Source organism: Arachis ipaensis, chromosome B10 (assembly GCF_059453495.1).
Source record: "Arachis ipaensis isolate K30076 ecotype BB chromosome B10, ASM5945349v1, whole genome shotgun sequence".
Classification (NCBI taxonomy): domain Eukaryota; kingdom Viridiplantae; phylum Streptophyta; class Magnoliopsida; order Fabales; family Fabaceae; genus Arachis; species Arachis ipaensis.
In genome coordinates this window covers 15,859,702-15,920,649 of record NC_142435.1, presented here as the reverse complement: position 1 = coordinate 15,920,649, position 60,948 = coordinate 15,859,702, and the positions used below count along the sequence as shown (strand labels likewise).

At 38.6% G+C, this 60,948-nt stretch overlaps 1 protein-coding gene across 1 annotated transcript; it reads right to left on the bottom strand.

Annotated features, from left to right (window-relative positions):
• Positions 1-18,667: 18,667 nt before the first annotated feature.
• LOC107624110 (E3 ubiquitin-protein ligase AIRP2) lies at positions 18,668-20,976 on the bottom strand. Its single transcript, XM_016326570.3, has 5 exons — positions 20,576-20,976; positions 20,149-20,311; positions 19,924-19,987; positions 19,531-19,777; positions 18,668-19,116 (listed from the first exon to the last, which is right to left on the bottom strand). The coding sequence occupies exons 1-5, from the start codon at positions 20,662-20,664 to the stop codon at positions 18,906-18,908; spliced, it is 774 nt and encodes a 257-aa protein (XP_016182056.1). The 5' UTR covers positions 20,665-20,976; the 3' UTR covers positions 18,668-18,905.
• Positions 20,977-60,948: the final 39,972 nt, after the last annotated feature.

Here is a 60,948-nt window from a genome sequence, read left to right as displayed (position 1 = left end):
TGCAAGTTAAGGTCAAATGGTAAACTTAGTATGAGTCAAAAGGCATTTGATTTAACTTGAAAAGTGAAAGCACATGAAGGTTCACATAAATGAGTTAGGCAAGGGATTGTTTGACATAGAAATCCGACAAATAACTCCTTGAACTAACATATTCAGTGCATATCATGGGAATCAAAATAAGCACGAAAATGCCAACCAAAGTAATCTGAGAATTCAACTTGATGTAAGTCAAGTAAATGCCAAATCCCAGAGTGTCAGGTTCAATTCTTAAGTTGCGAGTTGAAGAACAAAACAATTTTCAGAAATTTGGGCAGCATTCCGGTAGTAAATTGGACGTTCCCGGATAGCAAATAGCAGCAAAATGCATGCATATGAATCCAAAAATTGCAACAACATAATCAGAGCAAGGATTGCATATGTTTAGGCAGTATTAAACACAATTACACAATGAAAGTTCAGCACGGCAGCAATTAGGATTGGCATGATAGCAACATGATCACACAAAACACTACACCAACATCATTCAACAAACAAGCATCATTCAGATAGTAAACAAGAACGGAGCATTTATCAGGCCTAGGATCCTCTAACCACAACCTAGCTACCTAACAACATGCATTTCTATCTATCTTAACAAATAAAAATTCAACAACTAAATCTGATCATGGAAACCAACTAATTACAGAGCAGTAAGCAGTAAACAGGGGATGCTGGGAACCTGGAATGGTAGCAGAAACAGAATTGGAAATGAAAAGGGGAAGAAGGTAGCAGTGCCGCCCAGCAGTGGTGGCGGCTTGGTGGTGCAGAGAGGTGGCACAAGGCAGGAGCGCCAAGAAGGGCTCCGAGCAGAGGGTGGCGTAGGGTATAGGGCGCAGAAGCAGCAAGGGGAAAAGGGGTGGAATGGGAGAAGGGGAGAGCAAGAGTTGTGGTGATAGTGGTATGGGTTCGCCGGTGGCTGTGGCGGTTGGTCGGAGGTAGAGGGAAGTGCGAAGAGGGGTGGTGAGAGAGAGAAGTGAGAGGCAGAGGCGAGAAAGGAAGAGGGAAGAGAAGAGAGAAGGGGGAAGGAGTGGTTGCGGTGGAAGGAGGTCGCCGGACGGTGATGGTTCAGCTATGGTGGTTAGGGGGGAAACGAAGAGGGAACGTTAGAGAGAGAGGGGATGAAGCACACGAGTGTTAGGTTTATTGCGTGGATGGGGTTAAGGAGTTTTGAATCCACGAGTATGCGTGCGCGTGGGTGGACGGAAGGGGGAGGGGCGCGGGAGCGTCATGTACGCTCAAGCGTGGATGAGGGAAGTGCACACCGACGCGTACACGTGATGTACGTGTCCGCGTGGGATGAAGTTTGCGCAAAAAGCGCAGTGTACGCGTGGTGTTCGCGCGTTTCATGTATGAGAGCTGCGCTCACTCATCGACGCGTGCGCGTACAGCGTGCGCACGTGTCCCTGCTCTCTTTTTTTAAAACAGTAAAAACAGCTCAAAATTCTCCTAACCTTCCCTATGACTCAAAAACCATCCAAAATGCAAAATTACCCATATTTTTAAATTTTTGAGGATTTTTCAAACAATTTGAGGAAACTTGCAATCCAAGTAAAAACCCAAATTTAGAGAATCATCCTTATTCAAGGCATAAAATGTGTAGACACCCTAACAAGCAAAACAAAATATGCAAAGTAGTAAAGAAGCTACCTACAATGGAACTCAATTCATTCATTCGTTATATCTACAAGAGAATGGAAAGAGTTTACCATGGTGGGGTGTCTCCCACCAAGCACTTTTAGTTTGAGTCCTTAAGTTGGACATTTGGAAAGCTCCTTGTCATGGTGGCTTATGCTTGTATTCATCCTTAAACCTCCAAGAACGCTTGCTTCTCAAGTGGTTGTCAGAATTTCCAACCATTTTCACCAAGCTTGGGGGTAATTCTTCCCAAGATATAAGCTCCCATAATTGGTCTTCATGTGGTGATTCGGGATTCCATATCTTATTTTCACACCCATCTTCGATTTGATCATAGTAATCTTCTCCGGGTGGTAGAGAAGCTGAATTCCCATGAAGGCACCAAACGATCTTCCTAGACCCATTCAATTGAGTACTACACCAATACATGCTCTTCAATTTTGAGCTTCCAACCATAATGAGCCTAGACTTACAACGCCAACCACTAACATCCTCCTCTTACACTTAATTCCACAAAGCGCCCTAAGTTGGCCATCCGTTTCAAGCAAACCAAATTCAAGTGGGATAATAAAGCCAAAAGTTATAAGTTGTACCCACTCAAATGAAGGATTATATGACAACCTAGGTGGGAGAGTTCCCAACGGTCTTGATAAAGTGCATTCCACTCCCGTCCATCCTCTTCTAGAGGCGTCCACCACTTGGCAAGGGTCTTCAAGTTTTACCGCTTGCCAAGCTTCCTCAAGTTCACATTCTTCTCCACCAAATTCTTCTATCTCTTCCTCATCACTCAAATCATAAATAGGAGTTTAGTGAAGTCCACCTCATTGTCAATTTCAAGCATAGTAGGGAAGGACTCATCTTGCTCAAAAGATCATATGTTGATGCGGAATCATCATAGATAGGAGGCTTGTTGCTTGGAACACTTCCACCAATTCTTCACTTTCAATATGCCTTGGAGGTTGCACATCCTCCTCAACGTCGCTTTCTAATCCAAGGGAAGAAGGCTCAACAAGATTATTAAGGGGATTGGTCAATGTGGACAAAAAATCACTAATGATGGAATCCACTTCTTGATCAATTTCCCTCAACTCTCTATCCACTTCCTTAACATCATTCTCCTCTTTAACATCCCTTCCAAACTCCGTGGAAGGAGGTTCTTCAACTTGATATTCCTCTATGTACTCAACATATCCCAAATACCCAACCACTACTTCCTTTTGTTCAATAGTCTCTACCTCCTCCTCTTGTTGTACTTCTTGCTTTAACTCCCCTTCCTCACCGCGGAGCTTCAAGTCCATTCCCTCACTAAGCTCCTTGGTTGGTTCTCCACATTCAACAATGGGAGTTCTTTGGGCATATAGGCTTAGGTGGGATGAGACCATATTGCTAACGGTTTCTACCATGATAGCCATCTTGGCTTCTAGCTCCTTAAACTCCTTTTTCATCCCCTCTTGTTGCCTTTGGATATGAGAGTCAAGATCTCTTAGTTCTAGCATGGGGGCTTCATCGGGGGTGATGGTGGAAGAGAGGGTTCATTGTTTGAGGGAAAGGTATTATAGTTGGAAGGTGATTCATATTGGTGAAAGTCTTGAGGTGGTGTATACAGAATTTGTGGTTCATGGGAGTATTGGTGTTGGAATGGTGGTAGCTCTAGATATGGTTCATATGGTGGTTAGTATGGTGTGTATGAGTTAGGATCATGTGGAGGTGAATGGTGGTATGAGGCTTGTGAGTATGGTGGAGGGCTATATCAAGGAGGGGGTTCATATGTATGTGGTGGCTGTGGTTGACAATCACAATAAGGGTCATCACATACATTAGATTGGTATGCATTAGGATTTGGATTATACCCATAAGAATCAGAAGAGTAGTCATGTTGGGGTGGCGCTTGAACGGCTCGGATGGAGTAAAATGCCTTCTGGTCCTTGCGCATCTCCGTGAGGAGAGTAGTCATATCCCCAAGCACTCTTGTCAAACTCGATTCGGAAGGAGGTTGTCCATAAGCTTGGGGCTCCTCCCTTCTTTGATCTCCAAATCCTTGATGCATGTTATCATTAAAGCTTCCATTTTCTACAACATAGTTTGAACCACACTCATAGCCAAAGTGATGAGAATTCATGGTGATAAGAGAAAACAAAAGACAAAAAAAACAAATTCTAACAAGAAACAAAGAAACCAAATCCTAAAACTAGCAAAAACTAACAAAGAAGAAAAAGGCAAACATATTCACAATATTTACAATAGCCAATAACATAGCACCATTGCAATTCCCTGGCAATGGCGCCATTTTGATAATGAAGTTTTGTTGTGTCGGTTTAGAATTTCTATTATAGAAATAAGAACTTCGTTGTAAGCATAGCTCCAAACTAACAAACAATTCTCACATAAAAAATATTGGTTGTCACAAGTACAAACCCCAACAAAAATTAACCGAAGTATTTAAACCTCGGGTCGTCTCACAAGAAATTGCAATAAAGTGGTCAATTATTGGCTATGAAGGAACAAGGGGTTTAATTTATAAAAGGAGCAATAAAATAAATGACAAGAAAAGTAAATCAAGCAAGCATTTAAAGATGACAAGTAATAAAGAGAAGCAATTAGTAAAGAGAGACATTCATGGGAAGGATTGAGATCATAGGCTTTCCATCCTAGTCACTAATAACAATAATTAATAAGAATTTATCTTATTTCGTCATCTCCAATGTTGGAAGAGGGTGTAAGTTATCTTCCATGAGAGAAAGTCAAACAAGACTAGTTAATCTCAATCCAAAAATTCCAATGAACTTACCAATGGAATTAGTAAGAGATTAGAGTCAATAGAAATAATATTAACTAACAACTCTAGATCACCAACATGAGTTGGGTTTTCATGACTCAAGATTGCCTAATTACTCTTTCCAAGCCAAGAATGCTCAAAGTCTACTCTAAAGCCCAACCAAGCATTTTGCCAAATACTTGGAAGGCATAAAAGGAAAGCATAGTAAAAGTGCAAGAATAATAAATCTACCAACTACCAATTGGAAGAAAAGTAAGATCACAACTCCAATCAACAATAAAAGAACATCAATCATCAAATTTCATTAAAAGAGATCCAAATCCAACATGAGCATTCATGAACATAAAAGAAGCATAAAAGTAAAATTAACAAAAGAACTAAGAAGAATGAAGTAGAAGAAACAAGAAATTGTAGAGTAAACAAGATGAAATCATGTAATCAAATCTAGATTTAAGAGAAATTAATCTAATCCTAACCTAATTCTAGAGAGAAGAGGGAGCTTCTCTCTCTAGAAAACTAACTAAAGGCTCATCATTACTAACTAAGTGCTCCCCCCTTGCTCAAGCTTGAATTCTGTATGAAATACCCTCAGAAACGAGTTGGAATTGGGCCTGGGTTGCTCAAAAATCACCCCCAGAAATTTTACTTTAAGTGGGTCACGTGCGAACATCGATGCGTACGCGTGCTTGACGTGTACGCGTCGCCATGCAACTTCACTTCCACGCGCGCGCGTCTATGGCATGTGCGCGTCCATTGATGTACTCCCAATCCTTGTTTCCTCATGCATTCTCCACTTTGCATGCTTTTCTCTTCACTTCTTCCATCCAATACTTGTCTTATGAACCTGAAATCACTCAACAAACACATCAAGGCATCGAATGGAATTAAAGTGAATTAAAATCACCAATTTAGGGCCTAAAAAGCATGTTTTTACACTTAAGCATAAATTACGGGAGAATTACAAAACCATGCTATTTTATTGAATAAATGTGGGAAAAGGTGATAAAATTCCTCAAAATAAGTACAAGATAAACCACAAAATTGGGGTTTATCATTGACTGATCAGGAATTTAATGAAGGGATGGCTACAATCAAGAGGATTAATACATCTTCCTGGGAATATTTGTCTACATATGAGCAAGAAACTTGGTCAAGGCCAAGATTCTCTACTTGGCCTAAAGTGGATAATATTACGAATAATAATGCGGAATCACTTAATACAACAATGGTGGGGCTAAGAGGCAAGATCATCATTAGTTCATTACCATGCTAGAGGAGATTAGATATTACCTCATGAAGACTATGACAACTCATAAAGGTGAACTAATGGCCTAACAGGCAAATTGGCTCCTATCCAAACAAGCAGATTGGAGAAGGAAAAGAAGGAAGGAAACTATTGGGAAGCTCAATGGGTGGGAGATGATGAACACAATGTATTTGAAGTTAGAAGGCATGGTCGTACATTTCGGGTCAACACTCAAGAAAGGACTTGAACTTGTAGAAAGTGGCAACTGACAGGCCTGTCGTGCTATCATGGAGTTGCTGCAATTCAAAGAAAAAAATCAAAGACTAGAAGATTATGCCCACCATTGGCTGACTATGGAGGCATACAACAGAATGTACCAATTTCACATCAACACTATCCCTAGTCAGGAATATTGGGTTGATGTAGAGGGTCTGCTATGTCTCCCTCCACCTTATAAGAGGCCAATAGGAAGGTCTACAAAAAAGAGAGCTCGACATGAATCAGAGAGACAGAGTGGTAGCCAATACAAAATTAAGAGGAGCTATGGAAAAACAAGTTGTAAATATTGCAAAAAAGTAAGTATAAACTCTAACTTGTTTCGTAACTTTTGCTGTTGAGTATGCTCATCTATTGATGCTCGAAACTATCTTGTCTTCGTGGGTGGGACACAATTTCAGAACCTGTTCTGATAAAAAGAATCATGCTGCAACTGAGCAAGATGCAGATGCACAGCAAGCACCTCAAGCAGGTCAACCAGATGGAGGACAAGTCCAGCCAGCAGCAGGAGCACATGTGCCACCCATGAGTTTAGATGACATGTCAGACTCAGAACAAGAGAGGTTTTGGAAGAAAATCATGGATGCAATAGAAAAGGAGCTCACACAAGGCCACCCACACTTTGAAAATGATAAAAAGGTAGTACATAACTCAATTACTACTGTTTACAATAATGTGACATGTAGTAATTGGATTTAACTTGTTGTAGTAAAATATAAAAATATCCGAAACAACAAGTCATAGTGCTAGAAGGAGAGGAGCTAGAACCAACCTTGCAAAGAAAGCACCTAGATCTACCAGAAGTGCTACATCAACTCCTAAAACTTCCTCCAATACTGCTGCTGCCACTGTTGCATCCACTAGCAGGAAAAGAATCAGGGTAAAGATGCCTATTATGAGGCCCCTATCAGCCCAACTCTATGTGAGGCCCATAGCTCCAAGTTTAGTAGCCCAATCCCATGTGAGGCCCACAGCTCCAACAGCCCCTCTAAGGCCCAACCCACCATTTAGGCCCCCACAAACTAGGCCCATTGTCCCTACTTCAATTGCTACTCCTGGTTCAGGAGTTCTAAACACCACAAGGACTCTAATGGTGTCAAATGAAACCATGAATGGATCAAGTAAAACAACCACTTCTAGGTTCTCTAAGTTCAGGCCAAATCAGTCAACTTGAAGGATGCTTGGCTCTCTAATTTGTTCTTCTTTTGGGTTATAAGTTGATGTTTAGTTTCGATGGTTGTTCTACTTTTGGATTATATATGTTGATGTTTAGTATGGATGGTTATTGGCCTTTGTTGGACAATTTAGTATTTTGATGTCTGGTATTAAGACTAAATAGCAAGTAGACAGTATTTTAGTTGGAACAATTTGTGTTAATCCTTAATGTTATGCACTTCAATTATTTTGGTGTTAGTCTTGTGCTTTTGAAAAATTTGACTTCTTAACTCTATTTCAACTTAGTTTTTTGTTTCTGAGTTGCCCTTTTTAGTTAGTTGCACTTCATTCCATTCATGCTTTTGTTAGTGATGCAATTGAATTTAAGGCACAGATCTACTTCATTAACAAGCAAATAAATAACTACAACAATGTCAACATAACTTTCAGACAACAATAATACATAACACCCATTAAAAAATCCTGTCCTGAAGGCATCCCTTGTCCTATCTCACTAAACAAATCAAACTCATAATCAAACTCAGTACAAGTCCACGCATAATGATGCATAGAAATAATTCAACTCTTTTCATGTGCTCCATCATCATCTTTTGATCTCTATGTATCGTCTCAGTCTCAACACTGGTAAATCTCTCTTTCAAAACTCCACCTGCATTGTATACTAGTGTGCCATTCTTAGAGCATTCTTCCACCCCAACTGATTCCTCATTAGTTTCGTCCATCCACTGAAAATAATGACACCCCGTGTTCTTCGTCTATCAAGTACAAAAGCCATCCATCAACATCAATTCTCAATAGGGGGACAAATGAAGCAGAAAATGCATACATACCTTTCAGAGAGGACACCTGAAAAACCATCTCCCTGGATTTCTCTTCGTCTTCGAATTTAACGCCACTACCTGAAGACGGCAGAAGCATTCCTGTCATAAGGCTTGCTCCCATGTTCTTCGAACCCTTCAGAGCTACCATTTTTCATTGACTGTGTCCTTCGATTATTATTGGACATGCCTCTGCTTCCACCATGCATGACAATGGTTAGGGTTTTACTTTCTGGTGAAATTGGGAAAAACGTTCTCTCTCAATTCCATATAAAGCAGAAACAGGATTGAAACCCTTAAGGGATGCCATGTTGGATTTTTGTCTGCCACATCACCAAGCTCTGTTTAACGGAGAATGTTCTCCTCACGGTTGGGCAAATTTGTACCGTTTTTAAAAATTTTGAGGGTATAATTATCGTTAACAAATATTAGGGTTATTATTGTTAGAGTTTTACAAATTCAGGAACATAATTGGTAATTTATTCTAAAGTTTATTATTACACAATCGTTATTAGTGAGTTAATAGATACTTAAATCCAGATTTGCATCCTCTAAATTTTGAATTTTTACTTTAGAGAATAAAGTGTAATCTCTCACCATTCATTTCATAGGTGGGACCAAGAATAAATATGAGAGAGAAATTATTCAAAGGTGGAAGATCACACTTTACCCTCTAAATTCAAAATTCAAAATTTAGAGGATCCAAATTCCTCAAATCCTACTAATTCACTCTTTTAAAAGTTATGATCAAGATATCACATCGAATAAAAAATTAAAAAATATATTCATAATAATTTTAATAGTTTAATTAATAAATTACTTAAAAATTTAAACAAAGAGGCCTAACAAATACATTAGGATGTAAGTGCCTATTGGGATGTTGGTTTTATTAATATTTCATAAAATTTCAGTGGCATTAAATTGTCTATGTAAAAACTAGAACTAAAATATTATGTTAAAAAAGTAAATCTAAAATATGATGAATATATGATTCAGTCAAATTAGATCATTAATATATAGTTTAATTAAAACTAGTATACAAACATATTTGAATTGAAATACAAATGATCCGTTAACCATCTTATTTTTTAAGTTAAAGTATGATTTTGATTAAAGATATTAGCCCAAAATATTCAGATGGACCTGGTTACATATTTTAGTAGGAGTCTTTTTCAGTCATAAAAAATTTGGCTTGGTAAGAACAAGCTTAGACAATGTATGGATCAATGAATTTTCATTCCTTTTCACATGTAAAATGCTAACAACTCTAAATCTATTAAACAGGACTTTACAATTGGAGATAATAATAATAATAATAATAATAATAATAATAATAATAATAATAATAATAATAATAATACCAAAAGGACCTCCAAAATTGTTAATAGCTTTGAAGGTTTGAACTGCTTTTATATTATTTCCTTCTATCTCAATATCCATAAAGGAGCACTTTACTATACAGATTGAGATTGTATAAAGAGAGAAATAAATTCTTTTTATAGTTATTTTTTATTATTTTATTAATATTCAAAATGTGGATCCGAATATTTTTAATCTCTCTTTCATCACATAAAAGAAAAGATATATAAACTTACATCTTTACCATATCATTCACCGTCCATAAAATATCCTTGGACAACATATTGAAGGCCCCAAAAGAAAGCAAAAGCCTCAGCTTCTCTAACAGACATGGCAGCAGCTGTAACAGGTAAGGAATGGTTCATCAACCGCTACATGAAGTTCTGGGTTCTTGGGAAAATCTTCATCTTCCAAATATGTTTCCATCTCTGTTTTTCCTCTACGATTGTGTGACTGCATGGCTAGCTCCTTGGTTGAGACTTCTAATTCTGTGGATGCTTTTTTCACTTCATACTCTCCTTTGTTATTAAATTTCTAATAGAATCTTTCTTCTTGTCCTTGAATGTCTATTGGTAGTGCTAGGATTTGGTCTGCTTCAAAGTTCCTAGTTCCATGTTTCATCTTCCTGGTTTATAAGGTTATCCACGATAGCTTCCTCATCAAAGCTGGTTTTGCGACTCCAAACCTTAAACTTGTTTTGACTTTTAGCATTCTAGCAGTGAGTGATGTTGGGTTTATGATTTGAAAGAGCCTAGCAGTGAAAACGACACAAATGTCCAACACAAGAACAATATGGAAACACTCACAACACAATATGGCAGCAACTATAACAAGCAAATATAGCAAGTAAAGCAATAATAAGAACACACCGAAATTTTAACGTGGAAAACCCCCTCAATGTGAGAGGTAAAAACCACGAGTCGTCCAGACCAATGAAATAGCCCCACTATAATCAAATGAGGTACAAGAGATTCTCAAACAAAGCACAAAAAAGTGCATATAACCAGCCAAAATATCAAAGCACCAAAGCTTACAAATTAGAAGCAAGAGGATGAAATATACCCAAAAAATAGAGCTGCTATCGAAGCCAATTTCTCCCTCTGTAGACCTCCAATTAAAATCTCCACCGTTCAAAATGAAGAACAAAATATGAATAATCTACAGTCTAAATTTCACGTCGATCCAACGGTGAAAGAATGAGAAACTATCGTTCCAAGATTGCTGCTCTGTGTAAAAATGGGAAACCTAATTTCTCTCTTGCGAAGCCAATTTCTCTCACTGCAAATCTCCAATCAACATCTCCACTGACCCGAATGAAAAAAAAGATGATAGGAATACAAAGTTTAAATTTCAAGCCGATCCAACGGTGAACAAATGAGAAACTGCCATTTGAAATTTACTGCTTTGGGCAAAAATGGGAATTCTATTTTTCCCCTTCTCTTTCTCTCTTTGGTGGCTACTCTCTTTCTCTCAAATGACCTCCAAAATCTGAATTAGGGTTGTGATACTAGGGTGCAAGAATACACCCCCAAAATGTTGGGCTTGGGCCTCACAAAGGAGAGAAAAAAAACCCTAGCAAATCTCCCCCTTCTCGACTAGGTGGAGGCTCTCGCCATTCCGGCGATCAAACAACATGTTTCAAACTTTTCTCTTGACAATGCTTTTGTCATCATATCAGCACCATTGTCATCAGTGTGAACTTTCTCAAGTTCCAACAACTTAGAATCTAACACATCCCGTATCCAGTGATACCTAACATCAATATGTTTAGATCTTGGATGAAAAGTAGAATTTTTGGCAAGATGAATAGTACTTTGGCTATCACACAACAACACATAACGGTCTTGCTTGAAACCAAGTGCTGCAAGAAACTTCTTCATCCACAACAACTCTTTACATGCTTCAGTTGCTGCAATAAACTCTGCCTCTGTGGTAGAAAGTGCAACACACTTTTGTAGCCTTGACTGCCATGAAATAGCTCCCCCTGCAAACTTGACCAAATAACCTGAAGTAGACTTTCGAGAATCAATATCTCCTGCCATGTCTGCATCAGTAAAGCCAACTAGCAAAGGTTTCTCACCACCAAAACTCAAACTCAAGTTAGTTGTACCTTTGAGATATCTCATAATCCATTTAACAGCATTCCAATGTTCTTTACCTGGATTAGAGAGAAAACGACTCACAGTACCAACCGCATGAGCAATGTCTGGTCTAGTACACACCATAGCATACATCAAGCTTCCAACAGCTGAGGCATAAGGAATTTCATCCATTGCTTATTTCTCCTCATCAGTGGTTGGACACTGCTTGGTGCTCAACTTAAAATGAGGAGCAAAAGAACTAGCAACACATTTGGCATCATTCATGCCAAACCTTTGAAGCACCTTCTTTATGTACTTCTCCTGTGACTAATAAAGCTTTTTGGAATCTCTATAACGAGTAATAGTCATGCCCAAAATTTTTTTGGCAGGACCCAAGTCCTTCATAGCAAAGAACTTGCTCAATTGTTTCTTCAACTCATTAATCCTCAAAGCATTCTTGCTCACAATCAAAATATCATCCACATAAAGCAAAAGAATGATAAAATCATCATCAGAAAATTTTTGCACAAATACACAATGATCTGAAGTTGTCTTACGGTAACCATGCTTCCCCATAACAGATTCAAACTTCTTGTACCACTGTCTTGGAGCTTGCTTCAACCCATAAAGACTCTTCTTAAGCTTGCACACAAAATCTTCCTTTCCTTTAACAACAAAGCCCTCCGGTTGCTCCATGTAGATCTCCTTATCTAAATCACCATGAAGAAAAACTGTCTTCACATCCATTTGCTCAATCTCCAAATCAAGAGACGCTGCTAATCCAAGCACAGCACGAATGGATGACATCCTCACAACAGGAGAAAAGATCTCCTCATAATCAACACCTTTTCTCTGGCTAAAGCCTCTAACAACCAATCCAGCCTTATACCGAGGCTTAGAATTGTGTTCTTCATTCTTAATTCTGAATACCCATTTGTTCTTCAAAACTCGCATACCCTTCGGTAGCTTCACCAACTCATAGGTATCATTCTCAAGCAAGGACTTCATTTCTTCTTGCATAGCTTCAAGCCATTGAGCTTTGCTTTCATTTTCAACAGCCTCTCCAAAGCATTCAGGTTCTCCCCCATCAGTCAACAAAACAAACTCATGTGGAGAATACCTTGACGAAGGCTTCCTCTCTCTTGTAGACCTTCTGAGTGCATTTGCAGGAATTTCCAAAGTTGGTTCTTCATCTTGATCATTGTCACCAACTTCATCAAGTATCGGATCAACTGTTCCATCTTCACCTGCACTTGTATCATGCTCATTATTTTGAGCTTCAACTTTACCATCTTCTACCATAGGCATAGAGGGAGTAATATCCAAGTCAGAAAAATCATCACTAGGCTGAACCATTGGCTTCTCCGCATTATCAACATCCTTCAATGTTTGGTCTTCAACAAAGACAACATCTCTACTCCGAATCACCTTCTTGCTAACAGGATCATAAAACCTGTAACCAAACTCATCCATACCATAGTCAATAAAAATACATTGCCTAGTCTTTACATCAAGCTTAGATCTCTCATCTTTAGGAATATGAACAAAAGCTTTACATCCAAAAACTCTTAAATGATCATAAGAAACATCTTTACCTGACATACCTTCTCTGGCACTTCAAATTGCAAGGGAACACATGGTGTCCGATTCAAGACATGAACAACAGTGCTCAAAGCTTCACCCCAAAAGGATTTTGCCAATCCAGACTGTGACAATAAGCACCTAACTCTTTCAACCAATGTTCTGTTCATCCTTTCAGCCAAGCCATTCAACTGAGGAGTCTTTGGAGGAGTCTTCTGATGTCTTATACCATGCTCTTTACAATAAGCATCAAATGGACCTGAGTACTCACCACCATTGTCAGTACGAATGCATTTCAACTTCTTCCCAGTTTCTCTTTCAACAGAAGCTTGAAATTGCTTGAACACATTCAAAACTTGATCTTTGGTCTTCAAAGTGTAAACCCATAATTTCCTAGAATGATCATCAATAAAAGTTACAAAATAGATAGACCCTCCAAGTGTTCTTGTCTTCATCGGCCCACATACATTAGAATGCACCAAGTCAAGTATCTCTGACTTCCTTGAAGGTGGGTGGCTCTTGAAAAAACCCTGTTTTGTTTTCCAGCAAAGCAATGGTTGCACTTTTGCAAAGCAACCTTACAACCAGATAAAAGATTCCTCTTGGATAACATATTCATGCCCTTCTCACTCATATGACATAATCTCTTATGCCATAAATTAGTTTCATCAACAAACTCAGCAGCATTAACAACATCTTTCACAATCTTTGCTTGAGTTAAATAAAGAGTAGAGTGTCGAGTACCTCTAGCAACAACCATGGAACCCTTGGTGAGCTTCCAACTATCACGAGAGAATGAGCTATCAAAGTCTTCATCACACAACTTACCAACAGAAAGTAAGTTCAACGAATATCTGGAACATGCTTCACACGCTTCAAAGTCAACTTGGTACCGTTGGAGGTTTCTAAGCAAATATGTCCAACACCGGCACATTTTGCAACACCTTGATGAGCCATTTTCACATCACCAAAATCACCAGGAGTATAAGACGTAAACAAATCCCTCCTAGATGTAACATGAATAGAAGCACCACTATCAATCACCCAACTAGTGCTATTATCAACAAGGTTAACAGATTCAAACTCTTAAACAACAAGAAAATCATCATGAGTTACATTAACCTTGTCTTCCTTACTACCATCATCTTTATTTATGCTCTTGTCTTTACTTGCCTTGGCTTTCTCCTTCTTTAGCTGCCAACAAAATTTCTTCACATGTCCCTTTTGACCACAATGATGACACTCAATATTCTTATACTTTCCTCGAGACTTGCTTCTGCTTTGATCTCTACCTTTAGGACCTCGACTTTTGCTTCTCCCCCTAGACTCAGAAACAAGAACATCTGAATGTGTAGTCGATGTACCTTGTGACTTTCTTCTCATCTCTTCATTCAAAACACTGCTCTTGGCAAGATCCATAGAGATTACACCATCAGGAGCAGAATTGGACAATGACATTCTGAGAATTTCCCACGAGTCTGGTAAGGAGCCAAGAAGTAATAATCCTTGAACCTCTTCATCAAACTTGATACCCATGGAAGATAACTGATTCATAATTCCTTGAAAATTATTCAAGTGATCTGTCATTGATGTCCCATCTGTATACTTCAAAGCCAACAACTGCTTGATCAAAAACATCTTGTTATTCCCAGTTTTTCGAGCATACAACTGTTCAAAATTAATCCAAAGAGTTCGAGCATGTGTCTCTCCAATAATATGGTTTAACACATTATCGTCAACCCACTGCCTAATATATCCACAGACTTGTCTATGCAACAAAGTCCAATCATCATGAGATTTATCATTAGGCTTCTCTGTACCAAAAACTGGTTGATGAAAATTCTTGACATAAAGTAAATTTTTCATTTTTGACTTCCACAAATCATAATTAGGACCATTAAGAGTGATCATCCTACTAGTATTAGTATTAGCTTCCATTGTTCACAAAATCACAAGCCCAGAAAAATACCAACAAGCTCTGATGCTAGTATGAAAGAGCCTAGCAGCGAAAACAACACAAATGTCCAACACAAGAACAATATGGAAACACTCACAACACAATATGGCAGCAACTATAACAAGAAAATATAGCAAGTAAAGCAATAATAAGAACACACCGAGATTTTAACGTGGAAAACCCCCTCAATGTGAGAGGTAAAAACCACGAGTCGTCCAGACCAATGAAATAGCTCCACTATAATAAAATGAGGTACAAGAGAGTCTCAAACAAAGCACAAAAAATGCATATAACTAGCCAAAACATCAAAGCACCAAAGCTTACAAATTAGAAGCAAGAGGATGAAATATACCCAAAAAATAGAGCTGCTATCGAAGCCAATTTCTCCCTCTTCAGACCTCCAATTAAAATCTCCACCGTTCAGAATGAAGAACAAGATGTGAATAATCTACAGTCCAAATTTCACGTCGATCCAACGTGAAATAATGAGAAACTATCGTTCCAAGATTGCTGCTCTGTGTAAAAATGGAAAACCTAATTTCTCTCTTGTGAAGCCAATTTCTCTCACTGAAAATCTCTAATCAACATCTCCACCGACCAGAATGAAGAACAAGATGATAGGAATACACAGTTTAAATTTCAAGCCGATCCAACGGTGAACAAATTAGAAATTGCCATTTGAAATTTACTGCTTTGGGCAAAAATGGGAATTCTGTTTTTCCCCTTCTTTTTCTCTCTTTGGTGGCTACTCTCTTTCTCTCAAATGACCTCCAAAATCTGAATTAGGGTTGTGACACTAGGGTGCAAGAATACACCCCCAAAATGTTGGGCTTGGGCCTCACAAAGGAGAGAAAAAAAAAAACCCAACATGATTAGCCTCCATCCTCGCTTTGCTAGAAAAGCTTGATTGAAAGCCTCGAAAGTTCTAGAACCAAGACTTTCCTCCTCTTTAGCTTTACATAATTTATTCCAAATCATCCAATAGAAATTACTGAGCATTCTTTCAATGTGACTACAAAGGCTTTTAGGAAGTTCAAAACAACTCATTATGCATGTAAGGATCGATTGCGCCACTGATTTTATCAACACTTCTTTTCCCATTCTCGAAAGAGATTTCTCTTTCTAACCTTTTAACTTCTTTCAGGTTCTCACTTGGACAAACTAAAAAATTTGCTTCTTGAGATGCCTTCAATTGTTGGTAAACCCAAGTATTTTGAGTGATTTTTCACTGTCTTTATGTTTAACCAATCTTGGATAAAAATTTGTCTTGGAAGAGGGACGTTTCGGTTAAAGAAAATCTTTAACTTGTCTAAATTGATCCTCTATCCTAAAGCTAGTTAGTAAGCTTTGAGAATCTCTATCACCTCTTGAATACTCTGATCCGAGGTAAGTAATTTCTGGGGCTAATCTAGCAATCCTGATTCCTTAAATAACTTGTCTTTCTTGTGTTCTCCTAAGATGACCATGCTTATACATCTCGAAATTAGACTTAACCATCTTTGTGAGAATCCAATAGATTTAAGCACCTCAATGAGAAATTTCCATTCTACCTTATTATATGCCTTCTCCATGTCTAATTTGATTCCCATGTAATCCTTGTTACCTTCTTTCTTCTTTTTCATAAAATGAAAGATCTCAAAAGCTGCTAGGACATTATCTGTTATTAGTCTTCCAGGAATGAATATGCGTTGAGCCTATTAGCAATTGTTTTTGTTACTATCTTAAAGATCACATTGCACAATGAAATAGGCATGAACTTTCTTGTATAGGTCGGGTTCTTTGTGCCCAACATATTTCTTTTTGTTTTACGAGTTTATCTAGTTGTTCTTGCATTTTTTTCGCTTTTTTCATGATTGGTTCTATTTGTGGCAGTGCTTGTAGCTCCTCCAATCCCTTTTTTTTCTCTCTTATCATCTTCAGAATTTGGCCAAAATTTTTGTCCTCATTCGTCCAATGATTCACTGCAATTTTCCAGTTTGCCTTTAATTTCTAGCATTCCTGGTGACCATATTTTTTTAAATATTTTCTCACATTCTTCATTTCAAGCCAAACCCATTGAAATATGTAAATATGCATTCTTTTTTACTTTTTTTTTTTAATAGTATCTCCTATCATATCAACTAAAATGGGACAGTGGTCAAATCTGTACCTCTGTAGGTGTTGGACTACTTCTCTTGAAAATACATCTTTCCAATTTATATTTGCAATTTTTAAAATGGTGCCTTCTCTTCTTCCATCTCCATGGGTGTGATCTCATTGAATTTTCTCTTCCCCTCATTTTTCTTATTTGTCTTGCTTCTAAGTTTTTTTATTTTTTCAGCATCCCTAGCCCTTCTTCTTCAGACCACCCTCCTCTATCTCATCCTCTTAATCTATTGCCCATTTTTTTTTTGTCAGTGGATTGGACAACTCCCAATCCTAGGTACACAACACACCCACACACTCCTCACATATTTTATCACATTTTTCCTCAATTACATTCTCTAGGGTTTGAACCCTAGACCTTGAGGTAGGGAGGGGGGAGAAATGCCATTAGAGCCAAGGCTCATTGGCAATCTATTGCCCGTTTATCTTTGTCTGCATTTGTTTTGGATTTTTTCTTGTTCTCTTTTGTTGTTTTTTGCATCATTTGTAGCTTCAGTTTGACTTTTTTGTTTGATTTAGGCCTGGAACTGAATTGTTCTCCTCCTGCTGCAGTTCCAATAGTTTCTCTGTCATTTCCATCCTCTCCATTTGCTATTTTCTCCTCTGCTTTCTCACAAGTGACAAGACCCTTCATCATACCCTAAAATCCTACAAAAATAGCATATTGTTGGGAGCTTCTGTACTTGAAGTCCACCCAAGTAATACCATCTTATGTGCTCCCTATATTTGTGCATTTTCCGATTGGTTGGTCTATGTTGATTCTGATTTTAGCCTTGATAAACTGACCTTGTCCATTTCCACTTTCAAACAGGTTAACTTTATTGCCCCTTTGACTATTCTAGCAAGCTTCATCCCTAACTTCACCATCTTGTAGTGTTCAGATAGGTTCCAAATCTGAATATTTAGCTCTGCTCTGTTAAAACTAATCTCTCTTGGGTTGATGCTCCTTTCCCATTTTTCCAAAAGTAGCCATGAGTTTTCGTTTCATGTCTGTTTTCTCCAGATGTTGTACATTGCACTCTAAACCTAGTTAGGGTTAATAGTTTTTTCAGATAGCAAGATTAAAGCGAGAGAGGTTTGACCAGCCCATTGCTACTTTGCTAGCATTATATTGAAAGAAAAGATATGAAAAGGTCCAGCAAGAAAAGAACTATAACGGCTCAAACTTCAAAAGTCAATTCTTTTATGGAAGTTTCTAGATCATGTTACACTATTGACCAATGTGAGAAAATTAGTTCAGTGATTCTGTTAATCAAAGCCTTGGTCAGTCCAAAAAAGGAAAAAAAATTCAAAGCCTTGGAAAGCAAGCAATAAACTCATCTAGAAGTCAGCACCAGTCGTCAAAAAAGCAAGCAATAAATTTCTTGCTTTTCTTTTCTTCAATAACATACAGATATATTAAAAGTAAAAGAAGAAAAACTATAAATTTCATATCAAAGGATTAAAAGTTTAAAACAAACATATTGCAATAAGTAAAATCAAGTAAATTTAGCAATGAGCAAAGTTACTTTTTGCATTTTAATTAGCTTCTTAGAGAAAAATAAAATTCAGATAGGTATCAATAAGAACTCAAATAAGGACTCCCAAGTTAAATGTAACATTTTTATTTCTATAATGGAGACAATGTATAATATCACAGTACTAAGAGTGTTTCTTTTTCTGGGTTAAAAAACCAGAAATTTTTCTCTTATCAAAGCTGTGATAAAATATTGATTAGAGAATCAATTTTCTTTCTTTTACCAGACTCTATTCACATTTGTAATTTTTTCCTAATCTGTACATTTCTTTTCATTCCTTCTTATTGGTATATAAAAGTTCAAATGAGATACTCATAGTACATTACAAAAAGTGCTTCTGGGTGATGTTTTGGTAGCTTATTGATATAAAGGTAGAAACGCCACAAGTCTTCCTTAGAAACTGTTTCAGCATCAACAACATCTTCATTGCAAGTTAGCACCCAAAGATCCTCAGAGTTAACCCTCCTCAAGCTACCGCGGCAAAAAGGGCAAGACTGCGACCGAGTGTTCCTATAGGTCGGGCAAAAAGACCAGCACATGATGAGTGTTAAAGTGGAGAACCATTGGCATATGAAGTGCGAAAACACGCAATTATACCCCTTGAAATTTGGTAAAATGTACAATTCAATAGAGCTCTGAAGTTGTAAAAGGTGCTAAAAATACCTTTCGCTAACTTTTCTTCCAAAATTACCCTTCTATTACTGGGTAACTTTGTCGAAAAAATGACGTATAAGGGTAATTTTAGAAGAAAAGTTAATGGAAAGCCCCTTTTGCGCCACTTATAACCTCAGGATGTCGAATTGTACATTTTAAAAATTTTTTGGCATAAATTACACATTAACCAAATTCAGGTGAGTTAATTGCATTTTTCACTGTAAAGTATGCAAGTTGATAAAAAAATGGGATATGAAGAAAGCGATTTACCACTTGCGGTAGCATCGGATACACATGGCATGGCAACAATTAGGCAGGACCATTTTGGTGCAAGGCTCTAAGCAAATATCACATTCATCCTCTCTTTGCAAGTCAACATTGGTTAGTTTCCCATCACCTTCAACAATCATCTTCTTGCCATAACTTGAATGTTCCATGCTCGATGATTGGCCTTCTTTCGAAGTCTCCAACTTCTCCAAGCTACCATGAAGCCGCTGGAGAGATGGCAATATAACAGCTAAAAGAATTCAAATTTTTCCGAAATAATCAGTCAAGGCAGCTAGCTATAAATGAAAAGAGTTTTGCACTATTTCACATTTTTCATGAGACAAAAACAAATTACAACAAATAAAAGGCCTCTTCACAAGTCAAATATTCACATACCATAAAAGTCCCCTATGGTAGCTTTCCTTCCATGACTAGACATGTTTCTACCATCATTGTGTACCTTAGGTAAAACATAAAAAGACAAAAAAAACATGTATCAATCAATAAATACATATTGGAAACCCATTAAATTCCATAAGACCATATGGAACAAACAACAACAATACCAAATTCATTGAATCAAAATCCAACAAAGAAATGACATAACTTTTCTATCTCTACCTTGTATATAACTATGTGGAAGAGATTGAGATATCTGTGTAGAAAGCTAGCACAGGAACAATCCATCCACTGTAGAAACAAGAGAACTAAAGGAGCCAAGTGATTATAAACCAATTTCATTTGAAGAACAGTTCCACCTTCTGTTCTTGGAATTGCTGCAGCCCTAAGAAAAAACACACAAACCCACAATCCAAAATTCAGAAAATTGATAACTAAAGTTCCCATTAGTAGTAAGAAAAAGTCCACAAATTTTATAAACTAGGAAACAAATTTTATCAATCACCGGTTATCTAAAATACCCAAAGTACCCATCTAATTAAAAGTAACATTTTTAGTGCAGAAAACAGGAAAGTCAAAAACTTTATAACAAAAAAAATAAAGGGCAGGTGGAAAATCCCAAAAAAAAAAAAAAAAAAAAAAAACTCACAAAGAATTGGCATGTTGTATATCAGCCTCCAGAAGTTTGAGAGAATCATGGTAAGGTAACCTGGAAAGCTGGTATGGCATCATTTCCATAACACTGTTCTTTAATTTTCTTCTTTGGTTGAATTAAGAGAACAAAGTAGTTTGTTGGTGGTTCGTCGATTATGCAGAATTCGAGCAGAAAAGGTGGAAATAATAAGGAAGAATATAGATAGATAGAGATGAATATGAATATATAGAAATACAAGTAAGAAAAGGATGGGGATGACAGAAGGAAAGAAAAAGAAAGAAGGAAGAAGAAAAGGGGTTGGAGTTAATTTTATGAAGATGGTTGAAACGTGTGTGTTGGGTTTAAATGAATATTGAAATAGAAAATATAAGAGTGAGTGTAGTTGGGTTTTGGGTGAGGTAAGGGATGCCGTATCATAATTCATAAAGCCTTTTACCTTGCTTTGCCTTCTTTCTCACCCTAACATAATAGTAACAGTAATAGTAATACTTTCTCTCTCTAATCTTCTTTATTTATTATATGTGTAATTTAATTTATTTTTAAGATATATTTTATATTTTAGTATATATTTTATCGATTTTTAACTTGACCCACTTTTTTAGTGAGTTACGCAATTATATCCCTTGACTTACTTTATTCCATTTTAAACATTGTTAATATACATCTAAATTTTTAAGTTGAAACTCTTAACAAATATTTTGATCTTCAATCTTTCTTTATTTTTCAAATGATATATTAAAAATAGATTATATTTTTTGCATTCAAATAGTAGAGAGCATTTATTCAAGCATCACTTTAATTTCACAACATTTAGGAATAAAGAATAGAAAAAAAGAAAAAAAAGATAAAGCAAAAAGCAATGTTCTCTAGAGTATATTATCTCTCGTCTAAGTTAGGATTCATATTAAAAGAAAGTAGTTAAGAGATTTAAAGGAAAAGAATAAGTTTGATGTGTTACGATATAGATGTCCATATATCCATTCAATGTCTACTCAGCATAATCTATTCTTCCATTCAAGTACTATTGGGAAGTACAAACATTAAAGAATAAGCGGTGCATGTTTTCCAACATTTGAAAAAGTGAAACATTGCACATGTATAAATAGGGGAATAAGGCTGAGGCTTTTGTGTATAATAAAAGCAAATACTTTCTCTCTCTCTCTCTTTCTTATATGCACTACAATATATAGCACTTTTACTTTCTCTCTTCACATACTACTAATATAATATTAATATATTATCTTTATAGTAGTATAATAGTATTGGTAAATTCTGATAGTAGTATTTTTCTATTTATACTTTACTTTATTATCTTTTCCTTATTTATTCTACAACACGTTATCAGCACGAGACTCTGATCAAATTTTTAGGAAGACTCAGGTAACAAATTTTCATTATGTCGAAACTCTCTCATCTTAAATTCAATGCTCTTGATATATCTGGAAATAATTATTTATCATGGATATTAGATGCTGAAATTCATCTTAATTCAATGGATCTTGGAGATACCATTAAGGCTGAAAACAATGCATCCCAGAAGGATAAAGTCAAAGCCATGATTTTTCTTCGTCGTCATTTTGACGAAGGATTGAAAAATGAATATCTCACATTAAAAGATCCTGCAGATCTTTGGAAAGACCTTGAAGAAAGGTACAATCATGAAAAAAGGGTGATACTTCCTCAAACCCGATATGAATGGACGCACTTGCGTCTGCAGGATTTTAAATCCATAAATGAATATAATTCTGTAATGTTTCAAATCACCTCACAAATGAAATTATGTGGGTAAAAGATAACTGATCATGATATGTTAGAGAAAACTTTCTCAACCTTCCATGCCTCGAATGTGCTCATGCAGCAGCAGTATCGAGAAAAAGGATTTAAAAATATTCTGAATTAATTTCTTACCTTCTTGTTGCTGAACGCAACAATGAGTTACATTTAAAGAATTATGAAGCACGCCCAGCTGTGCTGCCCCATTTCCTTAAGTAAATGCGGCAAATTATCCCAAAAGAGGTAAATGGCAAGGTTTTAATAACAAGAAAAATTATGGAAGGAAAAGGAATTATATTCAAAAGAGAGGATCTCACCAGAAGTGGGATAAAGAAAGAAATATTGGGCAAAATAAATCAACAGAGGATAAGTGTTTCCGTTGTGGTGGAAAGGGCCATTGGTCGCGTACCTGTCGTACCCCAAGGCACCTAGTCGATCTCTATCAAGCATCTTTGAAAAAAGACGATAAAGGAAAGGAAACGAATTTTGTTTCAAATGATGCTGAAAATTTCACCACTTATTATGATGTATCTGATTTCTTTGAGGACCCTGAAGAAAATATTGGTCATTTGATCAATGATGGAATAATTTAATATGTGAGATTGTTAAGTATCTATGTAAATAAATAATGTAAAAAAGATCTTATTGTTAAGTTTTATTTTCTATGTATTTAAGTTTCAAATGTGATGTATATAAATAATGAAACATTAATGTTTATGAATTTTGAAATCATTAAATGTGTCAAGTTTTAAAATAAAATTTTAGTATATGACATTATTTTTATGTACGATGTTTCTTAGAAAAATAATTTCGATCAAGTGTTCAATTTAACTGTGCATACTATTTATTTTATTATTATTATTTGTCTTTGAAGAAAATGGCAATGATATATAATGAAGATATATGCCTTGCAGATAGTGCAAGTTCGCACACCATTCTCAAAAGTGATATATATTTTACCCATCTTGTGCCAAAAGAGGAATATGTTAATACTATTATTAGCTCAGGCAATGTGATAGAAGGCTCCGGAAGAGCTATAATTTTATTTCCTGGAGGAACAAAATTTATAATAAATAATGCACTATTATCTACTAAGTCCTTGAGGAACTTGTTGAGTTTCAAAGATATTCGCCGAAATGGATATCATGTTGAGACAATGAATGAGGAAAATCATGAGGAATTTTTGGATTGACTATTACTCTAGCGAGGGTAATTTTTTTAATATAACTTTCTTATTTGAATCATGAGTATTTATGTATCACAACTCATGATTCAAATAAGAAAGTTATATTAGAAAAATTACCCTCACTTTCATCTGGGTTATATTATACCAAGATTAGTGCAATTGAATCACATGCCACTGTAAACCAGAAGTTTACTAGCCCAAATGAATTCATAACTTGGCACGACCAATTGGGTTATCCGGGAACAACCATGATAAGGAGAATTATTGAAAATTCCCATGGACATTCACTAAAGAACTAGAAGATTCTTAAATCTAGTGAATTTTGTTGTGCTACATGTTCTCAAGGAAAGTTAATTTTAAGGCCATGAATAGTAAAGATTGGATTTGAGTCCCCTGAATTCCTAGAAAGGATTCAAGGTGATATATGTGGACCTATTCATCTATCATATGGATCTTTTAGATATTTTATGATCCTAATAGACGCATCTTTGAGATGGTCACATGTGTGCTTATTATCTTCTCGCAACCTGGCGTTTGCGAGATTACTGGCTCAAATTATTCGATTAAAAGCACAATTTTCAGAAAATCCAATCAAAGTAATTCGTCTTGATAATGCTGGTGAATTTACTTCCCAAGCTTTTGATGCTTATTGTATTGCTAATGGAATAAGTGTTGAACATCCAGTAGCTTATGTTCACACACAAAATGGGTTAGCAGAATCACTTATTAAACGCCTCCAATTAATTGCTAGACCCTTACTTATGAGAACAAATCTCCTAACCTCAGTTTGGGGGCATGCTATTTTACATGCAGCAGCGCTTATTCGTTTGAGGCCAACAAGTTACCATCAGTTCTCTCCTATGCAATTAGCTTTTGGCCAGTAGCCAAATATTTCCCATTTAAGAATATTTGGGTGTGCGATATATGTTCCCATTGCACCACCTAATCGCACCAAAATGGGACCCCAAAGAAAATTGGGGATATATGTTGGATATCATTCTCCCTCTATAGTGAGGTATCTTGAGATACAAACTGGAGATGTATTTAAAGCCCGGTTTACGGATTGTCATTTTGATGAATCAAAATTTTCAACATTAGGGGGAGAGAATAAGCTTCCTGAAAAGGAACTTAATTGGAATGCATCATTGTTGATGCATTTAGATCCTCAATCAGGGCAATGTGAACTAGAAGTTCAAAAGATTATACATTTGCAAAGAATAGCAAATGAATTGCTTGATGCATTTTCCGATACAAAGAGGATAACCAAGTCGTATATACCAGCGAAAAATGCCCCAATTCGAATTGATGTCCTAGTTGGACAAATTGCCACCGAAGCAAATACATGCCAGAAGCGTGGCAGGCCTGTCGGTTCCAAAGATAAAAATTCTCGAAAGAGAAAAGAGGTAAATACTATTCCTGTTGAAAAAGACATAGTAAAGACACTTGCAGTTGTCCAAAATTTTGATATAACGCTAGAAGACGTTCAAGTACCTGAAAATTGTGAATATGACGAGATCTCGATAAATTATGTCTTTACAGGAAAGAAATGGGACCAAAATAAGATAATTGTCAATGAAATATTTGCATATAATGTGGCATTAAATATCATGCATGAAAGTAAGGATCTTGAGCCAAGATCAGTCGAAAAATGTCGACAAAAGAATGATTGGCCAAAATGGGAAGAAGCCATGAAGGCTGAGCTAGACTCACTTGCAAAATGTGAAGTCTTTGGACTTGTAGTCTGTACACCAGAAGATGTAAAACCTGTTGGATACCGATGGGTATTTGTGAGAAAACGAAATGAGAAAAATGAAGTTGTGCGCTACAAAGCCCGACTTGTGGCACAAGGTTTTTCACAAAGGCCCGGTATAGATTATGAAGAAATATATTCTCCTGTAGTAGATGCAATAACATTGCGTTATTTGGTCAGTTTATCTGCATATCATAAACTGCATATGCATTTAATGGATGTGGTAACAACCTACTTATATGACTCATTAGATCGGGATATCTATATGAAAGTCCCTGAAGGACTAAAGATATCTAAACCATCCAATGAATATTTACAAGGGTTATACTCAGTCAAATTGCAAAGATATTTATATAGTCTAAAGCAATCTGGACGATTGTGGTATAATCGTCTTACTGAGTATCTGGCCAAAAACGAATTCAAGAATGATGATATCTGCCCCTGTGTTTTTATAAAGAAATCTGCATCTGGATTCATTATAATTGCCATGTACGTTGATGATTTAAATATCATTGGAACTCCTGAAGAGATTCCAACAATTATAAAAACTCTAAAAGAAGAGTTTGAGATGAAAGACCTTGGAAGGACTAAATTTTGTCTCGACCTGCAGATCGAGCATATAAGAAACGAGATCTTTATTCATCAAACAACATACACAGAGAAGATCTTGAAAATATTTTATATGGATAAATCACATCCCTTGAGTACCCCAATGATCGTAAGATCTTTGGATGTGGAAAAGGATCAATTCCGTCCTAAAGAAGAGAATGAAGATATCCTTGGTTCTGAAGTACCATATCTTAGTGCCATTGGAGCACTAATGTATCTTGCTAATAATACACGACTCGACATATCATTTGCTGTGAATTTATTAGCAAGTTATAGTTCCTCTCCAACTAGAAGACATTGGAACGGAATCAAACAAATCTTTTGATATCTTCATCGGACGGTTGATATGGGATTGTTTTATCCCTATGGATCCAAGTCACAACTAGTTGGCTATGCAGATGCTAGCTACTTGTCTGATCCACATAAAGGGAGATCTCAAACAAGATACCTATTCACATATGGTGGTACAACTATATCATGGAGGTCCACGAAACAGACGATAGCAGCAACCTCCTCTAATCATGTTGAAATACTAGCAATACATGAAGCTAGTCACGAGTGTTTTTGGCTCAGGAGTTTGATCTAATATATTCTGTCATCATGTGGACTGATTGATCATAAGATAGCTCCAACTATTCTGTTTGAAGATAATACAGCATGCATTGCTCAACTTAAAGGCAGATACATCAAAGGTGATAGAACAAAGCATATTTCTCCCAAATTCTTCTTCACTCATGATCTTCAAAATCAAGGGACAATTGATGTCCAACAGATCCGCTCAAGTGACAATCTGGTAGATTTATTCACAAAGTCACTCCCAAAATCCTCCTTTGAAAGATTGGTACATGAGATTGGGATGCATCGATTTCGAGACATTAAATGATGTCGACAAGAGGGGGAGACTGTACTCTTTTTTTCTTCGTCAGGTTTTTTCCCATTGGGTTTTTCTTGACAAGGTTTTTCATGAGGCAGTCCCATCACAATGGATATTGTACTCTTTTTCATTCACTAAAGTTTTTTCCCATTGGGTTTTCTTTAGTAAGGTTTTAACGAGGCATAATCATAAATGGACATCCAAGGGGGAGTGTTACGATATGGATGTCCATATATCCATTCAATGTCTACTCAACATAATCTATTCTTCCATTCAAGTACTATTGGGAAGTACAAACATTAAAGAATAAGCGGTGCATTTTTCCAATATTTGAAAAAGTGAAACATTGCACATGTATAAATAGGAGAATAAGGCTGAGGCTTTTGATACACAGCAATAATAAAAGCAAATACTTTCTCTCTCTCTTTCTTATATGCACTACAATATATAGCACTTTTACTTTCTCTCTTCACATACTATTAATATAATATTAATATATTATCTTTATAGTAGTATAATAGTATTGGTAAATTCTGATAGTAGTATTTTTCTATTTATACTTTACTTTATTATCTCTTTCTTATTTATTCTACAACATGATGAGAGATTTTGGACTTCCATTCTTTTTCTTTTTCTCTTTTTCTTCAATCAGCAAATAAACAAAATCAAAGGCCAAAATAATAGTTTTTTCAAATCTTTAAGTTCCTCATTTTTTTATGCATTTGGCCCTCTCTTTTTCATATACTTCTATTAGCATTGAAAAATGGCAACTTATATTTTTGTAAAATATTTTTTTACCTAAAATATAAATTATTTTAACACGATAAATCAAAAAAAAAATTTTATATACATAAATTATATTGATTATGATTTTTATTCATGTTTATCTTTTAAGAAATGCTCATCAAATGATATATTGACATTTAAAGTGAATGTTTTGAAAAGCAAGGATAGAAGAAATGAGTATAAACTTGATTCTAATTAAAAATTTTTTTGTAAATTATGAAAAATAAAAAAAATATTTATATATTTTGAGTAGTGATATAGTAAATAAAGTTTTTACTTTTAATTAAAAATTGCAACAAAAATATTTTTATTAATATAAAAAGTAACAATCCAAGAGAACTGAAAAAAAAAAGTAAAAAACAAGAAACAAAAATTTTCAACTCGTGCGTCGCACGAGTACTCTGCTAGTAATTATATAAATGACAACATTTTATTAGTTCTCCATCAAAATGATATCGTATTTCTAAGATGAAATCGCTTTCATTTCATATATTAACTTCAATACAGATTTCAATTCTAAATCAATTCACTTCTTAAAAGTATCAAAAGTGATACTCTAAAAATATTCTATTAAAGACGCTCTTAGACTCAATTTAAACCTAAAATGCAATTTTATTAACGACTCAAATCATTGTCTTTCATATCCATCACATGATAGAGGTATTTTGTTAAAAAAAACATCCATTACTAAAATAATTATTTTTTATTTGTATATAAATATAAATATAAATATAAATATAAATATATTTTAAGTCTTTTAATATATATTTTATAAAAATGTTTGATCTAATAATTAATTTTTTTATTTTTATTATTTCGGGATAAAATTCAAATATAGTCTTAACTCTTAAAAACTATACAATAACAATTCTAACAATTTGATGCTCCTCATTCCTCAATTCAGTATGAAATTAAAAATTAGTAAAATTAAATTGGGAAGAAAATTCAAAATAATTCCTAGCCTAACCATTTGTGCTCTCAAATGAAAAAAAAAAAACCACTGTTACAAATCATACACTAAATATTATTGATATTTATATAAAAATATAGTTATCGTTAATTATTTATTTAAATTATTTTTTTAATTGATAAAACAAAGAAATTGTATATTTAATTATTCAAAAAATATTAATATCAAAATAGTATTTATTATAAATGAATTAACCACCAAAAAACGTTTTTGAATTATTCAAATACTGAGAATAATAATTTTCACTTTTATTATGGATAAAATTAATTTTTAATAATTTAAAAATATGCACAAAATACTCATCCATTATGAGAGACTTATTTCGTTAATAAAAATATCTAATGTGACAAATAGAGAAGCATATGTGGCACTCAGTCTCTCTCTCTCAAACTCGCATTTTCTCTTTCTCATTTCTAGCATATCCCCATCTCCCATCCCAAAATTGTTAATCTTAAATTTCTAAATCTATGTCCTTTTTCTGAAATTGATAAGTGTTATGATGTGTAACCTTTTTTATTAGTTGAAGTTCACTTTATTCATAATAAACGGTAGATAATAGGACATTATATATTGCAATTGTCATTATAATGTTATTACTATATTTTTAGGGTTAAGTACAATTTTAATCTTTAAGATATAAGTTGAAAATTCTTTTTGTTCTCAATCTATTTTTTTCTATAAAATTATTTCTAAAATTTAACTTAATTTTAAAATTGTCCTTTTTATTAAAATTTTATATTTTATAACTAAATTACCCTAATTAAAAAAATTATAAAATAAAAAAAAGAAAGAAAACGGATAAGAAGGGGAAGGGGAAGGGAATCACGCGAGGGAGGGGAAAGAGAAGGTAGGAATAAGGGAAGTTTTGTCGTTCTGCTCATCCTCCTCTCGTCGGTCACTGTTGCTTCTCGCCGCTTGCTGTTGCTTCTCGCCATGCCTTGCCGCCGTCGAAGAGCTCGTGGAGAGAGAGAGAGAGAGAGAGAGAGAGAGAGAGAGAGAGAGAGAGAGAGAGAGAGAGAGAGAGAGAGAGAGAGAGAGAGAGAGAGAGACCTCATCGCCGTCGCGTTCCACTACTGCCACCGATGCTTCTGGTCCTTGACGCCGCTTTTAGTCCTTGTTGCCGCTACGTGTTCTCGTCGCTGGTCCTTTCTGATTCGTTCTACTTTTGCTTCTAATTTCTTCTGATTCTGCTTATGATTCTGATTTTATTGTTCATTATTTCTTCTACTTCTGATTTGATCTTTGATCTTTGTGTTTTGTTCTTCTGATTTTATTGTTGTTGTTGCTAGCCCTGTGATGAAGAAGAAGAAAAGGAAGCAAAGATGCTTATGATTCTATTTTTTGATTCTGTTTCTTATTTTGTTAATCCATTGTTCTTCTACTTCTATTTTTTCTACTTCTGATTTTGCTTCTGTTTTTACTTCTATTTTTATTTTTAATTTTGTTTTTACTTTTATTTTCAATTCTATTTATGCTTCTGTTTCTTTTATTTCCAATTCTGCTTTTATTTTTACTTCATTGTTGTTGTTGAAGAAGAAAAAAAAAGAGATGGCTTCATTGTTTTTGCTTCTGAAGTTCCAATTCATTCATTGTTGTTGCTGAGTATTTTGATGAAGAAGGAAAAGGATATAATTGTCCGAATGATGATTTTAAAATCAACTCGAACATTAGAGACGATTTTATATGGTATTTTTAAATTCAATATTCTAACTTAAATATGATTAAATATTTATAAATAACTTTTAAATAGTTTAAATACTGTGTAATTATTTTTTAGAGTAAAGTATCGTTTTTGTCCCCAACGTTTGGGGTAAGTCCCAAAGTTGTCCTTAACATTTCAATTGTCCTATTTAAGTCCCTAACGTTTTAAAATTGACTCAATGTTGTCCTGTCATTAGGGATCCGTTAACAGAATTGACGGCAGGACAAAATTGAGACGATTTTGAAACGTTAGGGACTTACATAGGACTAAAACGTTAGGGACAAAAATGATATATAAAAATAAATTTTAATTTAATTTTATCTTTTAATAATATTAATTTTTTACTGTACATAGTATTCAATTATCTTTTAATTACATCTAAATAAATTACAATTAATCACATTATTTTCATTTTAAATAAATTTATTTTTTTATAATTTTAAAGAATTTTGATACATTAGAGACAAAAGGTATAATTTATATTTTATTGTATATATATTATTTTTTTCTGCAAGTTTATATACTAGTCATTCTACAAACATTTCATGATAACTGTTACGGCCTGGCCCAAATCATTTGCGGGCCAGCCCGACCCGAGCAACACCCGACCCGAACGGTCAGGAGTAAGGCGCTCAGTTGCCAACCCAGACACGCGTCCCTGACAGCTTTGCTACAGTTGTGCGAAGGAAGCATTTAAGAAGATGGGCCTGCCCCTGCGGGGCCCACCTCTGATATGGTATATATGGGGAAGGTCCTACCCCTCCCCAGAGGTACGTCACATACCATTCATCCCTTTTTTGCCTGCACACTTTGCTGACTAGAGCATCGGAGTGTCTTTGCAGGTGACACCCCCTCCTCACACGAAGTGCTCAGGACGTCGTCTGCTCCAACCCGGTAATTTACGACAAGGCGAGACCCCCTCATCAACCAGGATTCTGATCCGAACCGTCCAGTGCCCGACCTACCGAACATTGGCGCCGTCTATGGGATCGCCTGAATGGAAGTTGTACTGGGCTCAGGAGGAGCAGGGCGAGAAGCTGGGCACATAGGGGAAGCCTCCGTGGCATCCTCCCGGGAGCGCACGAGATCCCCTCCTCGACGAACCACACGATCCCAAGAAAGACGCCCCTTCGGGGGAACTGGCGACAATAGCGCCAGAATAATGCAGGAACTACGTCACAGGATGCAGGACCTGGAGCGCTGGCTGGCAGACCGGGAACATCGCCAACAAACTCCCGAATCAAGCTACTCCCATTCCCCCCCTCCCGAGAAGCCACTCCCGACGCACAGCTAGCCCAAGATCTGAGCCCGATATCGCCAGGGAGGAAGGACGCACAAGGAAGCACTGCGACCCCATCATATATGCCAGGCGCGGGAGGAGACGCACCACAGATCGTGACCGGGAAGACGGTCGACGGGATGACGACGAAGGAAGAACAAGGAGAACGCGCGGACCAGTCATAATAGGCGCGACCCCATTTCATCGTTCTATCCTCGAAGTCCGGCTGCCAAAACACTTTGACAAGCCAACGGATATGAGGTACGACGGAACCCAAGATCCATAGGAGCACCTTACGGCCTTCGATGCCAGGATGAACCTGGAGGGAGTGGGGGACGAGGTAAGGTGCCGCACTTTCCTGGTCACCCTCGCGGGACCTGCAATACGGTGGTTTAATAGCCTCCCGCAGGGCTCGGTGGCCAAGTTTTCGGATATTAGCCACGCCTTCCTAGCCCAATTTACTACCAGAATAGCAAAGACAAAGCACCCGATAACCTGCTCGGGGTGACTCAGAGGTCTGGAGAACCGACTAGAAAATACCTAGACCGCTTCAACGATGAATGCTTGGAGATCGACGGGCTAACTGATTTTGTAGCTAGCCTGTGCTTGACAAACGGACTCCTCAACGAAGATTTCAGGAAGCATCTTACCACGAAGCCGGTGTGGATGATGCAGGAGATCCAGGTTGTAGCCAGAGAATACATCAATGATGAAGAAGTCAGTCAGTTCGTGGCTGCTAACAAACGGCAACCCTCCTACAGTCAAACCCGGCAACACGGTAGCAGAGAAGGATACAAGGAACATGCCAAAGACGGCGGTCCGAGCAAAACACCCAGGCCGTATCCTCGAGTTGGGAAGTTCACCAATTACACCCCCATCACCGTCCCCATCATAGAAGTTTACCAACAGATAGCCGAGAAGGGGATTCTGTCGAAACCCCGACCTCTGAAGGACCGAACAGGGGGAAACAAAAGTCTTTACTGTGACTATCACAAAGGCTGTGGACACAAGACACAGGACTGCTTCGACCTAAAGGACGCGCTGGAACAAGCGATCCGGGACAGAAAACTGGCTGAATTCTCCCATCTCATCAGGGAGCCAAGAAGACGAGATTGCGACTGAGAGACAGAGGACAAGACTCGCACGGTAAAACGACGTCACGACCAGAACAATAATGAACAAGGTCTCACCATAGTAAACGTTGTGAGGGCGAGAGATGCACCCCCAAGGTCAAAGTCGGCGCACAAGAAAGATGCCAAATTCCTAGCGATCTCTTCATCATCTGCACAAAACCCCAAGAGGTCGAGGTTACCACCCATCTCATTCGACCCGGAGGACCAGTGGTTTGACGAGGTCGCGGAAAGCCCCCATGGTCATCATGGCCAGAGTGGGAACCAGCCTCATCAAGCGCATCCTCATAGACACTGGTGCCGACTCAAATATCATGTTCCGCAATGTGTTTGATGCTTTGGGACTGTGGGACGCCGACCTGAAGACCCACCAGCACGGTGTCGTAGGGTTAGGCGACCACTTTATCAAGCCCAACGGCATAATCTCCCTGCCGATATTAGTAGGACACAGGCAGGGGTGAGGCTCGAAAATGGCCGAGTTCGTGGTTCTGCGCGACTCCACAGCATACAACATCATCCTAGGGAGGAAGACCATCAATGATCTCGGGGCAGTAATCAGCACAAAGATGCTGATAATGAAGTTCGTGGCTGACGACGGGTCCGTGGGATCCATAAAAGGAGATTCGGAAACGACAGTCGCCTACGACAATGCCAGTCTCTCCTTAAGGAAGAAGTCCAAGGAAGTAGCAGGAGTGTTCCTTGCCGACCTAGACGCGAAAGTCGAAGACAAGCCCAGACCCGAGCTGGAAGGGAGCTTGGAAAAGTTTAGAGTCGGCGACACGGACGAGAAGTTCACCTTCGTGAACAGAAACCTACCACACAAGCTGAAGGGGCCCCTAATGGAAATGATCAGGACCAACGACGACCTTTTTGCATGGACGCCAGCCGACATGCCGGGAATAGACCCCCAGCTCATGTCACACAACTTGGCCGTGACGGCGGAGGCCAAACCGGTAGCCTAAAGAAGGAGGAAGATGTCACAAGAGCGAGCAGAGGAGGTGGCCAAGCAGACGGCTAGCCTCCTCGAAGCAGGATTTATTCGAGAACTTGACTACTCGACATGGCTGTCGAACGTAGTTTTAGTGAAAAAGCACAATGGGAAATGGAGGATGTGCGTAGATTACTCTGATCTCAACAAAGCATGCCCCAAGAACTGCTACCCCCTGCCCAACATTGATGCACTCATCAACGCAGCGGCGGGATATCGGTACCTAAGTTTCATGGACGCCTACTCTGGCTATAACCAGATACCGATGCACTGACCTGACAAAGAAAAAACAGCGTTCATAACGCCGAAGGGGATATATTGCTACAAGGTAATGCCATTCGGCCTGAAGAACGCCGGGGCCACTTACCAAAGGCTAATGAACAAGATATTCAGTGACCTCATAGGCAGGATGGTGGAAGTCTACGTGGACGATATCCTGGCCAAGACCACTCACCCTGAGGACCTCCTAAGCGACCTGGGAAATGTGTTCGCGGCTCTCCGACGACACGGCATGAGGCTCAACTCCCTCAAATGTGCCTTTGCCATGGAGGCTGGGAAGTTCCTAGGATTTATGATAACCCAAAGGGGGTGGAAGCTAATCCTGAAAAATGCCAAGCGATACTCCAAATGAGGAGCCCGGGCTGCATCAAAGATGTTCAGAGACTGGTAGGAAGGCTCACTGCGCTATCTCGCTTCCTTGGGGAGTTGGTAGCGAAAGCCCTGCCCTTCTTCAACCTGATGAGAAAGGGGATAGCGTTTGAATGGACCCCGCGTGCGAGGAAGCATTCAATCACTTCAAAGAGATCCTTGCAACACCACCTGTACTCGGTAAGCCTGAGGTCGGAGAACCGCTCTACCTGTACCTAGCCATAACGGAAGAAGCACTGGCAGCGGCTTTGGTGCGGGAAGAAGGGAAAGCTCAACAACCGATTTACTTTGTAAGTAAAGCGCTGCAAGGTGCAGAACTGAGATACAGCAAGTTAGAGAAACTGGAACTAGCACTCCTAACCTCTTCCCGCAGGTTGCGGCAATACTTCCAAGGTCACCAGGTGGTCGTGAGAACGGACCAGGGAATTCGTCAAGTGCTCCAAAAACCTGATTTAGCGAGAAAGATGATGACCTGGGCCATTAAGCTATCTCAATATGATTTGAGATATGAACCTCGACATGCGATTAAGGCACAAGTAATGGCAGACTTCCTGGTGGAAGTAACAGGAGACCCGACTGAGGAAGCGGGCACACGGTGGAAGCTCTATGTGGACGGAGCCTCCAACCAAACGTCCGGAGGCACAGAAATCATCCTGGAAAGCCCCGCCGGGGTCATATATGAACAATCAATCAAGTTCGAGTTTCCCATATCAAACAACCAAGCGGAATATGAGGCCCTTCTGGGCAGCTTGATCTTAGCTCGGGAAGTCGGGGCTACGAGGTTGGAAGTGTGCAGCGACTCACAGGTCATTACCTCGCAAGTGAACGGAAGCTACCAAGCCAGGGACTCGCTGTTGCAAAAGTACTTGGAGAAGGTCAAAGAGCTGGCCAAACAGTTCGAAGAGGTCACAGTCCAACACGTTCCAAGGGAAAGGAACACACGGGCAGACCTCCTATCTAAGCTAGCAAGCGCGAAACCGGGAGTCGGCAACAGATCCCTCATTCAAGGAATGATAAAGGAACCGGCAGTCGCCCTCCACCTGACAAAGATAGGCCCCTCGTGGATGGACCTCATCACTGACTTCCTGGAAAATGGCAAACTCCCTGAAGACGAGAAGGAAGCTAAAGCGTTGAGAAGGGAGGCGGCCAGATATGTGATCATACAAGGCCAACTATTCAAAACGGGACTTAGCCAGCCCTTGCTGAAGTGCCTTTATCCCGACCAAACGGACTACGTACTCAGAGAAGTCCATGAGGGATGCTGTGGTCACCACATCGGGGGCAAAGCCCTAGCAAGAAAGCTCATCCGAGCTGGATATTACTGGCCGTCAATGATAGCCGACTCAAAAGAGTTCGTAAAGAAATGTGTCAAGTGCCAAGAGAACGCCAACTTCCACAGAGCGCCAGCAACTGAACTAAGCCTACTGACGTCCTCCCGACCTTTTGCACAATGGGAGTCGACCTACCGGGACCTTTCCCGGTCGGCTCGGGACAAGTCAAATACCTCATAGTCGCCGTCGACTACTACAACAAATGGATAGAGGCTGAACCACTGGAAAGCATATCCTCAGCCAATTGCCGAAAGTTCATGTGGAGGCAGGTGATAACTCGATTCGGCATTCCGGAAGTCGTCATCTTCGACAACGGGACACAGTTCACCGACAAGAAATTCGTGGAATTCTTCACCGGCCTGGGCATAAAGCAGAAATTCTCCTCAGTAGAGCACCCCAGACAAATGGTCAAGTTGAGGCCACAAACAAGGTCATCTTGCTGGGCCTCAAGAAGCGGCTGGACAGCAAAAAAGGTGCATGGGCCGACGAACTTGCCTCGGTTCTCTGGTCCTACCGAACGACCGAGCAATCGTCCACAGGGGAGACCCATTTCCGCCTGACGTACGGGGTGGACGCAATGATACCCGTAGAGATCGGTGAGTCGAACCCACGATTACTTCTGAAGGGAGTAGAGGAAGCGGTAGAAAATGACCTGGCAGATGAGGCCAGTGAGATGGCCCATTTGTCAAAAATAGCACTAAAGCAAAGAATGGCTCTGTGCTACAACACCAAAGTGCTCAAGAAGGAATTTGAGCAAAACGACCTCGTCCTACGGCACAACGATATCGGGCTACCGACCCAGGGAGAAGGCAAACTGACGGCAAACTGGAAAGGCCCCTACAGAGTCAAAGAAGTGATTGTCAAGGGCGCCTACAAACTGGAGAAGCTCGATGGAAAGGAGGTCCCGAGAACTTGGAATGCAGGTAACCTGAGAAGGTTTTACTCCTACTTCAAGCACGCCAGCCAGACGATCTAACGAGCTTAATCATTTACCTTTGTACTCGCTATGGTAATAGATTTGTTTAATTACCGACTAATGTTTACTTGTCCAAAAATTACCTCTTTATTGTCCTTTTTTTTTCTACTTACACATCACACGACAACAAGTTCCACAACGCATTAAACGGAACCACGATACGGCACCCCAGAACTGATCACCCCGGGAGCCACCTAAATTAAAGCCATAACAAACGGCTACAACGATAGCAAGGCCACGACCTGGCTTCGCCGAATTACCAATACAACGGTAAACAAACACGAGCGGAAAGCTCGCACCGACAAAACGGTAACAAAACAAGACAATAATCGCAAGCCGACCAGGCGACTCTTGAAATATAACAAAGTAAGCTCCACAAGTTCTAGAACAAAACCACAAATCCATACAAAAGCATAAGGTACAAGAGCTCATTTCTTGGGCATATCAACAATCTTGCCATCCTTGATTGTTTTGAAAACTCCAATTGCCGACGTGTCGAAGTCGGGAGCCACGATCTTCACCTGGGCCTTAAGGGCCTCCTCAGTCATGAAGATCGCGCTCTTCCCCTACTCTCTAGTCACCTTATGTTTCTTCTTAAGCTCCTCAACCTCAGCTTGAGCGGCCTTAGCCGATGAGACGGCCGCGTCGCGTTCTTTCTCCAAAGCCACCACCCGACCCTGCGTGGCATTAAGTTGGCTCTCCAGAGTCATCTCCCGCTCGGTTAAACGGGACACGGTGTCATCGGAGGCCTTCAGCTTCTTCTCAGCAGACGCGGCTTTCTCCTCAGCAGCCTTAAGTTTTTTCCCCGTCTTGGACAGCTGCTCTCGAAGCGTTTCAACTTGAGCTTTGAATTCATTATTGGTCTTGACAGCAGATTCGAGCTTCCTGCGCAGCGACTGCATCCCTGACAACTCGAATTCAGCCTTCTGAGCTATTGCGGCACCGCGAAGAAGGGTACGGTACATCCACCTTGCCTGCCCCGCAAGCTCGGTGCCAAGGAAGTGATCCTCTGTGCCGGGAAGCAGCTGCGAATCTATGAAGGTCCCGGCGTTGAAGTTCCGCTCCAATACGGTGAGAACCCTTTCAGGGATGGAGGATGCCCTCTGCCTTTTGGGGGTGGGGATAAGCTTCAAATCGTCATCCTCTTGCTGAGCGGAGGTCGAGTGCTCGGGGCCGGCCGTCTCCTCACGGATAGGAGAAACGCGCGCCCCGTCAGAGTTTTTATCCGACGTCTCGGTATCACGAGGTGACGGCATCACCTGATCCTTATTCTCAGGAGGGTCCTCCGGTTTCCCGCCAACCTTCTCAGCTTCCTCCTCATCGTTTTCTGCCAAGAAAGTCTTGAACAAGTCCTCAAGCCCTGTCACAGAAGCAGACATCTCCACTGCAACAAACAAGTAAACAAGTTAGTCGTGAAACCGGCACAACCAAGCGAATGAATAGCAACGCAAGAATACAAGGTAAAACAACTCACAAATATAATTTCTGGCGACCTCCCGATCACCCATTAACAGGTGGGGATTCACATGATTCTTCCCAAAAACAGCCAACAACACGTCGGCAACCCTCCTGTCCACAACGAACATCCCCTTATAAGACACCTTAATAAATGTGTTAGATCCCGCCCCGAAGCTCCAGTACGTCGGGATGAGGCGTTCCCCTTCTAACGACAGCCAGAAGGGGTGACGACCTTTGACCGGATGCACCTTAAAATATTTGTCTTTAAACCCATGATAAGAGTCGTCAAACAAGCCGAAGATCCTCCGACCATGGGCAGATCGGAAGGACATGAACCTTTTCCTCGCTTTCCCCTCCTTCGAAGGATTCGTGAGGTTGAAGAAAAAAAGGAAAACATCAACAGATACCGGCGACTCCAGATATTCGCATACCATCTCGAAACAGCGGATAGAAGCCCAACTGTTCGGATGCAGTTGCGATGGCGCCACGGAGATCCAGTTAAGGAGCGCCATTTGAAAAGCAGAAAACGGGATACGAACCCCCACCTGGGTGAACATGTATTTATAAAACCAGATCCAGTCGGGGACCCGAGGGGAATGGATGTTAAGCTCATATAGTCGTTCATTGGGGGCAAGAACAAAGACGTCATAATTGGCTTTCTCGTCTGTCCCTCCGCACAAGTACTCGCCTTGGCGGAACTCCGTTAGCTCCTCCTCGCCCATCTGATTCGGGGAGTCCTTCACGTCGAAAGTCACCCAGGTGTAGGGTCGTAATTCGCGGCGGAGGGAGAGGCTCGAGAAACGACGCGAGACATACCTACAGTGGGGTACCACTCGGTTAGTCTATGAAGTCGGGAGTCCGGAAAAAATCCAGAAACTACATTTAAGCCTATTCAATAGCTAAGATCAAGCATGGCTAAGGCAAAATTCAAACAAAAGCCTACCCTGGAATGGTAACCCCCTTTACGCACCTACTTGGCACTAAAGGCCATCTACCATACAAAACCAAGCAAACAACATGCATGCAGAATAACTAATGGCAAAGGCAAAATGAACACGAAGCAGAGAACGAAGAGATGAATGATTACCTGGATAAATTGCGAAAATTCGAAGGAGATGATTGAAGGAGCGAATGTGCAAGAATGCAGAAACAACACTCTGGGAAACTCAGAGAATGGGAAGATGAAGATGATTGGAGTGAAGAAAACAAATGAAAGACAAATGAAAAACTGTTTAAAACTGCCACTCAAGGAGCGCGAAAGGCCTAGGGGCAAAACAGTCTCTACGCGCAGGTTTTTAAACCCATTATGAGCATTTAATGCTCTGCACGAGGAACGATGCAATAAACGGTCACCTCAGCAATGAACAGACACGCGCGCAAGAGGCACGTCCCTCACGGGCGGCCGACCTGGCGACAACACACGGAAGGAGAGATAACACACCACCAACAACCCTCACGGTCATTGCTGGCGCGTTAGGGGCACTGTTACGGCCTGGCCCAAACCATTTGCGGGCCAGCCCGACCTGAGCACCACTCGACCCGAACGGTCAGGAGTAAGGCGCTCAGTTGCCAACCCGGACACGCGTCCCTGACAGCTTTGCTACAGCTGTGCGAAGGAAGCATTCAAGAAGATGGGCCTACCTCTGCGGGGCCCAACTCTGACACGGTATATATGGGGAAGGTCCTACCCCTCCCCAGAGGTACGTCACATACCATTCATCCCTTTTTTGCCTGCACACTTTGCTGACTAGAGCGTCGGAGTGTCTTTGTAGGTGACACCCCCTCCTCACACGAAGTGCTCGAGACGTCGTCTGCTCCAACCCGGTAATTTACGACAAGGCGAGACCCCCCTCATCAACCAGGATTCTGATCCGAACCGTCCGGTACCCGACCTACCGAATAATAACTAAAAATCTTTAAGAGTAAAATTATAAAAAAAATTAATTCATTTAAAATGAAAGTAATATGATTAAGTGTAATTTACTTAGATGTTATTAAAAAATAACTGAATACTATGTATAGTAAAAAATTGATATTATTGAAAGATAAAATTAAAACTTATTTCTATGTATCATTTTTGTCCCCAACGTTTTCGTCTTATTTAAGTCCCTAACGTTTCAAAATTGTCTCAATTTTGTCCCGCCATCAATTCTGTTAACGGATCCCTAACGGCAGGACAACATTGAATCAGTTTTGAAACGTTAGGGACTTAAATAGGACGATTGAAACGTTAGGGACAACTTTGGAACTTACCCCAGGAACAAAAACGATACTTTACTCTTATTTTTTATTTGACTTAAAATTTAAAATTTAAAATATTTTATTTTATATTTTTATCTTTAATAATCAATTAATTTTTAAAAGACTAACAATATACTTATTATTTTCTCCCAAATAAATTAGTATTCATCCTCTAAAGATGCTCTATACTGCAGCTTGATGTGAATATTTAACTTCACTATTTTATTCCTTTCCCACTCTCGCTAGCCTTCTCAAACCGGTTAATGGCCTTTTATTTCTCCGTAAAGGACACTACCAGAATTGATCATATATATATATAAGGCTGGTCACTATATTATTGAACATCGCATCTTCTATTAGCTTGTTATATTTATTTTATTTTATTTTATTTATGGTAACAACAACAGGTTGCTCTACCATTTTTTACCATTTATTTTTTTTTTTTACATTTTAAATATCAGTTTAGAATTTATGAAAATAAATCAGACTAAATATGATTATAGTCTATTATCTTAAAATTTTACTTGGTAACAAATAGATTGAAGTTTTTGGTTAAAGCTCCCGATTAAATTTTGTCAAAACGTTGATCATGTCATAGCAAGGTACAATGCATATTTTTTCTTTTTTACTTTATGATTATGCTATTAATTCATGTGTAGCTCCACCTTGTTTTATTAGTTTTCAAGTTGCAATTTAACTTATTATTTATGTACTATAAATTCTTTGTTTTCCTTTATTTGTTTTACTTCAATGAGTTTCTAATAAAATGTTTAGAGACTTACTTCTAAAATTAGGAACTATTTCCCAACCTAACCACAAGGCTATGAAAGCCCTTTTCATTGCCCATTCCCCTTATATTTCATAACACCCTTCCTCCTCTATTCTTGATATCTTCACTTTGTGACTCCTTATAAATTTTTCTCCTAAAAAATTTATAAATTATCGATTAGGTTTTGTGATATGCCAAAGGATTGGATGGATCTACCGAGGTATAGTGAAGAGTATATGAATGGTGTTATTAGTTTCTTAGACTTTGCATACTCTAAGGGAGAACCGGAAGGACAACTGATTCAATGTCCTTGTAAGAGGTGTTGTAACATTGAGTGGTATAGAAGAGATGTGGTATTTGACCATTTAGTCACCGACGGATTTATTAAGGGATATAGAACATGGATTAATAACGGGGAATGGGCGATCCCGATGGTGGTTGATGATGACACAGATGATGAAGAAGGTGCACGTGATGACATCGAAGGACTGCTTAATGATGCATTTGGAGATGTGCCTCACGCTGAGGGTGTTACTGTAGGCCAAAATGAAGAGGCTAAAAAGTTTTACAATTTAATAGATGGGACAAGTCAAGAGTTATACCCGGGTTGTAAAAAATTTTTTACATTATCTTTTACCATTTGTCTGTACTTGTTAAAGTGTTTGCACGGTTGGAGCAATGCCTCCTTCACTTCCCTTCTTGAGCTATTGAAAAAGGCAATGCTTGACATTAACATACCTTCATCTTTCTATAAGACGAAGGCTATGATAAGAGATTTAGGTCTGGATTATAAAAAAATCGATGCTTGTCCTAATGATTGCCTCATGTATAGGAAAGAATTAAAGGATGAAAAATAATGTCGTGTGTGTGGAACTTCTTGATATACCGAAAATTCTAGTGATAATAGCGAGAACAAATCTCATAAGAAAGATCGTGTTATTCCTGCAAGACTCTGAGATACTTTCCTATAATTCCAAGACTTCAGAGATTATTTATGTGCTCAAAGATGATAGCTAGTCTGAGGTGGCATGATGAGGAGCGCGTTAAAGATGGTATGCTAAAGCATCCTGTTGTTGGCCTAGCATGGAAGAACTTTGATAAAATGGATGAAGACTTTGTAAAAGAATCACGCAATATTAGACTAGACTTGTCAAGTGATGGGTTCAACCCATTTCGTAACATGAACATTTCATGGAGCACCTAGCCCGTGATGTTGATGGTATACAACTTGCCTTCGTGGATGTTCATGAAACTTGAATATTGTATGCTTTCTTTGCTTATTCCTGGGCCACAATCACCTGGTAAAGATATTGATGTGTATCTACAACCATTCATAGAAGACTTGAAGTTGTTGGTGGTCGTGTTCCTCCCGTCCTCCAGTAGTGTCTCTTCCTCTGAGTGGTGATCGTGTGTGAAATCTGCAACAAGGTTTTTGATAAACCGCTATTTTACGGTTTATTTTGTACTAAATTGAGTGGATTTTATCAATTATTCTCACACTTATTCATGTAAATTACATGTTTTACATTTTTCTTCCTAATTTTGTGCTATGATTGAAAACATGCTTCTTTGGCCTTAAATTTGCTAATTTTTAGTCCTCTCCCATTACCATCGATGCCGTGATATGTGTGTTAAGTGATTTCAGGTTTTTCCGGGCAGGAATGGCTTAGAAGATGGAAACGAAGCATGCAAAAGTGGAAGGAACACAAGAAGTTGAAGTTTTGGGAAGCTGGCAGCGACGCGTACGCGTGACCAGGCAGACAAGAAACGTGTACGCGTGGATTACGCATACGCGTGACCAAGATTTTGTTCAGCGATGCGTACGCGTGAATGACACGTACGCGTGACAGAGTGTCACGTGTTGCAATTGCAGAAAATGTTGGGGGGCGATTTCTAGGCCACTTTTGCGCAGTTTCAGGCCTGAAAATACTGATTAGAGGCTGTAGAGTGAAGTTGAAAGGGGGGAATCGATCATTCATACTTTCATTCACATTAGTTAGGTTTAGATTTAGGTTTCTAGAGAGAGAGGTCTCTAGGTTTTAGGATTTCTACTCCAATTTCTTCTTAGATTTAAATTTAATTTCTAGTTTTATTTACAATTCCTTGCAAGTTATTGTTCTAGCACATTTGTTCTTCAAGTCTACTTGTTATTGCCTTCACTTTGTTATCCTTATGTTTATGCACTCTTGATGCTTTGGATCTTTGTTAATGCAATTTATATATTCATATTGTTATTGCTTTCTTCAGTTGTCATTGTTAATTTGTTTCAATTGAGTGTTTAGATTTAATATTCCTTGTTATTTTTCTATGCCTTTATTTTGTACCTTCTAAGTGTTTGATAAAATGTTTGGGTGGATTTTAATTTAGCTTTTGTATTCTTAGCTTGGATGGAGCAATTTGGAGACTCTTGAATTGTCAAAGTCTCTTGTTGGTTGGTGATTGAAAGTTTCTAGTTGGCTTGAGTGTCACTAACTCTAGTCTTTGATTAGGACTTGTGAACTCAAGTTGATTTACTCACTTGGCTTCCCTTCAATTGTTAGAGGTTAACTAAGTGAGAGAATTTTGCTATTACCTTCACAATTGACAATGATAATGAGGATAGGAATTCTGATTCTCAACCCTTGTTAGGACTTTTCTTAGTTGTTAGTTTATTTTCTTGTCATTTACATTCCTTGTTCAACATTAAATAAACCCCAAAAATATACTTTCTCATAATCAATAATAACTAAATTTTCCTGCAATTCCTTGAGAGATGACCCGAGGTTTAAAATTTCGGTTAATTTTATTGAGTTTGCTTAAGTGACAAACAATTTAAATATTGATTGAGGTTTAATTGTCGGTTTAGAACTATACTTGCAACGCGATATTTTTTGTGAAAATCTTTACTGACATTTTTCCCCGTTAGTTTTTCAGAGGTATTTTTGGTAATTAGATTTATGAATTTTTTGTTCTTGTAATTGAAGATAAATTTGGGGATTTATGATTATTGTAATTGCATCTGAGTTTTGTTAATGAAAGAGGAAGAATTTTAGTTCTGATTTGTTAATGATTGTTGCACGAATTATAAATCACACTTTTCACAACTCGTACCACTAACCAGCAAGTGCACTGGGTCGTCCAAGTAATACCTTACGTGAGTAAGGGTCGATCACACGGAGATTGTCGGCTTGAAGCAAGCTATAGTTATTTTGTAATTCTTAGTCAGGAAATTAATAATAAAAATGGTTGGGTTTATGAAGAGTAATTAACATAAAATAAATAATACTTGTTATGCAGTATGGAGAACAGATTGAGGTTTTGGAGATGCTCTGTCTTCTGAATCTCTGCTTTCCTACTGTCTTCTTCTTCGCGCACGCAGGTCTCCTTCCATGGCAAGCTGTATGTTGGTGGATCACCGTTGTCAATGGCTACCATCCATCCTCTCAGTGAAAATGGTCCAACTGCGCTGTCACCGCACGGCTAATCATCTGTCGGTTCTCACTCATGTTGGAATAGAATCCGTTGATTCTTTTGCGTCTGTCACTACGCCCAACACTCGCGAGTTTGAAGCTCGTCACAGTCATCCCTTTCCAGATCCTACTCAGAATACCACAGACAAGGTTTAGACTTTTCGGATCTCAGGAATGGCCGCCAATAATTCTAGCCTATACCACGAAGATTCTGTTCATGAACCAGGAGGCTAAGAGATACACACTAAAGCTAATGCAGATAGAACGGAGGTGGTTGTCAGGCACGCGTTCATAGGTGAGAATGATGATGAGTGTCACGGATCATCACATTCATCAGGGTGAAGTGCGAGTGAATATCTTAGAATAGAAACCAGCGTGATTGAATGAAAAACAGTAGTGATTGCATTAATTCATCGAAACACAGCAGAGCTCCTCACCCCCAATCATGGAGTTTAAAGACTCATGCCGTCAGAAATACAATATGAAGTGTAAAAAATGTCATGAGATACATAGTAAGTCTCTAAAATCTGTATTTATATTAAACTAGTAGCTAGGGTTTACAGAAAATGAGTAAACTAAGATGGATAGTGCAGAAATCCTCTTTTGGGGCCCACTTAGTGTGTGTTTGGTCTAAGCATTGACCTTTACACGTGTAGAGGCTTCTTTTGGAGTTAAATGCCAGGTTACAGCTTGTTTGTGGCGTTTAACTCTGGTTTGTAACTTGTTTATGGCGTTTAACTTCAGAATAGGGCAGGAAGTTGGTGTTCAATGCCAGTTTGCATCGTCAAAACTCGGGCAAAGTATGGACTATTATATATTGCTGAAAAGCCCTGGATATCTACTTTCCAACGCAATTGAGAGCGCACCAACTGGGTTTCTATATCTCGAGAAAATCCATTTCGCGTGAAGCAGTGTCAGAATCCAACAGCATCTGCAGTCCTTTTTCAGCCTCTGAATCAGATTAAAGCTCAGATCCCTCAATTTCAGCCAGAAAATACCTGAAATTACAGAAAAACACACAAACTCATAGTAAAGTCCAGAAATATGATTTTTAAATAAAAACTAATAAAATTACACTAAAAAATAGCTAAATCCTACTAAAACTATAATGAAAATACCCCCAAAAAGCGTATAAAATATCCGCTCATCACAACACCAAACTTAAAATGTTGCTTGTCCTCAAGCAACTAGATAAATAAAACAGGATAGAAAGAAAGTCAAGAGACAATAACATCTCAGAGTTTTACATGAAGCTCAAATTCTCATTAGATGAGCGGGACTAGTAGCTTTTTGCTTCAGAACAGTTTTGGTATCTCCATTCATCCTTTGAAGTTCAGAATGATTGGCATCTATAGAAATTCAGAATTCAGATAGTGTTATTGATTCTCCTAGTTTAGTATGTTGATTCTTGAACACAGCTACTTTATGAGTCTTGGTCGTGGCCCTAAGCACTTTGTTTTCCAGTATTACCACCGGATACATAAATGCCACAGACACATAACTGGGTGAACCTTTTCAGATTGTGACTCAGCTTTGCTAGAGTCCCCAATTAGAGGTGTCCAGAGTTCTTAAGCACACTCTTTTTGCTTTGGATCACGACTTTAACCGCCCAGTCTCAAGCTTTTCACTTGACACCTTCACGCCACAAGCACATGGTTAGGGACAGCTTGGTCTAGTCGCTTAGGCCGGGATTTTATTCCCTTGGGCCCTCCTATCCACTGATGCTCAAAGCCTTGGACCTTTTTTATTTTACCCTTGCCTTTTGGTTTAAAGGGCTATTGGCTTTTTTTTTTGCTGCTTTTTCTTGCTTCAAGAATCAATTTCATGATTTTTCAGATTATCAATAACATTTCTCTTTTTCATCATTCTTCAACAGTCAACAGTTTTAACATTCATAAACATCAAATTCAAAAGACATATGCACTATTCAGGCATTCATTCAGAGAACAAAAAGTATTGCCACCACATATAAATAATTTGAATTTTTTCTTATTAAAACTCGAAAATAAAATTGCCTCCTTATTCTAAAGATCTGCTATTTTATTCATGTTTAATGATGATAAGAAAGATAAATTATAACTTATTTGGGGATAGAAAAATAAAATAAATAAAAAATAAAAAAGATAAGGTACTAATTACTACTACTCATATAACTTCTAAGGTTGATTTCTAATAGTAAAAGTTATCACAGATTTAAGGCTAAGATTAGGACTCAACAACCTTTATTTTGGGAGATGGATGCTCCTTTAGTCTGTGGGGTGCTTGGCCCTTCAAGAGATAGCTTTTGGCGTTTCAGCTCCTGTAGCTCACGCCCTTGCTCTTCTTGTTCCTTCAGCAGTTTGCAGAGCATATTATTTTGAACTTGCTGTTCTTCTTTTAGTTGATCCATAGCTTCTTGTAGCTTGGTGACAGAGGCTTCTAGGTGGGTCCAGTAGTCAATCTGAGGGATTTCTGGGAGGAACTCCTGTGCCCTCCTTTTGATGGGGTTGTCTTGCACCTGTTGTCCTTCTATTGAATTTTTTGTGATTGGGTGCTCGATTGAGATATACTCATCCACTCCCATCTTTACCCTAGCATCCTTGCATAGCAAAGATATTAAGCTTGGGTAAGCCAATTTAGCTTCTTTGGAGTTCTTGTTTGCAATTGTGTAGAGCTCACTCGAAATCCGATCTTCAACCTCCACTTCGTTTTCCTGCATAATACAATGGATCATGACTGCTCTTTTGAGGGTAACCTCAGAGCAGTTACTGGTGGGCAATATGGAATGCCCAATGAAGTCCATCCAGCCTCTGGCGACTGGTTTGAGATCCCCTCTCTTGAGTTGATTTGGGACACCCTTTGTGTTGGTTGTCCACTTGGTTCCAGGGATGCATATATCCTTCAGAATTTGGTCCAAGCGCTTATCTGATCTCACCATTCTCTTACTGAAGGAATTCGGATCATTTTGTAGTTGCTGCAGCTTGAAGATCTCTCTTATTTTGTCAATATGGAAGTAAATAGATTTCCCTCTGACCATGGTTCGAAAGGTGTAAAAGGCGATTCCGGCCCTTCTCTGCCTATCTGTTTGCCACACATTTGCGTAGAATTTCTGAACCATGTTTCTTCCCACCTTTGTCTCAGGATTAGCTAGAATTTTCCAGCCCCTGTTTCGAATTTGCTCTTGGATCTCCGGGTATTCGTCTTCTTTCAGATCGAATTTAACTTCCGAGATCACTGATCTTAGACCCATTATTCTGTAGTAATGGTCTGAGTGTTCTTTTGTTAAGAACTTCTCCTGATTCCACAGTGGTTTTAGAATATTCTCTTTCTTTCCTCTTAAAGTGGTTTATTTTCCTCTAGGAGCCATGATCTCAGTGAGTCTTAGCTCAGTGATCACATAAAACACAACACACCAAACTTAGAGGTTTGCTTGTCCTCAAGCAAAAGAAAGGAGAGGAGAGGAATAGAGGAAGAGGCAAGTTCGAATTGTAGAGGAGAGGGGAGGCCGAGTTTGGATTTATAAAGGAGGGGGTGGATCTGAAAATTTTGAAAAAGATATGATAGAAGATATGATTTGTAAAAAGATAATTATGATATGCAAAAGATGAAATTTTAAATTTGAAAAGATAATAGGAGAATTTTGAAAAAGATAGATTAAATTTTGAAAAGATAATATGATACTTTGAAAAAGATTTGAAAAGAATAAAAAAAGATAGACGAGTTTTTGAAAAAGATTTGAAACGGAATTAAGAGATATATGGATTCTGAAAAAGATTTTAAGAGGGGTTTAAGAAAAATGAAGAAAGATTTTTAGGATAAAGATTTTTTTGAATTTGAAATTGAAAGATGAGAGTTTGTAACATGTTTATGCAAGAAATTGTGGATGAAAGCATGAAAATTTAAAAAAATTAGATTTGGAAAACAAAAACTCCTTTCTCTCCACAATCCTAGCGTTAAACTCCCAACTGCTGCATGTTTTGGGCGTTTAACGCCCCTCTGTAGCCTCTTTTGGGCATTTAACGCCTAGCTGTTACTTCTAGCTGGCGTTAAACGCCAGAATCATTTGTCACTGGGCATTTTTTTGAATGCCCAGGATGCTGTAAGTGTGGCGTTAAACGCCCAGAATGGTACCCATTCTAGCGTTTAACGCCCAGAAAAGTATCATTACTGACGTTAAATGCCCAGTAGATGCTTCTTTTAGGCGTTTAACGCCCAAATATACCTCTTACTGGCGTTTTCTTGCCAGTGAGCTCCTTCTCCCTGTTGTGTACTCTGAATCCTTCTATACCCCTGTGAACTTATGCAATTGATTCTTTACCTTGAAGATTAATTATATTAAACTCGTATAATTATTATTTAAATAAAAATAGGCTTTGCTAATGGCTGAGTTGCCTCCCAGCAAGCGCTTCTTTATTGTCTTTAGCTAGACCTTGCTGAGCTTTTAATCTAGCCTCAGCTTTGAGCACTCTTGCTCAACATTGCCTTCAAGATAATGCTTGATTCTCTGTCCATTAACAATGAACTTCTTATTAGAATCAATGTCTTGAAGCTCCACATAGCCATATAGTGACACACTTGTAATCACATATGGTCCCCTCCACCGGGATTTCAGTTTCCTGGGGAATAGCCTGAGCCTAGAGTTAAATAGCAGAACCTTCTGCCCTGGTTCAAAGACTCTAGATGACAGCTTTCTGTCATGCCACCTTTTTGCTTTTTCTTTGTAAAGCTTGGCATTTTTGAAAGCAGTGAGTCTGAATTCCTCTAGCTCATTTAGCTGGAGCAATCTTTTTTCTCCAGCTAATTTAGCATCAAAGTTTAGGAATCTAGTTGTCCAGTAGGCCTTATGCTCCAGTTCCACGGGCAGATGACAGGCTTTACCATACACAAGCTGGTATGGAGAGGTCCCTATAGGAGGTTTGAATGTTGTTCTGTATTCCCACAGAGCGTCATCCAAGCTTCTTGCCCAATCCTTTCTACGGGTACTTACAGTCCATTCCAGGATTCTTTTTATTTCTCTGTTAGAGACTTCAGCTTGCCCATTTGTCTGTGGATGATACGGAGTTGCCACCTTGTGGCTAATTCCATATTGGACCATAGCAGAGTAAAGCTGTTTGTTGCAGAAGTGAGTGCCCCCATCACTGATTAGTACTCTGGGGACACCAAACCTGCTGAAGATATGCTTCTGGAAGAACTTCAGCACTGTCTTAGTATCAATGGTGGGTGTTGCGATGGCCTCTACCTATTTGGATACATAGTCGACTGCCACCAGAATATAAGTGTTTGAGTATGATGGTGGGAAAGGCCCCATGAAATCAATACCCCATACGTCAAACAACTCAATCTCTTAAGATCCCTTGCTGAGGCATGGCGTAACTGTGAGGGAGATTACCAGCTCTCTGGCAGCTGTCATAGTTACGCACAAACTCTCGGGAGTCTTTATAGAGAGTGGGCCAGTAGAAGCCACATTGGAGGACTTTTGTGGCTGTTCGCTCACCTCCGAAATGTCCTCCATATTGTGATCCATGACAATGCCATAGGATCTTCTATGCTTCTTCTCTAGGCACACACCTACGGATTATTCCATCTGCACATCTCTTAAAGAGATATGGTTCATCCCACAGGTAGTACTTTGCATCAGTAATTAATTTTTTCTTTTGTTGCTTACTGTACTCCTTGGGTATGAACCTTGCAGCCTTATAGTTTGCAATGTCTGCAAACCATGGTGTTTCCTGGATGGCAAACAGTTGCTCATCCGGAAAGGTTTCAGAGATCTCAATAGAGGGAAAGGACGTCCCTTCTACTGGCTCTATCCGGGACAGATGATCAGCCACTTGGTTCTCTGTCCCTTTTCTGTCTTTTATTTCTATATCAAACTCTTGCAGAAGCAACACCCATCTTATGAGCCTGGGTTTTGAATCCTGCTTTGTGAGTAGATATTTAAGAGCAGCATGGTCAGTGTACACAATCACTTTTGATCCTACTAAGTATGATCTAAACTTGTCAATGGCATAAACCACTGCAAGCAATTCTTTTTCTGTGGTTGTGTAATTTTTCTGGGCATCATTTAAAATGCGGCTAGCATAATAGATGACATGCAGAAGCTTGTTATGCCTTTGTCCCAGTACTGCACCAATGACATGGTCACTGGCATCACACATTAGTTCAAATGCTAATGTCCAGTCTGGTGCAGAAATAACAGGTGCTGTGACCAGCTTAGCTTTCAGAGTTTTAAACGCCTGTAGACAATCTGTGTCAAACGCAAATGGCGTGTCAGCAGCTAGCAGATTGCTCAGAGGTTTTGCAATTTTTGAAAAATCCTTTATAAACCTCCTATAAAATCCTGCATGCCCCAGAAAGCTTCTGATTGCCTTAACATTGGCAGGTGGTGGTAATTTTTCAATTACTTCCACTTTAGCTTGATCCACCTCTATTCCCTTGTTTGAGATTTTATGCCCAAGGACAATTCCTTCAGTCACCATAAAGTGACATTTTTTCCAGTTTAAAACTAGGTTAGTCTCTTGGCATCTTTTCAGAACAAGTGCTAAATGGTCAAGGCAAGAGCTAAATGAGTCTCCAAATACTGAAAAGTCATCCATGAAGACTTCCAGAAATTTCTCTACCATATCAGAGAAGATAGAGAGCATGCACCTCTGAAAGGTTGCAAGTGCATTGCACAGACCAAAAGGTATCCTTCTGTAGGCAAACACTCCAGAAGGACATATGAATGCTGTTTTCTCTTGGTCTTGAGGATCTACTGCAATTTGGTTGTAACCAGAATAGCCATCTAAAAAGTAGTAGTAATCATGACCTGTTAGTCTCTCAAGCATCTAGTCTATGAATGGTAAAGGAAAGTGATCCTTTCTGGTGACTGTATTGAGCCTTCTATAGTCAATGCACATATGCCACCCTGTAACTGTTCTTGTAGGAACTAGTTCATTTTTTTCATTATAAATCACTGTCATGCCTCCCTTCTTTGGGACGACTTGGACAGGGCTCACCCAGGGGCTATCAGAAATGGGATAAATGATCCTAGCCTCTAGTAATTTAGTGACTTCTTTCTGCACCACCTCCTTCATGGCTGGATTTAGCCGCCTCTGTGGTTGAACCACTGGCTTAGCATTATCCTCCAATAGGATCTTGTGCATGCATCTGGCTGGGATAATGCCCCTAAGATCACTTATGGACTACCCAAGGGCTGTCTTGTGTGTCCTTAGCACCTGAATTAGTGCTTTCTCTTCCTGTGGCTCTAAAACAGAGCTTATGATTACAGAAAAAGTGTCACCTTCTCCCAGAAATGCATATTTCAGGGATGGTAGTAGTGGTTTGAGCTCGAGTTTAGGAGGTTTCTCCTCTTCCTGAAGAGTTTTCAGGGGTTCTTTTATTTCCTCTGATTCCTCCAGGTCAGGTTGAACATCCTTGAAGATGTCCTCTAACTCTGATTCGAGACTCTCAGCCATATTGATCTCCTCTACCAGGGAGTCAATAATATCAGCACTCATGCAGTCCTTTGATGTGTATGGATGCTTCATTGCCTCAACAGCATTCAGCCTGAACTCATCCTCATTGACTCTCAGGGTTACTTCCCCTTTTTGGATGTCAATGAGGGTTCGACCAGTTGCTAGGAAAGGTCTTTCCAGAATGAGAGTTGCACTCTTGTGCTCCTCCATCTCCAGCACTACAAAGTCAGTGGGAAAGGAAAATGGCCCAACTGTGACAATCATGTCTTCGATTATACCTTATGCATATTTAATGGAGCCATCAACAAGTTGAAGACAGATCCTGGTTGGTTTGACCTCTTCGGTCAAGCCAAGCTTCCTGATAGTGGATGCGGGAATTAGGTTGATACTTGCCCCAAGGTCATACAGAGCTATCTTGGTGCAAGTGCCCTCTAATGTGCATGGTATCATAAAGCTTCCAGGATTTCTAAGCTTCTCTGGTAAGCTCTTTAGGATGACCGCACTGCATTCTTCAGTGAGAAAAACTCTTTCAGTTTCTCTCCAATCCTTCTTATGACTTAAGATTTCTTTCATGAACTTAGCATAAGAGGGTATTTGCTCAAGTGCCTCTGCAAATGGAATCTTGATTTTAAGAGTCCTGAGATAGTCTGCAAAGCGGGCAAATTGTTTATCCTGTTCCGCTTGGCGGAGTTTCTGAGGATAAGGCATCTTGGCTTTGTATTCTTCAACCTTAGTTGCTGTAGGTTTATTCCCTACAGAGATGGTTGGAGAAGCCTTCTTGGAGGGGTTATCATCAGCACTCTTAGGTGTCTGATCCCTCAATGGCATTTGAACGCCAAGATTAGGGGTTGGATGGGCGTTTAACGCCAACTTTCCACCCTTTTCTGGCGTTTGAATGCCAGAACTGGACATGGATTGGGCGTTTAACGCCAACTTTTCACCCTTTTCTGGTGTTTGAACGCCAGAATGATTCCTCTCTGGGCTCTTAATGTCCTCAGAAGGATTTTGGGCGGTGGTTTGGTCATCCTCTTTCAGTTGTTCCTTTCTTGGCTTTCTGCTACCTTGAGCCGAATTACTCAATGTCTTCCCACTCCTTAGTTGAACAGCTTGGCATTCTTCTGTTATCTGTTCAGATAACTGCTGTCTTGTCTGATTCAATTGTACTTCCATATTCTTGTTAGCATTCTTAGTATTCTGTAGCATCTCCTTAAATTCTGCTAACTGTCTTGTTATAGAAGATAGTTGCTGATTGAGTTCAGTAACTTGTTCCTGAGGACTAAAGTCAGTAGATACTACTTCAGCTTCTTCTTTCATGGAGGGCTCACTATTTATGTACAGATACTGATTTTTAGCAACTGTATCGATGAGTTCTTGAGCCTCTTCAATTGTCTTTCTCATGTGTATAGATCCACCAGCTGAGTGGTCTAGAGATATATGAGCTTTTTCTGTAAGCCCATAGTAAAAGATGTCTAACTGCACCCACTCTGAAAACATTTCAGAGGGGCATTTCCTTAGCATGCCTCTGTACCTCTCCCAGGCATCATAAAGAGGTTCATAATCTCCTTGTTTGAAGCATTGGATGTCCAGCCTTAGCTGTGTCATCCGTTTAGGAGGGAAATATTGATTCAGGAATTTTTCTGACAGCTGTTTCCATGTTCTTATGCTTGCTGTGGGCTGGTTATTTAACCACCTCTTAGCTTGATCTTTCACAGCAAATGAAAACAGTAATAGTCTGTAGACATCCTGATCTACCTCCTTGTCACATACTGTGTCAGCAATTTGTAAAAACTGTGCCAGAAACTCAGTAGGTTCTTCCTGCGTAAGACCGAAATACTGGCAATTTTGCTGCACCATGACAATGAGCTGAGGATTTAGCTCAAAACTGCTTGCTTTGATAGGAGGTATACAGATGCTACTCCCATATGCAGTGTAAGACCCAGAATTTTCAAATAAATCTTATTATAAATTAATTTCAATTCATTTATCTATTAGAAATTTTCTTTCCAGAATTTATTTTATTAAAGCTAATTAAATCAGGTTTTGATAATTAATTAGAAATTTTACTTAATTTTATAGTTATTGAATAATTTTTTATATTTAAATTATATAGCTTAACAGTTGTAAAAGAATAAGAATTTTATGTGATCTAGTTTAAGTAATTGAGATCTTGGAATTTAATATTTTAATTTTTTATAAATAAAGAAAATTAATTATATTACCATGTATTTTCAATTACAGTAATTTATTGAGAATCAGTTAGTATCTTTATACCACAAATAATAATTTCGGTAAAAGCAACAGGAAGAATTGCTCAGATACCAGTAAGTGAGGCTTATGCTATCCAGCTCTTTTGTTGCGTAGCAATAGAAGCCTGCTCATGCTGCTTTGGCAGCACTTTTTCGCCTTCTCTTCGCTCTGGGCAGGAGCGCTAGTGGTCGTTTCTCAAGAAATACGTGCAGCAGAAGATCCTGAATTTGAGACTTTCTACACCAAAAATATTCTTTTAAACAAAATTTTATAGATTAAATTAGTTTTTCTAATTAATACTCTATGTTCCAATTTTATTAAAATTATTTTACTCAAATTAAATCCAAAATTCCCAATTTCACACGCAAACCCTAACCCTAATTAAACCACATTTTCCCTATCCCTAATGAAACCTAAGCCGCCTTTCCCCCACACCAGTAAATAAAAGAAAACAAACAACACACACTAACACATGCATCCTCAACCGAAATAGAAAGGGAAAGAAAGGAGAGGGATTCACAGAGGAAGGGGGAAGGGAGAAGAGAGAGAGACGGCGCCGGTGGGCATCACTACCACCGTCGCCGTCGCTGTGCCGTCAGGAGGGAGATCCAAGAGAGAGGAAGAGAGCGCCAAGGGAGGAGCTGCTGCCCAGCCTGCGTCCAGCCGCGCCGTTCGTGAAGCCTGGCTCGCCGTCCTTCGTGCTCGTGGCCGTCGAGGGTTTACTGCTGGTGAGGAGAAGACGCTGTTGCGTGGGTTGCGGCCGTCGCATCTTCCAGTTGCCTCTGTCGCGGTGGAAGAAACCCGTCACCGCCAGCTGTATCGTCGTCACCGTGTTCTGTTCTGCCGTCAGCTTCGCGGAAGTCCAGGTCGTGGAGCTCTACGCCACCTCTGCCGCCCGAAACCCCACCGTCGTCGTCGCACGAACCAGAGAAGGGGGAGGACGTTGTCTCACCGTGCACCGTCGTTGCAGGAGCCGACCTCGCCGTCACCGCTGCAATCTCCGCCCTCGGTTGTGGTGGTTTTGGTTCTGTTCTAGTTGTGGTTGTCGAGGAATACCGCCGCTGTCATTGAGGATTTTTCTGTCATCACCAGAACCGCTATGGATGTTACTGTCCCTCGGTTTCCCACGATTTCCCTTTATTACAGTAAGCATCTCTATTCTAAAACCTTCACATCTAGTGTATATGTGTTATATTAAGAATTTGGTGGAATTCTGAGACGTAGGTTACGTAGGGTTGAGTTCCAGGTCTTGCACGTTGAATTTTATGATTGTCGCATGCAACACCTAGCTGCTGCGTCGCCATTGGAGCTCTCTGCCACTGTGCGGATCGTTGGGAGTTGTCACCAGAGCTGCTATGGTTCCATTCCTTTATTCCTCTGGTAAGGCTAATTTAGTTGTACCTTGTGCCACTATAATGTTTTATTAACTAACTCTGTCCTACCTTGTAAAAATGTTCCTTCACATCCTTGCTCCGAACTCTTTCAATTGCTGTTCTATTATAAATTGTTGAATTTTACGCGATGATAATATTTTAGGGTGGAGCTACTGTTGTTGGCTGGTGCCTTTATGGCTGTTGCAGCTGCGAAATCTAGTTAGAGTTGACGCAGTTGTTTTCGGGCTGAGGGAAAGGAATTTAATTGACACGTTGGGTTTGGGTTTCAACTATTTGAGGTAGGGATTTTTCTTAAAATCTATTTTATATTGCAGAGTTGTGATAAATAGATATTGATGCAAAAAGATATATTTCTGTGATTATATTTGTCTTGTGGATGTGATGGTTTGTTGGACTGGATTGTTGGGTGTTTGATTGCTTGAGTGAAGTACGATTATTGATAAGAAGTGGATTTGAAAAGTTATTTACTTGATTATTAGGAAAAACGGTTCTTCTTGGTTTGAAGTTAAAGCGGTTTGATTTTGAGTTGGTCTGATTTTATAAATGATTTAATACTTGAGCTGGTTTGACTTTAAAAAGAGTTTTATTATTGGAATTGGTCTGGTTTGAAAATAATTTGATACTGGAATTGGTTGAATTTTGGAAAGTGATTGAGATTTGGAAATGGTATGAGAAATGTTTGGATGGGACCCGAAAAAGGGTGGCAGTATTCGAGTTTTAGAGGAGATGCTACCGAAATTTTATAAAATTAGAAGTTTCATTGAAAGTAGTTATTTTAAAAAGGTGTTAAGTATTATATAATTTAAAACTACCTCATTTATCAAAGGAAGAGTTATGTTTTGGATTGGGAATTGTTAGTGAACGGAATGGAAAGAAGGATGATTGAGAATTTTCTCTGAAATATGGTTTTTGAATGAATTTGGAAATGAGATTTGGATTGATGAATGATTATGATGTTGAGAATGTTGAGATATGATCTTTGAATTATTCATATGGCTTATAAATTTGAAATATCTGAGATACGAGGTTCCCTGGATTAAGTGCCGTGGCTTGCCACCACGTGTACCAGGTTGAAAACTCGATACTCTGTTGACCCTATGACGTAAGTGTGACCGGGCACTATATAAATTCCCGGGAATGTTACCCCCATTGAGCAATATTGATTATTTGAGAAAAAGCTATGCATAGACTCTTGGGGATGCACGTCGGGGGACAGTCTAAGGACAATTCAGACTTGTCGGGTTGGCTGGATAACCGACAGATGAGCCTCATCAGCCATAGGACAGGCATGCATCATATGCATTTGTATGCTTTGCTTGGGTTTGAACTTGTTTTGGTTTGCCTAATTGCTAAACTGTTCTTAACTGCTACTTGAACTATTTGTTGTAACTGCTTCCTACTTGTGCTTTCCTTGTCTGTCTTGCCTGTGTTTGTCCTGGCGTGTTACATTTGAGAATGGACTTTGGTCTGAATTAATGGTTGTGTTGTTTGGTTGGGTGGTTGGTTTCAGATTGAGATTTACTTATGAGAAAAGAAAGACTTTGGATTTCTGAAAATAGTAAACATTGTTTCTTTGAAAGGGTTTTGAACGATTAGCTATTGGATTTTAAAAGGAATCATAAGGCAATGATAATCACTGAATTTGAAAACAGTTTTCTTATTGAATATCTTCTTATGACAACTTTGAAACTCCGTGGTGAGACCGTGTGGTTAGGTTCTCACCCCCTACAGCTTTACCTTTTCAGGAACCGGATGAAGCATTATGAAGAGTTATAATGCGTTTGGTTTATATGTTGTTGTATTAATTAGATTATTTTCTTCCCTCGCCTTTGTTATTATAAGTTTGTAAGAGGGATAGGGGTTGTATGTTTTATATGTATATTATATTATGAGTTATTATGTAAGGAGTCTTGTATATGAATCTATGCCTATTTGTATTTTTCTTAAGTTAAAGTGTTTATTTCTGGTTTTCAAAGAAATCAGCGATACAGTGTCGAGTCACAGGCTCCTATTTTAGTATTTAGTATGTAAAGTAGTCGTAATACTTCTTGCTATCAGAGTAGCGCAGCCGGAAGCGTGATTTCTGATAGTGAGGGTGTTACATGCAGCAGTAATGGGGTTAGCATATGACCCCAGAGTCCTTCTGGACTGTTCATTTCCACTTAGGTCCATGATGGATAAAAGGGAATTGATATGAATTACAAATAAAATATATTTTTCTTTTTATTTTATTTAAGTAGAAACAGACCGAATTATTAAAAATAAAATAAAAATAATAAGATAGAATAAAATAATTAGAAATTAAAACATAAATTTCGAAAACTAGGAAAGAAATAAATTTGAAAACTAAAATAATTACTTAATTAAGAAGATTTGAAAAACTTTGGATATGATTTTTGAAAAAGATTTTGAATTTTGAAATTTCAAAACTAAGATAAGATAAAATAAAAAGTTTTAAAATAAAAATATGAATATTTAAGGAAAAATTCGAAAATTAATTAAAATAAAGAGAAAAGATATTTTTGAATTTAATGAAGAAAGAGAAAAACAGTAAAAATGACACCAAACTTAAATTTTTAGATCAAAACAAAGAAAACAAACAGGAAAGCTTTGAATATCACAATGAACACTAAGAACAACTTTTGAAAAAATTTTTAAGAAACAGAAATACAAAGGACACCAAACTTAAAATATGAAACTAAACTCAAACAGAAAAACTCAATTATTAGTTTATAAAAATTTTCGAAAAAATTAAAAAGAGAAAATAAGGAAAAAAAATTTCAACCAAAAACAATAATAGAAGACCCAATTTTAGTGACTCTAAACTAAAAAAATAAATTTTTTCTAATCTAAGCAACAAAATAAACCATCAGTTGTCCAAACTCGAACAATCTCCGGCAATGGTGCCAAAAACTTGGTGCACGAATTGTAAATCACACTTTTCACAACTCGTACCACTAACCAGCAAGTGCACTGGGTCGTCCAAGTAATACCTTACGTGAGTAAGGGTCGATCCCACGGAGATTGTCGGCTTGAAGCAAGCTATGGTTATTTTGTAATTCTTAGTCAGGAAATTAATAATAAAAATGATTGGGTTTATGAAGAGTAATTAACATAAAATAAATAATACTTGTTATGCAGTATGGAGAACAGATTGAGGTTTTGGAGATGCTCTGTCTTCTGAATCTCTGCTTTCCTACTGTCTTCTTCTTCGCGCACGCAGGTCTCCTTCCATGGCAAGCTGTTTGTTGGTGGATCACCGTTTTCAATGGCTACCATCCATCCTCTCAGTGAAAATGGTCCAAATGCGCTGTCACCGCACGACTAATCATCTGTCGGTTCTCACTCATGTTGGAATAGAATCCGTTGATTCTTTTGCGTCTGTCACTACGCCCAACACTCGCGAGTTTAAAGCTCATCACAGTCATCCCTTTCCAGATCCTACTCGAAATACCACAGACAAGGTTTACACTTTTCGATCTCAGGAATGGCCGCCAATAATTCTAGCCTATACCATGAAGACTCTGATCATGAACTAGGAGGCTAAGAAATACACACTCAAGCTAATGCAGATAAAACGGAGGTGGTTGTCAGGCATGCGTTCATAGGTGAGAATGATGATGAGTGTCACGGATCATCACATTCATCAGGGTGAAGTGCGAGTGAATATCTTAGAATAAAAACCAGCGTGATTGAATGAAAAACAGTAGTGATTGCATTAATTCATCGAAACACAGCAGAGCTCCTCACCCCCAATCATGGAGTTTAGAGACTCATGCCGTCAGAAATACAATATGAAGTATAAAAAATGTCATGAGATACATAGTAAGTCTCTAAAAGCTGTATTTATACTAAACTAGTAGCTAGGGTTTACAGAAAATGAGTAAACTAAGATGGATAGTACAGAAATCCACTTCTGGGGCCCACTTAGTGTGTGTTTGGGCTGAGCATTAACCTTTACACGTGTAGAGGCTTCTTTTGGAGTTAAATGCCAGGTTACAACTTGTTTGTGGCGTTTAACTCTGGTTTGTAACTTGTTTCTGGCGTTTAACTTTAGAATAGGGCACGAAGTTGGCGTTCAACGCCAGTTTGCATCATCAAAACTCGGGCAAAGTATGGACTATTATATATTTCTGGAAAGCCCTGGATGTCTACTTTCCAATGCAATTGAGAGTGCGCCAATCGGGTTTCTGTAGCTCGAGAAAATTCATTTCGCGTGAAGTAGGGTCAGAATTCAACAGCATCTGCAGTCCTTTTTCAGCATCTGAATCAGATTAAAACTCAGATCCCTCAATTTCAGCCAGAAAATATCTGAAATTACAAAAAAACACACAAACTCATAGTAAAGTCCAGAAATATAATTTTTAAATAAAAACTAATAAAATTACACTAAAAAGTAGCTAAATCCTACTAAAACTATAATGAAAATACCCCCAAAAAGTGTATAAAATATCCGTTCATCAATGATTTTGAGTTTTGACGATGATGGTGATGATTTTCTTATTTTTCAGTTCTAAGTTTTGGGTTCTTGTTTTTCTGAGTTCTGGGCGGGGTGATGCAGATGGTGATGGAGTGGTAGTGGGTGGGGGTGGTGGGGGGTGGGTTCTGAGTTTTGATGATGATGACCATGATGATGATGATTTTTTGAGTTCTAAGTTCTGGTTGGGGTGATCCAGATGATGATGGAGTGGTTGTGGTGGTGAGAAGAGAGAAGGATATTTTTCTCATTTAAAAAATTAATGTGTTTAAAAGGACGATTTTAAAGCTACGTTGAACCTTAGGGACGATTTTGTATGCAAAAAAAAGGTTGGGGATGAAAAAAATTTTCAGCCTAAACCATAGGGACCAAAATCATACTTAATCCTTTATCTTTTGTACAGAAGAACTGGTGTTTGTTTGGAGTTGATGGCAATTTTGGTAAGGTCCAACTTCAATTTTGTTATGAATTGAGCTTCTATGACTACTATTTTCGTATTTTAGTTTTTAATGTTTAAATTAATTTTAATTTGATAATATAAAAAATTAATTTGATTTTTAACATTTTAAATATTCTATTTTTGTTTCAAAAATTTCTAAACAGATTTAATATTGTCTTATCATTAAATTTGACACAAATAGTTAATGGAACAAGTGATCGTGAATGTTAATAATGATATTAGTTAAGTCATATTTTTTTATGTGTTAGAGAAACATAATCAAAATTTTTCTGTAACACTTCTTTTTCTTGATTTTTTTAATTCAAAATTTCAAATCATAGCAACCAATCATCTACCCTTTAAAACCAATGAGTTATAACTCAAATGGTATAGTCTCCCTGATGAGTCCATATTTGATGAGATATTTTGACTTGATTTGGATGGATTTCATCACA

Excerpts from the sequence above, each read along its gene's own strand:
- LOC107624110 (XM_016326570.3), bottom strand. The coding sequence starts at position 20,664 with ATGGAAATGATGCCATACCAGCTTTCCAGGTTACCTTACCATGATTCT. Across the intron at positions 19,778-19,923 it reads TACCATAGGGGACTTTTATG|CTGTTATATTGCCATCTCTC; the intron begins GTATGTGAATAT and ends GAATTCTTTTAG. Across the intron at positions 19,117-19,530 it reads ATCCGATGCTACCGCAAGTG|GAACACTCGGTCGCAGTCTT; the intron begins GTAAATCGCTTT and ends CCCGACCTATAG.